This window comes from Harpia harpyja, chromosome 5, assembly GCF_026419915.1.
Source record: "Harpia harpyja isolate bHarHar1 chromosome 5, bHarHar1 primary haplotype, whole genome shotgun sequence".
Lineage (NCBI taxonomy): Eukaryota > Metazoa > Chordata > Aves > Accipitriformes > Accipitridae > Harpia > Harpia harpyja.
Window position 1 is genome coordinate 68,192,128 of NC_068944.1, and position 72,089 is coordinate 68,264,216.

Here is a 72,089-nt window from a genome sequence, read left to right on the forward strand (position 1 = left end):
GAATCAATAACTAAACCTTTGGTGCATGTTGCAATCACAGGCAATTATTTACATGTCATGTTGAGTCCTTTGGATGGTGAAGTATTGTTCAGATCCATCATCTAAACAGACAACTGTATATATGTGCTTTCAATTGGCTCCTTGGTCCCTTGGGACTTTAGCTGAATTATTCTGATGTGAATATTCATGAGGTTTGACGCTAGTGTTTACCACTTCATTACGGCAAAGATTTAAGAGCTGTGCTACAGTTCTTGGAAGGGAGTAGCCATGACATTTGGGAAAAATTGCTAAGGCTACACCACCTGCATAGCTCATATGTGGAATGCCGCAGCTGCACCAGGACGGCTCTGTGCCTCTGTGCCCAGTGGAGTGATGGGATTTATATGGAAAAAGCAATGCTTTGTAGCAGTATCCTAAAGCCAATGGTTGTAGGGAATCCCACAGACCACCAGGTCTGCCTGTTGGGCAGCCACCTAGGTCAAGTCACATAATGCACGATTTCAAAGCTTACTTGTCTGTGCCTTGCGGTGCCAGGCTGATATAATGTGGGCCCCTGAGGCTGACTCTGACTGCCCTAGCTGCTTAGTGCTATCAGCTCTGATTCAGCTGCACTTCTCACTTCTTGGCACTTTTCAACATAAAGTATCTCAAACTGAGCAAATAAAAGCCAAGGCATGGAAAATCTCCAGATACCCTTGAAATAGCTGGACGTCTAGTTCTACTGATCATAAAATGGTCAAAATAATTCTTGTCCCATTTATCTAACCCACAGCCACAGTCTCATTATTGATAAAGTGCAGAGAACTTTGAGCTTGGAATTCAGCAAGTCATAGTAATATTATTTGTGCTCTTTTTCACAAATGCAGCAGTTATTTTACAGGCCTCCCATGAGGCACAGAGACAGTAAGTTCCAAGAATGGAAGAACTAAGTGCCTAGCACCTCTGCTGTGATTTAAACTGGATTAAGGTCTGAACTCCTGAGCTGGTAAATATTTGTATTATTATATTGTGACTATATATTGTGGAAGTTGCACGACAGTGCAATAGTGGTTTACAACTGTTACTAGTCTGATTTTTGCACTGGCTGCATTAAGAGATTCAAGAGCATCTTTGAAGTTTAGGAACTCAAAAGGTGTTTTGGCTTTGCCAGTTTACTGACTGTCAATGGGACATAGACTGCTAAATCATTCAGTTACTTCTGAAAAACTGTGGCTGTATTAGCTGCTAAGTGGACAGAGATACACAGTAGGAAAATGTTGTATAGGACTGGTGATGTTGGGTGCCATAGGCACTGTACTGGTGTCGAGGGGTAAGTACGTCAGCTGGCTTGAAAATTTGAAGTGTCTCACAGAGTTTCTCAAACTTGAGGATTTCAGTTTCATCAGCCATTTTGGAAAATCTTGGCTACATGGGCTTTTTCTCACTGTGGTATCAATACCTTGGTAGTACATGAGGTTCTTCAAAACAGGAAGAGACATTACCCAAAGAGCTGATGACCCTGTTCAATGGGTGCACAAGGTCTGGAGGTGGGAGTTAGTGTTGCTGTTACAGTTGACTTCAGTGACACATAAACCAGGTCCTACCAGTGCAAACCCTTCTTAGTATCTCTCTCTTCCTTTTCTAAGTGGGATCTTCTGAACACTTAAAAAAACAAACAAACAAACAACAACAAAAAAACCCCAAACCCCAAGAAGTGGCTAGGCTCACAAAGGCAGATAAAGAGGTCTCTAAACAGCATAGTGTTTCAAGGAGCAATGGCTTTTTCGTGTCAGAAAAAGGACACCAAAAACCTCTCCTAACAGTCAATATGATACAGGATTCACTTGTCTGCAAACTAGAAGGTCAGGAAACTCAAGTGAAAAGCCTGTGGAGTCTCATCCATTGAAAGTCTATTAATAATAGAAGAGATTATTCACTGTTATCAAATATAATTACAGGCATCAAACACCCTGGAGCTGAAAGACCATTTATTTAACATGCAGAATAAGCAGATGTAGCTGTGTGATGTGCTGCTCTGCAGCATTTTAACACAAGGCTTCAGGTGGCAAAATAAACCACATTACTAGAACTATAACAGTGATCACGTGCATGGATTTTATGTGGCACAATATACTCAAGAAAAGAATTACTATCTTACTTTTGTGTAATTTTAATGCATTTCAATGAGTATCTTATCTATCCATCCATCCATTTTATGTCTGCAACTACAGGTCCAGGGACTGAAATATTCTGCAAGCCATTTTTGAGGATTCCTTGTGTACTCAGTGAATGAATCACACAAGCACCTGGACTGGGACTTGTGTTTCTTAATCTGGAAGTTAAGCTACTGCTACAGCCCAATGCCTGGGCCCAAATACATTGATTGCTGGATTTAATGGAAAGATTACAACTCACAGGTTTGAAGCAGATCTTTTGTATTGGAGGAGTATCTCCATAGCCAGACTAAAGCACCAACGCAGATGGAAAACACGTGGTTCACAGGGTGTGTCTATTTCTGTTAAATATTTTATCTGACTGGTTCAATCTTTGGTCTTGGCATCCTCACCACCTACACTAAACACAGATTAGTTCATTCTTGAGTAAACTAACTTGTTCCCTCCAGAATAAATCTCTGGTGTGTAGTGAAAAGTTCATCCCAGCACTACTCCTCAGAGGTGGGGAGGACAAGAATTGGCAAGGTTTGGCCCCTTCCAACTTACAAAGGTCTCCAACCCGCCCCTTACAGGGTGTGGTATAAAGGTATATCCATTTCTCGCCCAACTTATGCCACCTTTTGGGCCCATTCTTCCCTTGATGATGTGTTCACGACTGAAGTGTGCTCACATCATGCCCCTGGCCTCCGGCGCAGGCAGGGGAAGGACGGACTGAGATGAAAATGCATGAGATTCCCTTGGCAAGGCATATGTTATCCAGGCCTCATTAAACTGCCAGGCTTTTTTCCTGTTTCCGTTCTCATTGTTGCTGGTCCCCAAGATACAGAGAGATACACAAAAAGCTTGACAAGCAACACAGAAAGGCAGAAAACACATATGACAGATTAATGGGTTTGAGAAAAAACCCCAAACATGCCAGCGTTTATATTTGCAGAAGCAAGGCAGCATGTCTTTAAATGACATAATGGGCTTAATTTGTTAGGGTCTTTGATTAAAGGTCTCCCATGATTTATAAACCAACAAAAGCCTCATCGGGCACTAAAGAAAATTATTATTATTATTATTATTATTATTATTATTATTATTATTATTATTATTATTGTTGTTGTTGTTGTTGTTGTTGTTGTTGCTTTATTATTATTATTATTGCTTTATTATTATTATGTATCTATACTGCAGTCACTCCTAAGAGGTCCAGACAAGGAGTAAGAGCTACACAAGAAACAAAAAGAACAAAATAAAACAACTTTAATAGCAAAAGTCTGAGGCACAAATAGCTTAAAAACGAGGTAATTCACTACACTTCTGCCACGTGCCATCCTTATACACATATCTAAATATGTATATATAAAAATATATGTGAAAGTTCCGCTGTTAGCGAGAGTGAGAGCAGAACAACGCTTTTTCTAAATATCAGGATAAGATATATGTCACAATTATCTTGTTTGCCTGAAATATATGTGCATTGTTATTATAATTTACTACTTCCAAAGCTAGAACTTCTAGCTAAACTAAAGGGTACATGTGGGACATGCAGAATTATCTAGTATCTAGCTATTAATTTTGTATGAATTTTATGAAGTGCTGCAGAAAACCATTATCAGTTCCTTTAAAAGTTTTTGGTATTAATAATCATTAAATCTAGAATAAAATCTAACCATTTTTAGAAAGACTTCATGCAACAATATTAACATCATTTTTTTTCATTTTGACTTATACAGTCAACTTTTCCCAACACCTCTTTGTAGTAGCTGGCAGATGTCATTGTGCAGTATTTTTATTCCACCAGTTTTATTTATTCTGCTTCCTATGGGTTTTTAGGAACTGCAGCATGCAGGGATGATGCAATGACTATGACAACTACACCAATATAGGCAAAGAATTGTGTAGGGAGTTGAAAGAGAAAGGATATTTTTAGGGGATCTGAAGAGGCTGAAACCACTGCTAAGCATTCAGGCTAAAGGCATTCCATAAATGTAGTAACTGAGTAGCTAAAAGTTTGGCCTCATCAGCAGAGCTGATAGTAGCCCGAAGCAAGATGGATGAAATGACAAATAAATAAGGTAATCAGAATTTTTAGGTTGTGATATTCTCCGAGCATCTTAAAGCCAGTGAACAGATTAGGATACTCCATTTCCTCAGGATCTTAGACATATTTGTCCTGAGTTAAAGGTTGTTAACTGTGTGAGTAAACTGAGAGACAGCTATATCCTTCAAAAAGACAGGTCCTTTGCTGACAACAACAATAGCGCTACTAACTCCAGCAGACTCACTCTGTCTTACACAGGTTGAGGATTTGGCCCAAACTTAAGGTAACTTTTGAATTAAGAGATGTTAAGCCAACAATCAAAATGTCCAAAGAGAAAAGCAGAGAAGGAGAGGTGGTGTGAGAAAGGGAGAAAGAAGTGAACAGGAAGAAGTTCCTGCAGAAGACAAAGGAAAGGATAATACAGCACCAGAAACAGGTGATTGGGTGAGGCAATTAGCAAATGGTTAGATAACTAGAAAAAGGACCCGGCTTTGTAACCCCACCTGCTGTGATGGACTACCTCCCTGGCCATGCCTTCCTTCTTCATCTCCACTTTGAATCATTCTACATCCCCGAAAAGACAGATGAATTCAAAAGTCAGGATCATCTCAAATGCACACAGAGATACCTCAACACCAGGCAGAATTAGTCAATATGGAGTGTGCTTCCTACCTCAAAATTGTGCAATCACACCAATGCAGGAAACGACCTGGATGAGAAAGTCCAAAATGCATCTATTTCACTAAGTATTAAAGATGGAAGAAACCTAAAAACAACTAAGGTGGGTGTTTGTCTAAAGATACAAGTAGGAGGTGAACTGACTGAGCAAATTAGAGGTGAAATCCTAACTTGTGATGTAGACAACATCAAGATCTATGAAAGAGAAATTAGAACAGTGAAGGAATATCTGAGGTAAGCCAAGGCTGTAACGGAGTGGGAAGAATAGAAGGAACTGCTATAGGAAGTCACTGTACAGAGGCTATAGCACGTGTAACCGAGTCTGTAGGAGTTGATGGATTGCCACTTCACAGTTGCTGAGAAAGAGGAAATCTGGAGTCTAGCATTAGGAAAGATACTGAACTGAATCTCAAAGCCCATGATAGTTACATATTTGGAAGAATGAGACCAAGAGCGGGAGCACATACAGTATTAGCTGTATTGGGTTGTTCATAAAGAAAGGGGCTGTGGATTCCAAGGCATCAACATTAAAAGCAGTAATACAACACTACGTAATTAAAAGCCCATGAGAGTTACCTCTTTTACATAACGTGTCTGTTTTCTGATGAATTCTTTTGAGACATTTGCTTTATTACCAGCAAAAAATAAATATTCAAGGAGAGAAAAAAAAAAGTGTTCTTAATGAATTAGTCTGATTACTTTAATTACATTTACAATCTGTTTCTTTTAGTGCATGCTTTCAAAAAATTGCATATTTGATGAAGAATTGTGCTCTGCTGTTGAGTGTGGATAGGAAAGTCTGATAGAAAAAACCTAGAAGCAGTGTGTTTGTGCAAACATACCGGTTGTATGTGTACGCACATATTGCTCATTGTCAATTCATTAAAGTTGTTGGGTTTACTCTGTGAATTAGAGTCCCTGAAATCATCTTTTAGCTGCTGAGACTCCAAATACAATGGTAGTTGTCACTGGAGACAGACAAAATTTTCAGAAATATAACAATGAAGTATGTAATATGTAAGAAATAAGTCAATACAATTTATTTGGGATGTATATATAAAGCACAGTCCAGCTACTGAAAAATTGTGAAAAACTGTTGTAAACTTCATTGAATTAGATTCTTTCTTTAAAGCGATTTTTATTGGCATTGTTGGATACTGAAAGTATTCTATCAATGGGAGGAAGCATTATTTCTGAAGCGTTGCCCACTTTATGTATGCCCCAGTGCTCTCACCCAGACACAGAGAAGAGCCACCCTCTCTGCTGTCCGCTCTGGCTGGGAGCAGAGCCGTGCACAGGCATGGGGCTCAGGGCTCGTGGGCTCAGAGCACAGGTAAAAGCCCAGCTGGTCTGCTTGGCATTTACTCCTGACGATTCCTGGGAAATCTGCCAGGTTTATGCTTAGGCGTCACTGTTTTTTCCATAGACACTGTGAGGAAAACACAGTCCTCTGTGGGTGAAACAAAGGCAAACCCACGAGGGGATCCTGAAAGGGAAAACTCAGAGACTTTGCATCCATCTGCCTCACAGCAGAGGTGGTTCAAGGCTTATTCTGTACTGCAGTTGGAAAAACAATGAATTTATTTTAGCATGGTAGGTTTTTTAAATAATCCTTCTAATTTTTATGAATGTGCGTTTCCAATGAAAAGTTTGAGGTAACATCTTTTACTCTAGAGAATCCCTGGAAATTGTTCTGTACTACTAGTACTGGGAACATTTACCTGGGGAAGATAGAGCTTGGGTTAGCTAAAGGCATGTGATATATAGTAACAGGAGCCCACAATGGGCTCTGCTTCCCAGGCTAGGAGCTAACAAATATGCTGTGTGCCCCTTCCAGCCCGCCTGATTCCCTTCCCATAGGAACCAAGTTTTGGAAGAGGGATGACAAGTTTGCAAATATCTATGTCTCATCCCAACATGGAGTCTTGAAAAACACTTTTTCATCCAGGATCTGGAAAGTTTTCCCAGCTCCCGCTGTGTAGACAAAACCTCCAGCAGCTACTGGCTCGGGCATATAAGCACCATGATGTTGCATGCATTCCCTCAGTGGATTTCTTATCTGCCCTACATCTTCAAGGTGGCCATGTGAAAACTTCTAGTGTAAATATTCTAGGCGCACACACACACACATCTCCCCACACACACCTGCAAATATCTTCCATGCCTTCTTTCCATGAATATTTCTGTGAATGAAACCTCACTGCAGCAAATATTCACAAAAAGAAAACAGAAGTGGCCATAGTCATTGTCTGAGTGAACTCCTTGATGCTAAAGCAAACTAGTACTGTTCAGCTCTTCACCCCAAGGTCCTTTGAGTCTATAGGAGTTTTGTTCGCACATGGACTACTGAATTTGGCCCATAAGTCTCCTTCTAGGAATTCCAGATTAATCCAGAACTCTAAAACAAATTATTTTAGCTGTGACATAAGCTTATTTCATTAAAATTTCCAAAGAGGTCACTTTGCAGAAGAAGAAAAAGGCTTTGAAAAGATACTGCCTGAAAGGTTAAAATTTACATAAGTCTGGCATTATTATCATTATTAATACCTACACATACCCCTCACAAGCCTCAAGGTGCTTCACAGAATTAAATTATACCCATTTTCAAGGAAGTGGGAAAAGTCCTGTCACCTACATGATTTGAAAAGAGATTTTTCAAATCCCTTAGAAACATTCAGATGGAAACATTTTTGCTCTACTGCAGGCACAGAGAAGAAAAGCTCATCTTTTTTGTCGACCTTCAGCTTCCTTGCCTGTGCTCTGGAGGGGCCCAAGCTAACTGTACTCATCCCTCTTTCCTTTTTCTTATGCTCCCCTCAGAGATGAGGTTCCAGCTAAGCTGATTTGGGTGAGGACATTCATGGTGCAGGGTCTGGCGTCCTACTTTCTGGGAGCAGGTCAAGCATAGATGGACTTTTTGAAGGTGGTCTGCAATACTCAATGTCTGTTGGTATCTGATAGGTGATCTTTGACCTCTTAGATTTCCCCATCTTCTCATTTTTGGAAGTGGTTGGGGACAGATTTTCTTCTTCTTTGTTTTCATGGCTGGATTTTTAGAAACATATGATTTCCCAATGTCTAAATTCTGAATTTGGTTGGATTTTTAATCTAGTGTAATGCTGTTAAAAGAGATCAGGCTGAAAGAGATCACCAGCAGGATCATTCTCTGAATGAAGGTGGAATAAAAACTGGATGAAAACAGAAGGGCCTGGCTTCTCTGAATAAATAAATACCTTAAATGCAATGTTGAAAGCTAGCCATAGTGTCACATAGACCTATCAGTTAGTTGAACTGAACTCTCTGTAGAACCAGCAAACATGTTTAACAGAATTGTAGTCCATGCAAATCACTTTATGTAGCTTTGAACTTAACTCCCCTTTATTCCTTGCCCTGGTTTCCAAGGAATTTTCTTTCTCTCCTTAATTATTTGCTTTTGTTTGGTTTTATTTGGTATCATGGCATGATCTCTGCTGTGGGAGGGGCAAGTTCCACATCAGACAGCTGTTCCAACCCAAAAAAAAAAACCCAGATAAACAAGCCTCTAATCTGGAGGCATATGAAAGTTCTCCAGACAAGGTTTGCTCCCTGCTTGGGGTTCGTTTTGCTTTCTGGTTCTCATATACAGAGGCCTGCTTGGGAAAATCAGACAGACTGCGTCTGCTTTGAATTTATCAGGCGAACACACACAGAAAACAAGAGTGTTTAGACTCCAGGCTGCTGGTGAATGCTCAGAATTCCCCACTGTCCCAATGACTGTAGAGCTAGTTGGCACATCTTCAATAAAAAATTACATCAGTGATGCTCTGGAAACTCAATCGAGTCATAGGAATGACAAGAAAATAAGTAAATCCTCAGTGAAAGCTTTGGCAAAAATTCTCTACTTCATTTCAAATATAATAGCAACGCTGGTCTCTAATTTCTATTTTATTTTTAGTGACAAATGAATTACTAGTGCAACTCCTCATAATCTATTTCTTTCCATTTCTCAGACTCTTTTGGGGAGTGGTATAATTTTAGACTATAAAAATATAAGCCATCTGGTTTATATATAATTGAGCCACTCGTACACACATTTTTTAGACGTAAAGCCATGCCTTAGACAGAACTGGAGAAAGGCTGTGAGAAGTTATGCGTTGTTGAGAGCCATTCTGACTCCACTTCATTGCCTCCGTAGGCATGCTTCCCAACTGACCATGGTGTAGACTCACTGGATAGTGTCACCTTGGGTGAGAGGTGACACAGAGGCAGAAGGGACATCCACGCTGTGCATGGAAATTACTACAGTTTAAAGACAGGCACTTAAAGAAGCCTTTTTTGGGCTACCAGACGATGTATGAGATTAAGCATTTGAGCAGAACTACTGATTTTCTTGTGCCCTAAGTGCTCCAAGGCAGAGGAGAAGGTAGTACCATCTTGATTCTTTTCTGCCCCATCAATTCATGGTCAGTAAGCTGGTCGGTATGACCAGCTGGTCAGTAAGTCCAGTATTTGCGATTGGTAAGAATTGTGATATACAGGATGAAACGGGTCACTTGTAAGAGCCAACCACTCATTTTTCCTCCTGCCTTCCCCGACTTGCATAGCTCAGTGCAAAGGTCCTCCCTGCTTGTGGGTGACAATGCAGCTGTATCGTGTACTGCTTTGGATTTACATCTCTAGCTCAGCATCCCCACAAAATGCAGTGGGAGCTATTCAGTGAGCGAAGTGTTCATTTCCTACGTTTGTTTCCCTGCACGCCTGGAAGGGAGTGATCCTAAAGGTATTTGCTTTTCCTCAGCAGATACCCTAATGATGTTATTTGCTGTGCTACTGTCACTAGCAAAGGACAAAGCTGTGAAGTTTGGATCTAGTTCCCAGTTTGATCCCAAAGATCATAGCAAGCAAGAGATCATGGCAGAAACAGTGAGCAAATGTGCTGAGTGTTAGTAGTTAACGAAATACAGTTGGCTGCCACTGCCATTGGACAAACATGGATTGGAGGCTTTCAGCACAGCAATACTGTATTTGCTCTAAATGGCTTTACAGCAATAATTGAATCACAATATACAATTAAAGCATATTTACTGCATCCACTTGAAACTTGTAAAACCGGTGAGGAACACATTCATTCAGTAAACCTATCTCACTCTGTTTGCACTGCTAGCTGGGCAAATTGCTCTGAAGAAAACAGCTCTGCCACTGAAAAATGTATATTCCATCATTCTAAACTGCCTACTAATGCAATCACCAGGACAGGATCCAATGAAACATCAAACTGATACTGGCTTCACACAGGTTTATACATCTGCTACCAATCTGTTGTCCATTTATGCCCTGTTTATGGCCCAAGGGAGCAATTTCTGTGTGCAGGCTTTACTCACAGGACTACTGCTTTGGAGAATGGCACTCTAAGGGTGCACATTACTTGGCACGGGATTTTTTATCTTATATTCTGCTCAGAAACAATCTAATTCAAGGCTCTAGAAAGATAGCTACTGCCAATGTGCATTAGATCAAACCCTAGCCAGCCTAGATGCTGGCAAATAACTGGGAGAACCTGCAACTGTTTTCAGAATTTGTAATCCATTAATTTCACATTCTTTCCTGCCTTTGTATTTTCGCTTCCAGTCAGTGATCGTGCACTTCATCTTAATAGTTGGAACGTATGTAGAAAGCTGACTTGGAGTTGGAGTGCTCACACTTATTGAGAATATGCACAACGTGCTTTCCATGGACAATTGTGACAGATATCTGACGATTACAGGCATGCATTCCTCGCCTAATCAGGAACAGGCACACTTGCCACTTTGCCAAGTAGCAATAATCAATAAGGGAGACACTTGAGAAAATTTAGAGCTGCTCATGGCTCCAGAGATATATGAAGCCTGAAAGTACAGTGCTCTCTGTTCTGCCTCTCTCTAGCACTATTTCGCAGAAGCCTGGCAAGGGATCTTTGTGGAATAACAGAGCCTGGGAACTTGTTGCCTATATGTCCATCCCCTGCACTTCCCAGGCCCCAGTCACTCCAAAGGATAGGAGCTGAGGTGAGAAGGCATCACAAAACACACAATGTGCAATGCCACCATGTGCCTGATGGGCAGAGGGATGTTTAAAACTCCTCCCTGGTGGAAGATTCCCAAACGTTAGATTCTTGGATGATGGATTTATTTATTCCACCTTTTCCCACCATTGTCCACGGTCAGCTACAGACTGAATAATGACTTAACCACGGAACAAGCCAATATGGCAAGAAGTCCTGTCGCTTATCAAGTTACATTGCAATACAAAAGAATGGGGGAAGGTCACCTTCACACTGCTGGCCAGCTTAAAGGGATGAAGAGACATTTACATAAGTTCCACAGTCTTAGGGACAATTTTGATTATGCACCATCTCCACTAAGCACAGCCCCATCAGTTGCTAAGTAAAATCAACAACATATAAAACACTTACATAAACCTATTTCTCCTTCAACTCTTACACAAAATTCCTCCCACTGTAATACTAGACTAAGCGCTAACAATGAATATCATTAATTAAATTGTCTTTTAATGGCTCAGGAGGTGAACTCTGTAAAGAGGAGGAAAGGGACAGAAACTTGGATTTAGACAATAAAAGGAGGATTGACTTCACCTCATTTTAACTATCTAAAAAAAGAGCATCTGGTCTAAGCTCATCATTTGTGTTTCTATCAGCCCTTTTCAAACAAAGGAGAGAAGCAGATGCTTACAGAAAATAAGGTTAGATTACCGTAAGTGAGAAGTGATTTTGAAACACTTAAATATGGCAAGACAAGGACAGACTATAAGAAGAACCATACAGAGAGCAAGGAAATGTAGTTTTTCCCTTTACAGAAACCCAAATGTGAACAGAATAGCTTCTCAAGGCTCCTGCCTTCCTCAGGGTCTTCCTTGCCAGAATTCGAAGATTACTCCAGCATTTGCAGATATTACATGCAGTTCATTGAAAGCTGGAACTAATAAAATGCACTTCTTTAATCTGAAGAAACAGCTCAGCTAGACACTTATCCCTGGAAGCCAGGAGCATCTGTAAGCAGAACTAAAGACCAGGTGTAATGTGGCAGAGCAGAAGCCACAACATTGTACCATGGTCCAGGAATGGAGACGTCCTTTAGAGTCTGAGCCTCATACAATTGGGACTCATGCAATTGCCTCTGACTTGCCTGAGCTTCACATGTGTTCACCGGAAAGATCACTTGTTCAGACTCTCCTATCAAATTGGTGTGATGCTATTTAAAATCTATGAATTCCTGCCAGGACTTGATTGCATTTTTTAAATCACTTCTGAAGTCTTTTGGATCCAAGAATTTCACTGACATCATAACCTGTGGTTAATTTATGAAACGGTGGGCTGAGAAACATTACAGAATGTGAAATGAACAATTTAGTTAATAAGGAACAGTTTAGACTATATGATATGAATTAACAGATCATCAAAAATGCGTAGGTATGTGATGATTTCAGTACTAATGTGATTTTTATTTGAAAACTGTGATTCTCTGGCTGTCTGAGAAAAGAAATTATAAGAAGTCTTTATGACTGGTGCATCTTCCTGCCCACATACCAGCTGCTTCTGTGACATCTGATACAGGGAGGATGAACACACTCTTTAAACCCATCTTCTATTAGTGCCTCTCACTATGTAGTTGCTTATTCACAAATACAGCAACCTGATGGGGCCTGTGAAACCACTAAGAGGAGAGATGTCTGGCAAAACTGCCGAAAGCATAGTAAGAGCAGACAATCTAAAAGATAACTAAGAAGCAGTAGGGCGATGACCAGGAGCGTATATTGATGCTGCTGTGAGTCTGAAATAGAGCATTTTCACTGCATGTAGGAAATATTCTGGTTTTTGTTTGGATCCCTTATGCCTTTGCATAAGACCTTTTGAAGCAGTAAATAAAAAGCATTCCTGCTTACATTAAGAGGTCTGCTAGCTGGGAGGCAGAAACAAAGTCAAAACCTTTTATGTGGTCCAGTCAGTAGAGGTGGAAACATGGCTCCATCCTTGGTTAATGTTAGCGTTAAGAAAAAATGTCTCTTGTAGACTTTTTTTTTACAGTTTTAGCCTTTCTTCTGTGATGTGGAATGAGACTTTTGAAATAATTTTGTGGAAGAAAGAGTTGAAGAGAAAGACTTCATGGAAGAGAAGGAGCCCAAGCAATAGCACCCTCAGGATAGTCAAGCTCCTCCTTAAATAGGAAACCTGTGTTCAAAGTCCTGACATAAATTTACATCAGCCCAGCTAACAAGGATGGAAGTCTGTCTTTTCATTTCATCTCATCCATACCTGAAACTTCATGATGGACTTAAAAACTCCCATAAATTACATTTATGCCAAGTCTAATAGTCCTCTGTAAATCATTATGTCATTCACAAAGCAATGTTCTTCAAAGAAAAAGGTCAGTTTGGAGAAACAAATGGGGAGGGGAGTATTTTGCATGTCTTTGAAAGGGTCTTTCCAGGATTCCTCACAGTTCATTTTTCTAGCTGATTTGGATGGCTCCTCTGATCTCATCAGAGATGTGGTGAATAACAAAACTCTCCTCAAGTTACCCTATTGAAAGAGGAATGCCTAGAGGTAGAGACAGAGTTAGGACTTGCAGTTCTTTTCCCAGCTTGGGATGAACTTCTGGCTGCACCTCTATCTCCTCCACACCTGGACTCACCTTTCCATAACTTCCTTGCCTTGTCTGCATGTAGTGAGGCTCTGTTCTTCAAGGGTTGTAGTGTGGGCTCCTTTGCCCTATGGAAAAGTGAAGCATTATATATTGTGACTTTGTTTTTCAGTGGAAATAGTTTGGCAGACAACTCTTCAAGGACAGCAACGATGCCTGTGTTAAGTTACCATTCTTTATCTTTAACTTGTCCTGTCAGTTTTCTGGCAGACCACAGTAAATCTAAAACATTTGGAGTTGCACAAATTATTTTCCAGACTGTCCTGTCGCAGTTCAGGGCTGGAGCATAGTAAGTAAACAGATGTGATTTGGAACTAGAGTTGTACTGTCGGACCAGCAACCTGAGCTTTGACATTCAAAAATATGCTATAGGCGCTTGCTTTGCAATTTTGTGCTTAAGCTGTGTAAAAGCCAAGGAGATAGTGTGCTGGTCTGTGAAGATACTGCTCAAGTGAATAAAAGGACCCTTATTTACATCATCTGACGAATATGCCTTGTGCAATTACATTTCTATCCAAATAAACAAAGATGTTTAATCAAATGTTCTACAGATTTGCTTCAGAAGATTATTTGGCACCTTCAAATGGGCAAGATTACCATAAATAAAATAGGAATCTGATGCAATGAAAAACAATGATTTACTTTCACAGTGGAAGGAGATTATAAAGAGGAAGTTAGGATTATTTTTTCATTCATAAATTGACACAAAACAGATCACTGTCTCTAGGGAGGACCTGTGGATTTTAGGTATAAGCAGGCATTGAGTAGGTCACTTGTTATTTCTTCTGTTGTCTCCTTGAGGAGTAAGTTATTAAAGAGTAGTAACTCATTCCCAGTGAATATAAAATGACAACCTATTGAAGACTGATGATTTTCTGGTTTAAGGACTGGTTATCCTCCCATTTTGTAGCATGCAAAAAAAAAAAAAAAGAAAAAAAGAGAAGATACATACAGTTGTGGCGTTTTGCCTTAAAAACAAAACTTCGGGGAAAAAAAAATCATCACATTCCCAGATTGTATATCCTCTGCTAAACTCCTGGGAAATTTAAAAAAAAGGGGGTAGTTCAGTTCAGCTTAAAAAAAAAAATAAAACAGTGGTCTGCGTGAGTAGCCATCACGATTTTCTTATTTCAAATCAACTAGAAGGGAAAAATTGAAATTAAGAGCATGAAGCTGAAGAGCTGAGCTGCCTCTGAGCCAGGACACAAATTCCTTTATGAAAATCAAGAGCAAACAAACAGCCCTGTGGTGCTTTGTCTAAGATCTGCTCAGCAGCTCCTTTCAGCTATCAGCCCCTGCCCACTGCTTCAGAAGGAAATTCTGAAAGAAACTGATGGAGGTTAGGAAGGCGTGATGCTGAGGGAGATTATATAGGATACTGTGCAAGTTTCTGGAGGCTTTTGGTTTGTCTGGATAGTCATGCAGCTGGGTGACCCTCACTCAAAGTTAATTAAGTTCTGTGTGAAATAATCAGTACAGCAAACATATTGGATGATCATGTGGGTTGGACGTAAGTCTCTGCACTCCACAGCTACTCCTAGGACCATTCTTGAGCACCAAGCCTTCCTGGTATTGGGGAGTCTGTGTCCACACTGTTAAATTCCCTTTCTTGCCAATTTATGGTGGCTACATGCAAACAGTCTGTTGGGAATGACCCCTGGCCTGTGCTAACATCCAAATTGTGTGTAAGACCTGTTTGGGAGTTGGCAGGTTTTGGGCAAATCATGCCGGGGCCATTCTAACAATTTAACAGTAACAACAATAAAGTTCTAATGGCCAGAAACACCCTTGGGCACTGACTTTAAGGGCAGGGCTATACACCATGAAAATCAGATTATTCTGTGCTTTTAAAAACCATAAATCCATGCCGTAGTCCTCACCCTTTCTAACCCCATGATTTCTGTGGGAGATTTTTCTGCACTCACCTGTAGCCTTTGAAAACTACTCTGAGCATGCTTCAGTATTCTTGAACTGGTCAGTAGCTACAAACAGATAAGAAATAAAAACACTGGGAAAAAAATGGAAAGGAAGGCATGGTGCCAGTATAGCACAGCAAGAATCATAAGACTTTTCTTCACTATGGCTTCACTCTTTGTTCCACAAGTCAAAACCAGTGAACAACTCATGCCTTACCCTCATGAAGACACTGGGGAATGGGATCCTCAACCTATTGAAGAATCAGCCTCTTTCTTTCTCCTAATTTTGCATGCTGCAACAGGGTACTACACCCGAATGTGGTCTAATGCTGCCACTCCAGTCCAATTTGCAATAACAATCCACAGTATACACCAGATGTCATAGCAGAGGCATCCATCAAAATGCTAAAATACATATACGGCAACAAAATACTTTTGATATCTTCCTACCAACAACCAAAATTATTTGGATCATTTCATGCACTTAAGGAAAGTTATGAAAGTCTTCCTTGATGTTCTTTATGTTTTTCTGGTCTTTTTTTTTTTTTTCCCCTTTAGTTGATGGTGTTCATCTATGTTTTTATAAACTCAGTGCTGCTTTGGGAATGAGGTTTTACACACTTAATAACTTAGTAATGAGGTTTCTATAAAAGCCTGAAGCTTTCTCCTTACAAAGAAAAAAATGCATGTAGTTGATGGAGAAAGCAAATGGAATATAGAAAAATATTCACTCCAGGAACAGCTATTTCTAGGATTAGTCCTTTTCCTAACAGCTTGAGGTCAAGGTAGGAGAGCAAATACATTTCTAAAAGCCAACTACTCAGCTGGTACACACTGGTGCAACTTGGCTAATGTTGGCAGAGCTGCATCAGAGTTAACAGAAGTGGAAAAGCTGACCTATACCACCAACTTTGACTGATGAGCAGGCCTACTTCTTAATAAAACTTGAAAATATTGATAATCTTGGAATAGTGTTTAACTATTTATGTGCATATATTAGGCTTTGCTTGTCTTGCTTTCTGAAGTAATGCAAGAACTGTGTCTCTCATTGCATATTGGCACTTCTAAAGTAGCTAGAACAGAAATCCCTACAAATATGTGCACATGAATGTGTATATCACATATATAACATGCAAAATTACAGATATAGATAGACACTTAACAATTTGACCCCTATTTGTAGCATGAAAAAAGGTCCAGGTAAGACCCTGAGAGACAACTTCATCAATTTTGTGTTGTTTATAATGTTACAAGTAACACTGTTACTCTCCTGCAGGTCATTACTATTTGGGAATTTTCCTCCTGTGAAAACCCCCAACAGTAAAGGCAGGCTAAAATGAACCAGGTGTTTCTTTGCCCCATGCTCTGCTGATGCTCTGCAGAGGCATTTCAGCAGAGGATAGCTAAGTTGAGGTTGATGTAATCCGGAGAGTTTACTGTGAGTGAGGACAGACACTGCAGAACACACTTTGGTCAGAAAGGAACTTGAGTTAAAGTTTTGCCACATTTTGAACAGGTTGGGAGACTTGCTTGTCATATTTCCCAGAAATGATAGTTCTGGACAAAGTTCTTTTGCATGTGAGCTACAAGGACTTGATTACAACAAAGCAGTAGTGTGCTGAGGTATGTGCCTGTGCGTCTTTCTAGGTAAGCGTATATATATGTATGTGTATATTCAAATATATATAAAACTCTTAACATACTGAAATATTCTTCTGAATGCTGCTATTTATACAGAAAATATTTGCATTGACTTGCCTAATCATATTTTATTAGGAAGGGACCTAGGCAGATCACCTAGTCTGTCCCCAAGCTTTGAATTGGGATCAAGTAATCTTCAAGAGATGTTTCTCATATATGATCTTAAATATCTGTAGAGGTAGAGATTCTGCAGTCATTCTTACAATAATTTCCAGAGCCTAAGGTCATAAAAATCTCCATTCTCAGTGTTTAAGAATCTCACAGCACACAGTTCAAATTATTTCTTCCAGAGTGCATTTGCTAAAGCACAGAAATTCTTTGGCCATCATAATGACCACTCATTTGGTTTTATTACATCCCTATAAAGCTCTTTGGTGTCAGCTAATAACACAACTTATGTAAAAAGACTTGCATAACCTTCCAGATTTGCTACTCCAGTGATCACTACAGGCTGCTTCTTTCAAATTTCCAGTACACCTAACAAATATCATGAGTGTAATGTAGACCTTTAGGCTATCCAGTGTTTAATGTTATGCTGTACTGGAAAAAGAAATCATTATTCTTTGTTTCCAACTTTTTTTGACGGTTCCAAATTCATGAAAGAGCCTGACATCTCAAGCATGTCTTTTTCAACTCTTTAAAAAGTCTCCTGCAAAGATTCTTCTGAGACCTTTAGAAAGTCTGATAAATTGTAACTACTACTGTTGCTTTGTCCACTCTTTAGCTGATATGTTCAAAAGGTGTACCTGCCACTATTTCCTTTTGCAGAAACTGCTTGTATTAGTCTAGATCATATGAAGTTCATGCAGGTGCTTGAAATCCAATTTCTCATTTTTGCCTCAACCAGTTCTTTTTCCAGTTATTTTTTGATCAACTTTTAAAAACAGTGACCTTTGAAGGAGCATAAATAGCTTCAACTTGTATTCTGCTTTCTTACAAAAACCTATATATGAAAACAAGTGAAAATATTGTTCTTCTTTTTGAACACATCTGCTTCATTTTATATTACATATCTTGTCTGGATAACAAAGATTATAAACTTGTCTACACAGCATTTCATAAAAGATTCAAGAACAGAAGAACAAATAATAAAGACCGGTTCCAGTGTTTATTAATTCACATCAAAGTATTCATGTTTAATTCAGATACCTGACCAAGGACTGGGAAAAGGGAATTCTGTGAAACAGTCACATGCCCAGCTTAGCAACTAAAAGCTCAGAAATCACCACCCATTGCTTAAATAAGATATCATAGACAAATCAAAAGAAAGAAAAAAAATAACCTGCCAAACACAAGACTTTTTAAAGGGAAAAAGTGGAGAACGGTGACTTGTAGGCCTCCTGCTAATGAAGCAAAAAAGAGCAATCATCTTCATTTGCCTCTTTCCGGGTCATCTCCAACATTCCTTTTGTGTGGGCAGAGTACAGATGTTTTAACCAGATTTTGGAGCTGCAGTTTGGCACTGTGAGAGATATGCAAAATATCTTAGGGGCTGCAGGCCTTCGGAAGTTCACTCGGTGCTGCTCACGTGGTAAATCACTGGCTTTTGCATGTCAGAGGAATTGCCTGACAGCCGGCGTTTCTCCCCTCCAGGCTGCTGCCTGAATTCTTCTGCTTGCTTACGAGAACATATGCTTAAAAAAAAAAAAAAAAACACCCTTCTCTGCTATTTGGCACCTGAAGCCTTATTTTAATTTCTGGGTGCAGCTTTTTCTCTGAACATATTGCAAAATACCAGTGCATTACCCATCTGTTCCAACTTGGTGTCTTCAGGGCTGAGTGCTGTAGAGGAAAGGTTATCATTAACTTGCTTTAAAAAACTTGATTTGCTTACAAAAACAGTAAGTGGAGAAATTAATTGTATTCTATTCACAGTGCAGGTTATTACTCCTCATTTTAACAAAAAGGGCTCAGGGACAAAATCCTCACTGCAGCCTCAGGAGTTTGAGCAATCCATACCAAATCCAAGAAATCTTTCCTTCCGTTTTGGTTCAGGCTTATCTTCGATGCGGGCTCTGAGGAACCCCAAAAGCCACAGACAGACCTGGATTTTGCAGAGTGGTTGCATGCGCACAAGTTGACTGAGGAGTCTTTGGCAGGTTTGTGGACTTTAGAGAGCCTAACATAACTGAGCATGAGCTCATAAAACTGGTAACCTCCAAACCGAATCAGTATGACACAGGGTTCTTGGAACAATTCCGGATACAGCTAACACAGAGAATGGTCTAGTCATGGTAAATGGGCCCACTGAGTGTCAACTTGTTTAGCTCACTTGTCTCATTGGAAGCTCACTAGGGTATTAAGTTCCTGCTTTTTCTACAGGCATGGCATCCATGCCTGGTTTAGGGTCTGCAAACCTTACCCTACTATTTTTACAGCTTTGTATGAACTTGCACGACCTAAATGAGGCGTATGACATTGCCCTGGGCTCCTCCTGGCTGCTGGTGAATCACCTGACATTGTAGAACTCTCTGCACAGGGTTGTACAGGGCTGGGACAGGGCTCTCTGCACCACCCAGACCAGGCACTCAGATCCACCGGGGACCCTGACATGGGTGCTTAGCCCAAAAGCATTCACAGCAATGGCTCCTCCAGCTCCAAACAGCACAAGACGAGATGCCAACATCCTACAACCAGTCAAGGAACCAAGAGTTTTAGTGTGTCCCAGCAATGTCTGGGTGGGTTTTAAAATTTGTTAAATAGAAAAGTCCAGCTGATCCTAGGAAATAAACCTCATCTCGTACTTAAAAAAAGGACAGAAATTCCCCTGAAATACTGTCAATCACTACCCTTGTGACTTGGGAAGTTCTTTCTCAACCATGTATCTATAGGGAGCTGTGAGAAGATTTTATAAGTTTTTGCAAGAGTTTTAGTAAAGAAATTACATTTACAATTCTGTAAATGCATGTATGTTTAAGTATGTGCATGCATAGGTGTATATGCAGGCATATGTCACATGTGTAAGTGTGTATGGATGTGTGCATGGACCGGTGGGTAGGTGCTTATGGATGTGGGTGCACATCTTTCTACCAGTCAGTTCAATCCAATGTAATGAAACAGGGTCATTTCAAAGACATTATATTCCCACAAGTGTTATGAAAATCAGAAACTGGGTGGAGCAAAAATAGACTATGGCTACATCTACAGCAGAGAATTAAACATGCCTCATACTGTTCTCTGCTCCTGAAGCCAACTGGCACAGAACAAATGGTTTCCATACTATTAAACTCTCTTACCCTCCCAAAAAAGGTGACCATGTCCAAGTGCCTATTTTGGTAGATCATGACCTTTTCTAACTCCTAAGTAGTTCCTGGGAATTTTTTAAAAGAGTGCTAGTTTTCTCTGGTCAAACCTATGCCAGCCAATATTCTCACAATTTAACAGCATAGTTGGTCAAGTTCCAGTGCTTGGGAACGTTCCCCAGTATTGTTTAATTTATTAGTATAGATGCAGCTTACGTGTGCACCCAACTGAGAAGCAGGCTGTTCTGTTAATTCAGGCTTTATTAGACACCAGATTATGTCCAGAAGAGCGATGCTGTGAATGGCCCAGCAGCAGGGAACAGCTAAGATCCAAGATCAGACTTTGCTAGATGTCAGAGGAGACAACTAGGCGGCACAAATCAGTAGGGAACTGGGCTGTATTAGTTCCACTGCTCACAACCTTGCTTGTTCCTTCATGTAACAAGTCACTGCATTTGCTGCAGGGAAGGAATGCGATCAAGGTTGAGAGAGGTTGTCAGATGGGCTCTGAGAAGCGCTCGCACTGAAATGGCTTGTGATTTCCCAGGGATAACAGAATCCCCTTGTTTGTGCAGAGGCTGCCTGGAAGTTGGCAGCACAGACATCTCAGCTCGTTTGGGTGCCGTGACTTTTTTTTTCAATGACTGGTACAGACAGTGCTACAGAGCACCTGAAAGTGCCTGTTCCTAGAGCACTACGCACAAGAGTGGCAGCGAAGCTGTCAAACATGTATCTACAGAAAAAGCTGAATGAAGAAAAGCTGAATGAAGGCCTGAGAAAATAGCGGGTTGGCAAAGATGCCACAAAAGGGACAGAAACCTATGACTTCTCAAGGAATGAGGACGCCCCTGTTGTCCCATTGGTCCCGAGAGCACTCCCCCTCCTTGTAATTCTCCAGCAGTTGCTGCATGTGGGAACTGCTGTTTGCATAGAGGGAATAGCTGTGCAAGAAGTCTGTACCCCACAAACACCAACACAGACTTGCCAGACTGATGTACTTACAGGTCAAAATGGGGAAAAAATGAAGAAAAAGCTTAAGTTATGATCTAAATAATATAATGAGAAGCTTAAAGCAGAGTGAGTCTAGAGACAAGTGCTGCCAGGAGCAGAACACTGGGAAGAAGTCAGTCAAAATACACATAGCTATTTGTGGGACAGTGGCAGCGAGAGGCCAAAACAAAACTGTAGTCACCATCTATAGGACAGGAACCTATTGGGAAACAAAGGAAAGGCCCCGTGCTGAAGAGCTTGAGGTCTAAATAAACAGCTCTTACAACGGTTTGAAGGGAGATGTGTGACAGCCAAAATTACTTGGCAAGTCAGTGACAAAACCAAAACTTTGGTTTCCTGACTGCCTATCTAATGATTAACCCACTTTTTTAGGATACCTACCACATGGACAGAGCTAGACAAAGAGGCAGAGAGATAGAGGCAAATATGAGTGTACATATGAAGGAAATATTACTGTACATGGCCTGGACACTGAACTTACTGTTAGTGGGGTTAATGGAAAGCTTTCCGAAAGAAGAGATTTCCATGGGAAAACGATTCAGAGAATCAGAAGTTTCTGGGAAAACATCAGCTTATTTCAAATGTGATAGGAAATCATAAAAATGCAGTGTTTCAACTTTTTAGCCTCCTTTTTTGTCATAGGTTTTAGCTTTTAGGATGGTAGTGATAAATCTGAACAGTCAGAACATTGCAGTGAAATAGTTGCAGAACACTTAATTTTGTCAAAAGTTCTGGAAACACTCTCCACCTGAGTCAGGACAACAGTGAACTGAGGCTCCAGGGATGTCTTGGAATTTTTTTCATCAGTCAACTCTAGTATAACAAGGGGAAATGTAGAGCCAGAGTGTGCCAATAAACCAACTGATCAAACGAGCTGCACAGGGATATGTGGCCATACCCTTTGCAAACAAGGCCATGCATGTACATGCCAACACAATTACTTTGCTTGGATTTGCCAGGAGAAAATGGAATGTAAAGTAGTCTGTAAATAGCCAATAAACCTTGCCCCCAGTGCATTATGTGTTTCTACCTTAGTCAGGAAGGAACTTGGGTTTTTTTAAAACCTGAAGTTAATGCAACTAGCTCAAATGTGGTGTTTTAGTGGAAGAGAGAATGGAAAAGGTTTTGATTGTTCTGCCATTCCCTAGAGGGGGTCTTATCTCCAAATAAACCTTTTTAAGAGCTTCAACCTTATTTCTAAAGAAAAACAAATACATCCAGAAACTTAGCCAGACTCTTTCCTGTTTAGTACAGTAACACTCCCAAAAAGTAACATCAAGAGAAAACAAGGACCGTGACAGGTAATTGAAACAATTGGTCCTACAGCTCTTCTCCCTACCTCCATACACTGAGCAAACTAGAGGTAAACACTCTGTACACCTACAATGAACCACTTGATGTAAAGACTAGTTGTTATTTTTAACAGAAGAAGAGACTACAGTTAGACTGTACATTCTTTAAGGTTTGGGGCAAACATGGGGATAAAACTTCTTTCCCCACCTTCATCCTTATCTCCTGCAAAATAGCTCCTGGGTTTTCACTAAGGCTTGTAGCACTGAGTCCAGATATGTCATAAATCTGATGAATATGCTGTCTGCTTAGAACAGTTTGTTCAGCTCTGGGTCTAATTCTGTGTTGCAGTGTGCAACACAGTCAAAAATTGCCACAGTGGTTTATAGGGAAGCTCTGCTAATATTGAAGGGCTTTTTTTTTTCCTTTGCTTGTGAGGGGAAAATATGACTTTGCTAAAAGAATGATTCTACTATGCAGCCTTAAAGGCTGAATTGACTGTAATGTATAGATGACTTCAGAAGCCTAAACAGTTGGTACTTCATCTTTCTGCTAGGACATTTGTTTTCTCCAAAAACACTATCAGTCTCTGTTGAATGTGTGCACAGCTGTAATGTTTGAAGACACTGAGTGAACTATCATGGATTAAACATTTGTAATTGTTTTTCACTGAACTGTGACCTGAATTTAGTAACATCTGACTGACGGCTCCTACCAACAGGATATCCCAATGAGTTAGAGGAAGATCCTGTGTCAGTGCATTTGCTGGAGTTAGACCAGCTGGGTTTCTCTTTTGTTTAATATGCTCAGAAGTCTGCAAGGAAATCATCTGCAATGGGGAGAGTGCCAAAGCTTATCAGAGAGATAAGAAAGTTGCCTAAGTTTCCCGGACCTCTTTGTACTTGGGAACACTTGTTGAGTGATTATGGCATGCATTGGCAGAGTTGGGATGGTAAAAACAACCGAGTCTTCAAATCTGCCTTGTTGGACACTGTGCGGTCCACAGGTTTCCTATTTCTCTGGCACAGCTGACCCTCGAGTCAGGATCAAGGTATAATGTGAAGTGAAATTCCTGTGTTATTTTTATCTCTGCTTCTTTCCTCCAAGGTGACTTGTTTTTGTAGAGAATCCTCTTACTATCAGGCAGTCTTCTCCAAGATTCATTCTCATTTTTCTGATCAGCTGAGAACTGGAATGTAATAGCCATTAATTAGTCTTTTTCTTCAAAGTGCTAACAGTCAACTCTGTTGGCCATTTCTCTACCACAGTGACCTCAGAGAAATGTTATATGACAGGGAGTACAAAGAACTTATGCTTTATCTTGACCTGAGGACTTTGGAAAATACTTTAGGAAAGACATACGGTGTGGCTGTTCGCAACAGCAAGAGATTGGACTCATAACCCAAAGGGCATTGACCTGTTTTGTATTCCTGAACAAACAAGAGCAGATTTGCCCCAGTTGGAAACCTTCTTTGGTAGCAACACCAATGTCTTCCTACAAGGCCTCCAGCCATGTGAGGGCAAAACAATTGCAACAGGACTGTGTGAAAGTGAAGGACCTTTTAATGAACTCTTGGTTTTGGACTGTGCACAGGGCTTGATTCACATCCATGTATTAAAAAAGGTCACCACATTTGTTAGGAAAGAAATGAAATGTACATCTGTGCTCTACTTAATCATAAAGCCAAGAGCTGTTGAAAGGGACAAAGTTGCATCAATTTACTATTTTGTGAGATTGGTGAATTAACAGTGCAGACTAAAAGATTATGAGAAAAAGAAGTGGACCCTCCAAAATATAAATATTTCATTGGTATGATTACTTCAATTCTATCTAGAAAACTTTGACAGGTTAAAGAACCCCCCAAAATAAACAAAATGTTTTCTATCCTGAAATGTTTTGTCCTACTTGAATTCCTTTTCCTACGGTTTTCAGAGCAGTCACCATACCAAAAAAATGATGAAACACACCACACTTTTCTTGACATTTACTTCCTTCATGTGTTTCCTTGAAGTATTCTTATGGCATTGCTCTTCCTTCTTCCAATCGATGAGCATTTAGTGAGCAAACAAAGAAATACCTTGCCCAAAGCGCACTCAGATCAGGGAGGAACATAGTCAATCAGTCAGATGGCAGATTCAGAAATAAGCACTAGCCACAAGACAAGATGATATGGCATCTGCAGCACAAGATAAATTTTGTGCTTAAAGACCTCAGCATTTTACTTTACAGAGCAATGCACTTTCAAAATGAATCTTCTAATTGTTTCTAGTTGCTGCACTTTGGTTTAGCATTGCAGAGTGGTCTCAGAACATGTGATCTGCATTTCTTTTGGCCAAAACAAAACCAGAAGATTCAGTCTGCAAGTGTATCTCATGTTCTCCAATTGCAAATGGTTGTTCAACCAATAGGGCAAGAAAAGTATTAGTTTAATATAAGACCTGTGAAGTACGTATGAATGCAGGCTTCAGGAACTCAGCACCCAATGTTTCTCTCTACAGATCTGCTGAATCTAATGCAAATCTGCACTGGTTCCACTAAGCTCTCTTGGTAGTCAAAGGAAAGAAATAGGAAATTCTAGGACATGAGTCACCTGACCTGAATTTTTTGTCATCTCACATTTACATATTAAACAAATTATGCTCCAGAAGCATTCATTTCTCTCCACTGAATCTAGACACCAGGCTGGGAGGTAGCTATTCTTGGTCAGATGAAACCCACTCTAGCTAGTGTGGAAATCCTAGTGCGCTAAGAGAATTTTATAGGCTTAAAGCCTACTAATTTATTTATCAAATACCTGTTTAAATTCACTTGACTGATCCTCTCAACGACTAATTTTAGTTATGTGCCCTGCCTGCTGTGCCCCACACAACAGTCATTTGTTACTCAACTAACTGAGGTATTTGGCTACCTAACCCTCTTTCCACTGTCTTGCAGCCCTCTCATGTGAGGCCTTGTCCACGATAGCAGGTCAATTTAGACTTACGTCAATGCTAGCAATGACTTAAAATGCACCAATGACTTCTCTGAAGATTTCAGAAGTCTTAAGAGCAAAACTAGTTTTTGTTTTGGGAGACATGCTACTCCTTCTTGGAAGACTCAGTAGGAAAATGCTGAGGGGAATGTACTAGACTTCCCTAGCACAATTAAAATATTAAAACTGTATTGTCCTACTGGCATATTTACACTTTTTGCAGTTTTGATCCTTGCCTCCTCTGGGAGAACCTGTCCTCCTTTTCATCAAAGCCTGTTCTTCTCTTACCCTCCCATCATCCATGTATTCCATTACTGCTGCCCTTCACCAGTCAGATGGTGTCACTGTTGAGCAACGCAAAGCTGCTCTTCCTTTCTAAGAGGGGAGCACACTGATAACCGAAGTGATTTGCTCATAGCACAGGAAGTAAAAGACTAAAACCTGTGGTGTCACCTCTGTGTTGGCAGTGCCGGAGCACTTAACCCACTGATACGGCCTGCTTCTTTTTCGGCTGTGACTGATACTGATAAATTAGATCCATCTCGAACAAGTACTGCAGAACACCTCTTAATAACTCAGGAACTGACTTGACTGAAGGCAAGAGCTACAGGAGAGCAGTTCTCCAGCTGAGGTCAAATGGGTTCCTTTCTCTGTGGACAGAAACAAATGGACCATCACCAGGTCTACCACAAAAGAATCACTGAAAGACATGTTTGGAAAATGGTTTTAGATGAATTAGCACATTTTAGAGTCAGAGGTACAGTTTTATGCACAGCAGTATGGGCAGAAGGAACTCACCCAGGTTGACCACGTCAAACCTCTACTAGGGGCTCTGCCTTCCACAGATGCACTTTAGTGTTGGGTCTTAACCCCAGGTGAGACCAAGAGAGAACTCTGTTCACTGAGATAATAGTAACCAATTAATGAAACAGGTTACTAAGGACAGATGGGGGATTGCTAGATCCTCTTACCTGGCATCTCAGACTCTCACCTCCCTGGCTACAAACAGTTCCCTTCTAGGCAAAATATCTGGCCTGGATCATTGCCTTCTACCACAGCACCGAACATGAAGTGCCTTAAAGGACTCTAACCACCTTCTGCATGGTACTAAACTTCACCTCTCACTATTGATGCCTGTGGCTTCACACCTACGTTTCTATCCCCATCAATTTCTATCACGTATCAGCTAGTCTTGTTAGAGATTCACCATGTTGCACTTTTCTGATGCCTCTGCCAGTGGCTATTTTCCTCAGATATCTCCTGTTCCTCAAACTCACTTTCCTTTTTCAGATTGGTTCCATTATAGACCTCCATTTTGAGTACTTTTTTGACTGAAAGTGAAATATAGCAGGACCATCAAAATCTGCCTCTCAAAAATGTGTATTTCCAGATATTAACTTACTGTGTAATATCTAATTTGGACAGGTGTTTTAGGGTAAGAACTGCACATTTTATGTTCATATCCAAGAAAACATATCTTTGGAGTCAGGGAGATGAGGTACTGCAGATCTGATAAAAATGTACATGAACTTCATCATGACAATCCCTAATTAAAGAGTGAAATGTATCATTGTCTTTAATTAGCTTAAGAGGTTTTTACATGCCCATGCAATCTGCACTGGCCCTCCACATTGACAGTATAGTTACAGCAAGAGGGATTCACAGTTGTTACCATTTGATACAGGAACTGACCAGGACTCAATGAAGAGCGAGTCAAAACATGGACAACCCTGTGCCAAGAACGGAGGCCTTCTTCACCCTGAGGGAGTACAGCCAGATAGACTTCGTCTCAACAGTTTCTGAGGTTAAAGCCGAACCATTTCACAGGTTAAGTTCAGGTGGAGGAGGAAAAGTGAGAAAGGAAGAGAGAAACTGATGTTAAGTGACAGGCCAGTGCTTAGGGCACACACTTCAGCTGGAGGAGACCAGAGTTCACATCCCTTCTTCAAATCAAGCTAGGCTGACACCTGAATCTCAGACTGCTGTTATAGCTGAATGCCCCAATGAATGTTTATGCTTAGTCTTGGTTCTTATCCTCATGAACATTTGGGGGGGAAAAAAATGTGGGGTTTTGTTTCTTTTTCCTACCTTCAGTGCAGAATGAAAACTGCTTTTGAAGCTTTGTCTCTTTTTTTTTTTTTTTTTTTCATTTTTCCTCTCTATTTTGTGAAAGAGAATTCTTGGTGTTGGGCCAACCCCACCTCCAGTTAACTCCAGTTAACACCATAGACCATTTGACTTGCAATGGAGTGGAACAGATTGCATCCCACAGAAAGCAGCATTGCACAGACACACTAGTCTGCTCCTGCTTAAAGGATCCAGGGGGCTGATCCTCTATGTGATAAAGGCCATTTCTTTCTCAAACTTCCTTTTCCTCTCTGCTGAGTGAAACAGCACTGTCCTTGAAGGAAGTGAAGCTTCAGATTACCACTTATTAGCATCTGATCCCTGCCTAAAAAAAACACCGTTAAATATTTTCTTGTGGCATTACTATTGCCCAGGCCTCTAATTAGCTGGACTGTTTTGTTGGTTATTCTACCGTAACGGGCCTTAGCTGAGGCCACAGGTCTATTGAAACAGGCACCATACAAACAGATCACAAATTACATGTTCTCTGTCCCAAACAGTGACTTTCCAAAGGTCACACAAGAAATTACAGGCAAAGGACAGAACCCAAATCCCCTGTATCCTCAGTCCAGTCCATTAACCAAAAGACCTTCTCCCTCTCACAGTAATTCCTATGGCTCAGTGATAGTTTTTCCAAAACACTAGATGCAATAAATTACACATGAGATGGAAAATGTGCATTAACAAGGAACAGAGCTGGGCTTACAACCGCGTGTGTTGGTAGGAAGGTTGTTTTTGTTTTTTGCTGACACAGATGAAATGCAAAATAGGAGAAATTTGGTTAGCCTAAGATGTCACCTGATACACTGAGAGAAACAAATCAATAAAAAGCTTTATTTTAGACCTTGCATGCCAAGACAGTAGCTATGAAAAGACAATGGGGTATCACGAGAAAAATAAACACATAATTAAATAGGTGACTGGAAAAAAGAACTTCATCAAGATTATTGGAAATTTGAAGAGGATTTTACTGAGAGATGGAAAAGAAATACCTACGTTCCAAAGAAAAATAATTTGGAGACACTTTTACTGAAGAAAAAACCTAAGCCTTCAAATAAAAACCCTCCTTTCTGCCCAGAGAAAAATCAACTTCATGTTCTTCAGGCAGAAACAGACAAGAATAAAGTATTTAGATCAACAAAATCTTCATCAGTCAAAAGGTTAATGAAGGTGATATCCTTTTAAATTCACCTCTGGGCCTCGCACAGATGGGAGATAGTAAATTCTAGACCATCTCAATGGAGTTTGCATACACACTTCTTCAGACTGAAAGGGGTTTCCCCTTCCTCTGGGAAAAGCAATTGCGAATTGCACACATGAGATTCTGAAATGTCAATCCCATGAACAGGCAAGGGCGAGGTTAACAGAGCTATGGTAGCACAGGTACTTGTTGATAAAACTGGCTTGAAAACCATGGAGAAAATAGAGACAGTGGCACCTTTCAAGCAGCAATCCAAATTAGAGAAGAGTTTGAGCCAGTATTTTCAAAGAAAAAATTACCATCATCCCACTACAATCTCCCATAGCATGGTAACTGCAGCATTTTGTCTCAGCCTCTATTCAGAGCACATTTTGTCTCTCAATGCTGCTCAGAGATGGAGAAGTGATAGTATTCCTGTTCAGTAGATGAGGAAACTAAGTCAGAGAGAGACTACATGAGCTATGCAATGTCACACAGGAAGTCTAGGGCTGTGCCAGGAATAGCAGTCGGACTACTGGACTCCTGAGCCTCCATCCAGAGGTTAAAACCAGGCGTTTTATTTAACTGAGGTTAATTTTTAGGGTTGTAGGAGCAGATCTCCAATTGTCCACCAACCTCAAAGTACAAAGCTTCCAGTATTGAGTCACACAATGAGGCTTGCACATAGGGTCATGTGCTGTGGAGAAGAAGGGGTGAGAAGTTGCCATCCCAAAATCTTGCTAATATCACAGTCCTCAGCTGGTGCAGAGAACACCACCACAAACCTTTGAGACAAGGCTGGATGGCTGTGTCCTCAACAGTGTCTGGCAGGTGGGTCTTACACAGAAGAGGTGTCTCCATGTCCCACTGTTGAGTGCATAGCTGCTGCAGTGATGGTGCTGGGGAGGGGAGCAGCTCAATCAAGCTCATGTATAAGTTGTGAGATTTGTCAGTTCTCCACAGTAGCAGAATCATAAGACACATAAATGCTTAGGAGTACAGATCTAGCTAGAAAGAATAAAGGTTTGCCAGGAACCTGTCATGGCTTTCCATCACATCTTAATTCCTGAAAGCAGTGAACAAAACACCATTTTGATTCTTAAACAGGATTCCTCCAGAAATAGAGCATGTCTTTATGCTACAGGAATAACAGGTTCTCAGATGAGATTTGCAACTTACATCAGGCCTAATAAAGAGGTGCATGAAATGTTGAATTACTCTTGAAAATTTTCTCATTCTCTGTTGGTGATAGTAATATAAGGCAGAAACCCAGCCAACAACATAATGGAGTAGCAACGGATATCAGTATATGCTAAGAGCATATTGGCACTGCCTAATGTGCACTTACAGCTGGGAGCCAGAGCATTCACCAGCACTCACCAGACAGCCCATGCTCTTATACCATGGAGTGCGTTGCATCCTTTCGGCTGTGCAGACAACTATGGGGACAGGGCTGCATCCACCCCAGCTTGCTATGGTGTATGACACCAAACATTATCCTCCCTCTTTCAACCTCATTCACTCTGTCTGCCTAATCAGGGAAACACTGCACATCTGTACTGACATGGATACAGTTACATTTGCAGTTTTAAGGCTGAGTTGGTGTGTTTCCAGTAGCATCATTTAGTCCCTTTCTATTCCTTAGGGAAGTGAAGGCCATAAGCGAATGCATGAAGCAATGCTAAAGAGGTGTGAGCATAAACCAGCAAGGACTAATCAGAAGGGGACAGACCAAGCTGAATGATGTTCCAGAATCTCACTCTGCTAACAGAGCATGTCATTGTGCTACTGCTCTCTTCCTCTGCAAAGCCCCATCTTGCACTGTCTCTTTCAAAAGCCTGACCTGAGGAAACTGCTTTATTATTCTGCTTGAGGATAAGGGGATACAGGTCTCTCAGATATCTGCCTAACTACTTATATATTGGTTCCAAGCACCAAAGGCAGTAATTTAGTGGGTGTTGCACAATCTTTTGTCATTTGTCTATGCTCCAAATCAAGGGAGGGAGGAGAGGAAGGAGTGACAGTCAGACCCTTGGCTCCAGTGGCTTCCTGTGCCTTGTCAAGGTCAGAAGGGCACTGGTCCCTCCCAAGTGGAGGGGAAAATAGACATGGCTTCACAGAACTGCTCTTGGAAATGGCATTTCATGCTCAAGGGTATGAATGAACCTGCAGAACAACACCTTTCCCTTCTGCAATGTGCCCAGGAGTTTCTGGCAGTTCCTACCAGCAGCCCCCTTATCTTTCTTCCATTTCCTTGAGCACGAGTGACAGAACACAGTGTTTCCCCCCCAACACCAGGGCTGCCACTGGTGATGCTCAAAACTATTGATTTCAACAACTCTTCAGAGCTCTTCAGCCAGAAAGGGGTTTTACTCATTTCACAGGGTGGCAGGACCACAAAAGAACAAAAAGGAAAAGGGGTTTCCACGTAATTGTGGAAGGAATGGGGAATGCAGAGTTTGAAAAGCAAAATTACAGCCCAAGGCTGTTGTAAGCATTGTTATGCAAATCAGCATGAAGGCAGCTAGGCTTTCTCCTCCAAGTTCCTAGCAATGCCCACAGGCACCAATTTTTAATTAGAAATTATCTGAAATGTTCAACATGCCCATACGTGCACTGAAACACCTGTGAGAGTCCCCATTCCTCCACTGGGTGTGACAATACACAGACCAGTGCCCAGTTCCAACATGGAGATACTCAGTGAAAAGTCCCATTGTGGTGAGCGAGAGAAGGGTTCAGAGGAGTAGAAGTCACTTGCCGAGGGAGTGGTGGATGACACATGAAGATCAGATTTGTTCCCTGAAGAACACACTCCTTGCACATGCCAGGCTTGAAAGAAATTTTTTGTTCAAGAAAACAACAGTGACATCAATGCCTTTAAAAAGCTCCAAGAAGCGTGTTCAGCAAAATGGTTAAAGTAAGCTCATCTTCAACTATTTTGTGTATGTATTGGCCAGGCTGAAGGCAGGATGTTCAGTTGTGCTGCTCCTTGCAGCTTCTGCTCCACTGAAGATCAGCTCTTGTGATTCCTCTCACAGACAAATAAATGTTCCAAGATCTTATATCTACCAGCATTTTCATCCCTATCACGTGCTGGAGCATTTAAGGCATGCTGAAACCTGATCGTGCAGACAAATATAGCAAAGTTGTAAGCACCTATATGCTTTCAACATATCTTTTAATACTAGAAGAGTATTTCACCTAAAAAACTCTACCAGGTGAACTCACTCTCCACCTGACATTAAATTTGGCACTTCAAATGTAGTTCATTCTTGTTCATTCTCACAGGAACCCTGGGCCCATCCTGGAGCCATAACGGAAGGGTTGCACCCACAGGCAAAGAAATTATGCTTCAGCTCTTTTTTCCCTACAAGAGGCTTCCATCTGGAGTTTTTTCTGGAACTGAGCATGCACTCAAACCCACTGGTCCTGCTGTACCTTGTAGAAGGATTCCCACATGAATATCCCATGTGCTTCTGTAGCAGAAGAAAATTATGGCTGTCATGCACAGATACCTTAGCCAGCTTCGGGTGTGGATAGTGCATCCAACCCCAAATACAGGAAAACAATCAAGTGGCAGGTACAGGATTCAAAGTCAGCCTGTTAGTAGAAAAAGTAAATTGCATAAGGCTGAAATCATGCTGTATTCACAGTGAGTTGTACCTGACTTGCACTGGCAGGAATGCATTGTACATGGAGTAAAATAGGTGATTAGGGAAAATAGAAAGGGCGGAAGCTGACTGCAAATTTGGATCAAGGTAAAGGTTTCTGTATGACATTCCCAATTCCAAAGCTGTTTCTAACTACCTAAGCAATTACTCGGACCTCATTATTATGAATTTTATCTCCATTATATCCCTCTAGGGCAAGCAATATTCAGTTTCCTCTCCCAGATGGCAAATAACTGTATTAGATACGTAGTAAGTGACCCGAGTACAGGAACATAAAATATCTGCGGGTCTAGGCTTCCTGCAGGTCCTTGTGCTGTCCTTCCCTCTACTCCTTGCTTCTTCCACAAGCGGAGTCAGAGCTGAAGCCTGAGCTGTCCCTCTCAAAACATCACAGATGTGTTTGCAGACTCAGCTGCACCGTGATACTGCTAGGGTGGTAAGGAAGGTGACATGCAGCTTGTCTGCCATGCTGAGAAGCAGCAGCAGCTTATAGTGCAACATGGTGGTGCTCTGCAGGATGAAGAGTTGGCTGCATGCAGAGGCAGCCCTGTCTGTCAGGTCCTTCTCTGACTGCCCTGATAAACTCGGCCAATTACACTAATGGAAAAATTGCATCAAAGTTCTGCCAGTGCTTTTGCTTTCCTGTGCTTTGCACCCCTTCATTTAAAAAATAAATGCTTAGAGGTCACCCTAGCCTGATTAAATCACAGGAATATACAGTGTCTGTTTTCAAAATTCTGTGACTACTAATTAATTTATGTCATCAAACAATTATTTTCTACCTCATTAGCCCATGAAATGTGAAGATTGTGTCAGCACTTTTGCTGGCAGTCTTGCACTCATTAGTTTGTAACCTTGGCCAAAAAAAGAGAAAGAGGGAGAGAGTGCTATTCGACAACTTGCAATGTGTGTTTGAAGCAGTAGGTGCTGCAAACTGGAGTTATTTTCACATTCCCCTTGGTGCTAGTTGACTGAAATACCATGACATGGAAATTTCTCTCACTCATGATTTGATGACTAATATATCATGAAAGGGAAGAGTGGGGAAGTGGAGCAAAGAACAGTGAGGAGGACTGTTCTAGTACACACATACCACAACAGAGTGTCATCATGTGCTCTTCCTGGCCTTATTTCTCGACCTGAATAGTAGAACTCACACAAGGTATTTGGGTCAGGTGATGGGGGTTTCACTTCTCAGATTATACGACAAGGATCTGAAACAGCTCTTTGTGTGGGAAATTGTGGGACACCACAGTCAGGGTAGCAAGTAGAAGTGGAAAGGAAGGTAAACTTGAGCTACCTGGCCCAACAAGGCCCTGCCAACAACCACGTACTTCCAAGGAAGTTTCCCACGTTAAGTATATATAAAAATAGCAAATGGTCTTGGTGATCAGTTAAATGTTTGTGAGCAGGAGTCAAAACTCTTTTGTATTTGACTGTTTGCTGACTTTCAATATGTTAGTTGCTCACCTAATTTATTTTTTCAAGTTTCCTTTGCCAGGTTTTTTTTAGTTAATCTGTGTTAAGATTAATGTTTCTTAACATATTAATTTTGAAGAAGCATTGTTCAGCAGTAGCGCTGGCCTTTTAGTCAGTGCAGTGCAGAATTTTGCATGGAAAATAGTTCCATTAGGAAACATCATTCTTAAAAAAAAATCTGTGAGGGACATCTGTTTGTCAAGCAAATTGAAACATTTGGGCCAGGACACAATTTTTCTTCTTGCTGCTGCACTTGAGATCAATTGTTTTGAGTCCAAGTTCCCATTGTCCCATTTAGGATGATCATTCTTGCTGGATTGAATCTTTCCACTGTGCAGGAGCCCTCAGTCATGGAAGATAAAGCCTACCCAAGAAAGGAAAACTAAAGTACAATGTACGCAAACTACATTTCTTATTGATCATCTCAGACCAAATGATACTTTTGTTGACAGAGTTTTTCCAGTCTTAGCCACAAAGCCACAGCTGACCTGCTCTTGTGTTGATGACTGTCCTGCTTCAACCAGAAGGTTGGGCAGATGACTTCCAGAGTCCCCTCCAACAAAGCTTTTGTGGTTATACACATGTCTAAGTGTTACTGAAGTGATGTTTCACCATGCTTCATTCCATTTGCTGTTTTGTTTTACCCCAATTTGGAACAAAAATAAATATTGACGTAATAGAATTCCCAGACAGCAGAATTTCTGAGCTTCTATCAGAATTACTCCGGTTGTAAACAGGAATTTGACTTGTTCTTAACTACCTCTTAATGGTCAAGCCTAGTGGCTAAGAATTCCAGTAAAAATAGCGATTTGAGGGGAAAGAAGGCCATGAGTTCAAGGTAGCAGATGAGGCCCCCGGAGAACTGCCTTTGCCAGGATCTGGGCAATCCTGAGAGATTTACTCATACTTTACTTATTCCCTGTGCCCCTCAAAAATAAAACAGGAGAATAGCCAAATAACATAATTAAATGCCTAAGGTCAGTGATATGAACACTCTTCACCGTGACATTAAAAGACACTGGAACATTTTCAGTTAAATGAAATTTCTTCCAAATACTCATTGAAGACAAAACAATACAGAAGGGTTTCCAGTGCATAAGGCCATTATTAAAGCTCAAGACGTTCTGGACATGTCTGATCCAAAGGGGAAAAAGACCATCTTTTTCCAATGTTTTTTGGGACTTCTCCATTCTATAAAAGTTCTCCCAGCTTTTTGTTCTAAAATCAGTGCCAAATAAATACGAGTTTTGGAGCTTGGTAACTGGCACAGAATAGAATGGACAGTATCAAAAAAAATTTCTGAAGTTGAAATATCAAGTTTTCTTAATTACCTACACAGGAAAATTCCCCAGTTTAGTAGCTTAAAATCTAGAGAGATGTGAAACTCAGCAGTTTCAGTTCACAGAACGTAATGAAAACATTCTTAGATTTTGATTTGCATGGGGTCACATTTACAAAGCTTCTCTAGAGTTTCATGTTCAAAGAAATTAGACATTCAGGTATCAAAAGCAGGGTAAAGTATTGGCTCCACTTAACCCAGTGGTAGCTTTGAAACTCATTGTTTGGTTGGTTGAAATTTGCTGAAACTGGTGAATTCACGTTGGTGAATTTCCTGCAAGTCTTTTGATGTTACTGCTGAAATGTCAAATGATCCACCTCAGAGAGAAGTCCAATAGACTTTAACTATAGTTAAATTAATAGTTAAAACAAGAAATAAAACAGTCCCTGGTAAAAATGACATAAAATCTAAGGGAGTGTAATAGAGAATTATAACAAGTCTCCACATTTTATGAGTTTGCTCATTAAGCTCCACAGCAGAGACAAACTTCTCTATTAAATTCTATTGTAGGACTTTAAAGAAAATCTATATTGTTTTATCACACCAGTGCTTGGATGTTCAGGGCAAGATCAGGACACATTGTGCTAAGTACTATATAAGCATATATTATACAGACCAATGTCTGAAAGTTAAACTTAACAAAAAAAAAAATCCCATCCTATTTAAAACATTTGAACAACTGAAATTTTTACTCAGCTATACAATGCTCATATTTGTCTTTAGCACAGAAATGATTAAAAACCATATTTTTATAAAACCCACATAATTTTTAAAAAGTATCTGTTCATGGATTTTTTTAAAGCATTTCTACCTTCTTGTAACCTCTTGGCCTCTCAGGTTGATGTAAATATCCAACAGCATGTCACAAAACATTTTACAGGAATAAAATTTACCTTGGGTTGACAGTATGCCTAAGCAATATCCGTCCAAAGAATGTTTTTGGTGGCATGATAAAAGCATCTGAAAACATGGAGTTAATAAATTAGTATCTGTTTGACCACAATACAGTGTCGCTTCTCTTCTACAGTAGGTGTTTTCTTCTTGTGGAAAAACAGTCCATTTTCTTAAGGAGTGGTATGCTTTTAGGAGTCTGTGGGTGTTATATTAAAAGCCCACAGGTTGGCTTTTCTGTTTCTTCCATAAATATTTATTTCCAGTAAACAGGCAGAATTTCCCAGACACCCCAAATAGTAATGGCAAACTGATGAGTCTTGGCAGGGACTGACGTCTTCGATGCTGGAAAATCAGCCACCATGACAAGGAGATGCTCTTGTCTTAAATTATGGAAAAAGAGCTAACAAGGTTGGTGTCCCCTCCCCCACTGTGTCCCATGCTCCCCCCCCAACTCATTTAGTAAAAACAGTGGTAAAGAATAAAAGAAGTTCTGTTTTCTACCAACAGACTTTGAACCCACTTCAATCCTCCTTCCTGTGTATATTTTCTGATGCTTCTTCTGATCTTTGTACTTCCTGAACCACAGAAGTACCTACACATTCAGTTTCCTGTCATTAAGATGTGAATATAATCTTTCACATAATTTGAGTGATCAGACCTCTAATGGCCTAATTCTCCTCTCTCTCACACCAAATCTATCACACAGTTACTGTTCGGATACTGTCCAGTTTAACCAGAGTATCTAGCATGAGAGTCAGGCCTAAGGACCTCAGGTGAACCAGCCTACATAAATTATGCTGTTTATAGCTATTCTTACTTCCGACACTCATCTGAATGCATGTGATGTGGTTTGGGGTGAGGAGATAAGTATGCAGCATGACGTCCCTGTTGGAGGTGTATTATTTTAAGTTTATTGCTATGACCAATTTTTCCCCTTCAGCTGTGAATTTACCAAAAAGTGCTCCAACCCATGAGAATTGTTTCAAGGCTGGTTCCACACAAAAAGAAAGCTAAATTACGCAACTGTCCTAAATGAACTGGAGCTGGAGGTGGAAAATGTTTCTCTCTGTGTCTTCCTTCTGCACGTGTAATGGGATTTACTGTGTCAGATTGGTCTGTGGAAGATTATGTGCCAACAGCAATGATCAGTGCTTGCTCTGTTTCTGAGGCCACCACCCACCTGATGCATAGAGATAAACAAGATCTCACCAACTGCAGATGTTTACTTTGGAGGTATGACCTTCATGGGTGTAAAGCAGCATGGCTCTGCTTGTTTCAGTAGAGCTATGGCACTTCAGTGTGAGAGCCAGTATGTCACCAGAGATGCATGGTTCAAGCAGGAGCAGGCCAGACCACGACCTCCTCTTCCCACTCTCCTCCCTCCATCACTTGCTCATGGGATGGGTTTGCTCAGGGTGACATGGGATGGTACAGCTCTCAACCCCAACCCTTGAGTCCCACTGTGACCCAGTTAGACGCCATGCTGTGCACACTGCTGGGAAGGTGGCATTTTCGCCTGGTTTTCAACAAATCTAGCAGTATGCAGTAGGTGTCAGCACTGAGACACAGCCCTTTTTGGGGAAGTAATAACCCTTGTCCTAAGCCTAAACTCTATTTCTTTTCCCAGCTCTAACCTGGGGCTTAGTTAGGGGATGTGGGAATTATGGTGGCCTTCTCCACAGGCTAAATCCCAGCTTTGGTGAGGACAGAGGCACGGCTCTTTGGTGACCACTGTCTACCCATAGAGAGAAATTTGTAATTATGATAGCACGTGCTCAGAGAGGTTCTTAGCAAGATGAAACTGAAGATCAGGAAATAACCAAACAAAACTAAAGCAAGATGGTTCAATCAAACACTGAAATCTGGACAAAACCCACAAAAGTCCAGGACAAACAGAGGATCAGGCCCAGTCAGCATAGGTTTACGAAAGACAGGTCCTGCTTGACCAACCTGATCTCCTTCTATGACCAGGCAACCCGCCTAGTGGATGAAGGAAAGGCTGTGCATGTTATCTACCTTGACTTCAGCAAGGCCTTTGACACTGTCTCTCATGGCATACTCCTTGAGAAGCTGGCATCTCAGGGCTTGGACAAGTGTACTCTTCGCTGGGTGAAAAACTGGCTGACTGGACGAGCCCAGAGGATTGTGGTGAATGGAGTTAAATCCAGTTGGCAGCAGGTCACAAGTGGTGTTCCCCAGGGCTCGGTGTTGGGGCCGGTTGTGTTTAATATCTTTATCAATGATCTGGCTGAGGGGTTTGAGTGCATCCTCAGCAAGTTTGTAGATGACACCAAGTTGGAAGGCAGGGTTGATCTGCTTGAGGGTAGGAAGGCTCTACAGAGGGATCTGGACAGGCTGGATCGATGGGCTGAGGCCAATCGTATGAAGTTCAACAAGGCCAAGTGCCGGGTCCTGCACTTGGGTCAAAACAACCCCATGCAGCGCTACAGGCTTGGGGAAGAGTGGCTGGAAAGCTGCCCGGCAGAGAAAGACCTGGGGGTGCTGGTCAACAGCCGGCTGAATATGAGCCAGCAGTGTGCCCAGGTGGCCAAGAAGGCCAACGGCATCCTGGCCTGTATCAGAAATAGTGTGGCCAGCAGGAGCAGGGAGGTGATTGTCCCTCTGTACTCGGCACTGGTGAGGCCGCACCTCGAGTGCTGTGTTCAGTTTTGGGCCCCTCACTACAGGAAAGACATGGAGGTGCTGGAGCGTGTCCAGAGAAGGGCAACCGAGTTGGTGAGGGGCCTGGAGCATAAGTCTTAGGAGGAGCGGCTGAGGGATCTGGGGTTGTTCAGTCTAGAAAAGAGGAGGCTGAGGGGAGACCTTATCGCTCTCTACAACTACCTGAAAGGGGGTTGTAGTGAGGTGGGTGTTGGTCTCTTCTGTCAGGTGGCTGGAGATAGGACGAGAGGAAATGGCCTTAAGTTGTGGCAAGGGAGGTTTAGGCTGGTTATTAGGAAAAATTTCTTTACTGAGAGGGTTGTCAGACATTGGAACAGGCTGCCCAGGGAAGTGGTTGAGTCACCATCCCTGGAGGTATTCAAAAAACGCGTAGACAAGGCACTTCAGAACATGGTTGGACTCGATGATCTTGAAGGTCTTTTCCAACCTAAATGATTCTGTGATTCAATTCTATGATTCTAAGTTCCAACAGCCTTCCTCTTGTAGTCCCCTGTAATAAACAAAACACAAAGACATTGGAAGCTAAAAGTTCAGTGAGGTTGAAACTGGACCAAACCCCAGTACCAACAGAGACAGAGAAGGCCAGAGCCAGTTCATGTACTGGGTTGTGGGCAGAGGGGTTATATACTGGAAAATCATCTGGGAAATGCTAGGTAGTATTCCAGTATATCTATACCTATCATGGTTCTTTCAAAAGAATTATAATCTCATTAAAGTGTGAAATACTAAAATTAAATCTTCCAGCACACTTTCCTGAGCAACAGGAAAAATTAAGCACTGATTACCATCTACATCTTATCTGCCCACTCATCTGCAGTGAGTGATCTTTGCAAAAGAGCAGGTAGAATATCATTAGGGATTTTTAACTTCTTATTTAATAGTGGTGAAGGACAGGTGAGCAGACATTGCTCATGAAAGAGTTTAATGCCTGTTATTCAAGACATTTGGAGAGGTTACATAAATAGGTCCTACCACGCACAGAAACACTCTCTACTGCACATGCAAAGAGCAGTGATGTGGTACCAGATGTGAGCTATGGGAAGGCTGAGTAGGGATGTCAATCTGCTGTAGTATTTGTGTTTCAATGCTTGCTTGAGTGCTTGGATGCAGCATGTTGTTAGAACTGCTTAGTTGGATATGTTATATAGATACACCTACAGATGCAGTTGATGCTAACAGGATTCAACAGATTCTTTCATCTTTCAGAAGTTATGTCATTATTGTCAGTCACTGCAGCCAGACTTCCACCAGAAAGTTTTGGGACCTTTGTTCTGCTGACAATGAAGGGGAAATTCATTCTTAAATGGTATCTACTGGTTTGTCCCCAGTGTCTTTGTAGAAGGAACTTCATTAGCAGAATGGGTACAGTATTGCACCAGACAAGGACCAGAACTACAGAGAAAAGAGCTTATCTAACCCATGCAAATTGGTATGTTTTTATAAGTTTTCCTGCTCCACAGTGAGACACAGGAGACTTAAAAATCTTTCAAGCATAGGTAAAATAGTAAATCATTCCACAGCGTTTCAGTGGTGAGAACATCTGCCTGTGATGTGGAAATTCCAGGTTCAAGGTCTTACTCTGCCTAGTTCAGAGCAGAAACTTAAATTTCACTCTCATCCACTACAGGTAAGCGCTCTAACCACTGAATAATTTCTCTAGTGCAACAAATATTTATTTAAATATAGTTGGAAAAGTCCTGAAGAGAGGCCTGAGAAAGATGCATCCCAGAAAAGCCTCATGGTTTGAGTACACATCTAAAACAGAAAAAAATCAAGTTTACATTCTGTTCTGAAGTGGGTAAGGCAGGAAGTTGGACTGGACTGCAGGTTAGGGGGTACATGCTGTTTCCCAATGGAAGTCATAGAAAAGTTTCAGCCACAATGAATCATCACATTCTACAGGGAAAGAAAAAAAAAAGGAAAAAAACCCCACCACTTCCTTCAAAGGTTTCCAGTCATTTCTAGGATGTGCCTGATACACACAGCCTGCTGAATATTGTGCGCATATTTCAATTGAGCTCAAAAAGATTTTTCATTGGGCTCAGGTTATCAGATATGGTTATTGCAAGAGGATTGCACAGGGAGAAAGAGATAGAGTGGGAGAAAACTGTTGATTCTTAAAAGAAGGGGGAACAAGAAATGTGGTCAGTCACTCAGACCACATTTGGGTCAGGAAATATGCATTGGGTGTGGAGAAAATAGAGATCACTGGACTCCAGATCACACTACTCTAAAATTTCCAAATATACAGGATGTAACATTCTGAAAATGGTTTAACTTTGAGTCATGTTCCAGCTCTTGGAAAGGAGTGAAGAGTAGATGATGAGGAATAAAACGAATGGTTTCTTTGCCTCGAAACTATCCCGTCCTTCTCTCACAGTGAAGGCATGCATGACTAACAACATAAAAGAGATGAGGGTTTAATATGTAACAAGGAAGAAAGCAGGAACATTTAAAAAGCTAACCTTCCACATAGATTGGGCATGACAGTGGAAAGCTCAATGCACTTCATTCATCAAAGTTGATAGCACGATAAATACTCAGGACTGACTCTTCCAACAAAAGTATTTCCTTTTTATTCACAGTGGGCAAGGGCATTACAGAGGAATCTCTCCAGCCTTATCCTTCATATTTGTGGTCAAAGCAGCTTTTACCATCTGTGTTAGTGGATGGAAGATGAAGTTTACTGAGTCATCTTTGTGGCTATTGAGTCCATGAGAGTGGAGAGAGCCTAACCACTGAGGTCCTCAAATTGGGTAGTAAAAAGCTGGTTTGTTCATGGAGAAAAATCAAACAAGAAGTCAGATATGAGTAACAGGTCAATCATGAAATGTCTGAGACATTGGTCCTAAAGAAAGCCTGAGAATGAAGGCGTACCGAAAGCTTGGGAACACTTCAAAGTTAGCTTGCAAGGCTCAGCCTTGCTGTTGCCAAAAGCACTGATTCACTGAAGGTAAAATGCTTTGAGAAAGCATTTCCAGAAATATTTGCATTGTTTTCCTATCAGTTCATGCCAGTTTCATACCAGTTCTCAGGCTTCAAGCTTTCCAGCTTTGCTAAGCAGGGGATCCCTAAGCTCCATTCATTACAAAAATGTTGTTGTCACCCAGAGAAGGAGCTGGAAGGCTCAAGAACCACTCAGGCTTTCACAGATAACTAAGAAAGAGTGACATTTTCCAAAGTACTCACAAGTCAGGTACTTACAAATACTTCACAAATGAAGACAAAACTTGTGTTATTAAAAATGAACTGGGTGCAGCCAGCTGAAGAACTGTAGAACTGACTTTTATTTAAATCATTGCATGATATAATGAAACTTACTTGTCTTCAGTTGTGCTTAGACCACAAACATTGATCATTAAAAGTGAAAAATACACTTTTGTTTAATAACGAATAGAAAGCCCTATGAAAAGTCCATCAAGGATTCTAATTTTTACTTCAGCCTGCTACTGCTGCCCCAGGAGTCTAAAGTCTTAGAAGACCAAAGCGATCAAAGAGTTTCAAGAGCCAACTAATGGGAAAGCGATACTAGGCGTGCACCAATCCCATGTTACTAATGTAGAGATACAGAAGCAGCAGAGTTTAAGGGACCAGCACCAGTTCTCAGCAGAATCTGTGCCAGAACAGAAAACTCTACACATTTCCTGAGTCAGAAACTCGTGTCTCACCCACAAGACCAGCATTCTTCCCTATAGATACTTGTCCCTTGTCTCCTGAGGCTTGGTTATGTTTAAATGGACAGAATTACGTTTTTGCTGTTCTGCTTTTTCTGATGCTGTCTATGAAGCAAGATAACCATGTGTCAGAGGAAGGGTCATATTGCCTGATGAAGTCAATAGCAGAACTTCTGGTGATTTTGGTCATGCTCTATCACACACTTAATACTACCAAGCAAATCCTTTTGTACAATGTATGGAGAAATTGTTTCTCCCCTTCACCTCAATTTCCCACTCTATACCTTGAGAGAAAGCAGTGTTTCCTTATAGAGCACATTCAGATTCTAGGAGGAAAATATTAGAAATAGATTATGCCTTTGAATTTGGGTTTACTATTCCTATGGGTTTGTTACCATTAGACCTGGGGAGCGAAAGTTTTGAATGGACTTGGTGCTATTACGTTGAAATGTGGGGGAGTTCTACTGAAAACGGCTGAAATCAACTGCAGCTAAATGGGGTACTAATTTCTATTGAGGGAGAGCCATGTCTTGGCTCTGGGTCTCTCCCAGGAAGAGCAAAGAGGGTTGAAAAGGACATAGCCCCTATAGAAGGAAGGATGATAAACTCGTGCCTTCTCCCCCCCTCCTCCCAAAATGTGTGTAGTATATTTTACGCAACCATAACAGTAATTCCTATGTAGCTACACATAGCGCATAGCTATCCTAGCCTCAACAGGATTGCAGACAGATTAATTAGAAGAAACAAACTACTGCCCAGATGTGAACGCGGCGGGGGGGAGGGGGCAGGTGTTGGCACTGTATGTGCTCAGAGGACTGTATTTTCCCTAGGTGTCCTCTAGCCAACAGAACAGGAGAGCTTCGCTCTGATAGAGGGACAGAGCTGCAGGGTGCTCCGAGCTCCCCTTCAGGGCTGCCCATCCCCTCCACTGATGATAAAATGTATGTACATTGACTTGTAAAAGGAAATGTCTCCATTAGATAAAGTTTGGTTTTATAAACAACCCCACCATAGCATAAAACTGATTTGCAAAAGGGAGAGGTGGTTCAGAGTTTTTGTGGTGGAATAACACCCACAACATTATGGCCCATATAAATAATGCCTTAATGCCTTCCATCTTCAGGCAGGAGGAAAGTGATTTTAAACTCTGAAAAATACCTGAACACAAAACCCATCATATAGAGTCACAAATAGGAGGGCTTGCATACAAACAGGGCCAGTTCCCTTTGCATAAATTCTGGAAAGCCAGGTTAATTTAGACTGAATTTGCCACTTTGCAATCACCTAGCATAAGGAATGCAAGCAACACAGGGAAGCAGGCTGAAACAACTGGGCTTGCCCAGTTGTGAGCTGTTGGATAGCCTAAACCAGTGGATCAACAGAAACCAACAACTCGTTGTGTGTATAGGGAAATCACTCCACAAAATCCTCCATGTTTTGCATTTGTTTTTGTGAAATACAAGTCTTGTTCTGTAACCACCCTTACTGAGAGTGCCGGTTCCCTATGTTCCACATGCTCACACAAATACCCACACCTGTAAGCTAGGCATTGAATGCCAAGAACTCCTTTACTGGACGTGTTCCAGCAAAAGAATTAAAACCTTTTAAAGAAAAAAAAAGGTTTTACTCTTTCCCACACTCCACTCCTGATTTCTGGTGAAGGCAGGAGATAGATAACTTTGACCTATACTTGTATTACTGCCAGTTTCTTTGACACGTTAGTTCGTATTTGCTCTGTCTTTGTTTTAGTGATGTGTTGTGTAACATGAGCAAGCAGAAAGCCAACTATGCACCAGCAGGAAGGCTTGGAGTACTCTGATTTTTTGGCATGATGTGGTGTATTGTGAGCTGGGTTTTAAGCATCCGACAGTTAGTCCCTGGAACTGGCAGCTGTACGTTAGAGACTAGTACCCTGAATAACATAACTCATAGAGTATAGGTGGGACCAAACCATGAATTCATTCATCCCCTGTGCACAAGTGCTTGGTGCAGTGAGCATGAGCATTCAGGACTTGCTTGAGGGCATGTCCTGTGCTCAAGGGCAGCACTGCACTCTGCCCTTAGCATGTGCTGCAGAGCTAGGGCAGGTAGCTCCACACAGAAAGATGTTGTGCCACATGGACATTAGAAATCATTGATGGTTGACAAGGGCTTAATTATATCTTCACCCTGCTCCACAAACACACACTCCCTCTCTCTGTAACCTGGGCACTGAAAGCTAAGCACTCCAGTGCTGGCAATACCTAAGGTAAAAAACTCAATAAAACAAAACTGAGGAAAAAAAATCTGAGACCTCTTGAATCTGTTGGCCAATCACATGTATCAGTAATAGTACCCCGAAGTCGTAATATTGCTGTTTTCTGACCAGGCATCTGCAGCTTTGCTCCCGTATGTTCACTTCACCTCCACCGTAACCCCACTGCCTTGGGCTCAGCCCTATCCTCAGTTACAGACTGAAAGGCTGTGAGGAAGGAAAAGCTTATGACCCCATTTCCTACATGGGAAAGAATATATTTAAGGGGATTTACCAGCCTAAACAAACCAGGCTAGCAGACAGCTGTGAAAATCTCGCTGTGTGTTTCTCTGCATCATTAGAAGTTGAAACGTCAGTTCCTCATCAATAACAGGGACTAGTAGGATTTCCTTGCTTTCCAGGAACCTTGTGAGGAGCTCAGTGGTTGTGATAACAGGGCATCTTAGATGACAGATTGACCTATTATCTCTAGTGGGAAGAGCACAAGGCAGCTCTGAACCATACGGCTTGTTTCTCAACTGATTTACTCCCTCTCTATTAATGCAGTTCTGCTGAGGTCCATGTCATGGCTCAATCAACCAGCTGTGAAACAGAGCTCAGTTCCATAGGATTTTACCATCTACTTTCCACTGAGTCAGGGATAATAGGCACTGCACTCTGGGAGATGTTTCAGGGCATGCCTTTTCCTTCTCATGTCAAGAAAGCAGTCCTGCACAGAAAAGACTCAGGTATGTTGTTTTACATAGTATGTGAAGAGAAGGGCTCCTGAAGTCAAAAGCTGGCAGTGCTTTCCAAACGAGGGCTCAAGTACCTGCTGCAAAATTCCCAAAGAGACCTCATCTTGTCAGATACCTGGTCTTGGACTATGGCATCCTCCGTGCAACTGAAAGACCTTGTGCAGCTGTAGTTCTCACCGAGTCGAGTGCCCAAAAGCACACGTGCTGTCCAGGACATTGTGTGCTCAGATGCAGCAGCTCACCCAGCTCTGGATGACTGCATACACCGTTCCCTTCCTAACTGAAGAGCCAGACTGCATTCATACAAATGCAGCTTCACTGCACGAAAAGAGTCAGCTTAGTGCAACTTAGTGCAACCAACTACAAAATTTGGCCTTTTAAGTCCATTTCATCCTTCCAAATGCATGTTGCAACATAGTCATCATTAGTAGAGCTTTAGTCATCAGATCATAACTGAGAATGGAGCTGAATTACAGTCAGAGGTTCACTACTTCCTATTTTAAATGCTGTACAGCCAGTACATTGCCTGATGTGCTCAGGGCTGGCTCTATTTTGGGGGGAAGTTTTGCAACCTTATTTAACATGGAGAACCTCTGTCAGTTCCTGCAGGGGCTCCTGATGATCTCTGCTTGTCACTGGCAGAGCCCTGTGTAACTGCATTAGTCTGGTTTGCTTTTCAATTAGCTGTCAGTCCGCAACCAGCAAAAGCCTTGAAAGAATTGATTGAAAGCCTCACAGTCAAATGGTATCAATCTGGAACCAAGGAAGAGATATTTTTATTCAAAACCCACAGAAATAGAGATCAGAATGGAAAAAAAAAAATAAAATTCAACACCACAAGTTAAAGGTAATTGAAAAGGATGTTAAACTTTGATAGATGGATTCAAGCAACAGGATCTGTGCTTGCAGTTTTCAATGTGTTTCTTTCCTGCTAGAAGGCATAAGGGTGAACTCATCTATTAGAAACACATATGGGATGGTGCATACAGTAACTAATTTTGCATTTAAGAGAAAAGAAACTTCCCAAGATAAATGTTATTTAAAGAAAACTATTGAAAAACACTAAAGGATACAATAAATTCTTTATTAATAGTTAACAAGGGACAGACTTAAGGCAAAAACTTGCATCCATTTCCCCCTCATTGCTGTAGTCTGGCAGTCTTTAATGTTGTTACACAACCACCCAATGAGGAAGAAAAGAAAGACTATTACTCATTTTATTCACGCACAGAAGAAATGACTCCCTTTCAAACAGAGAAGGTGAAGCTGCATGCTATAGATCTTGCTCTTCTCTCTCCCAAGACCATGTCCCTTTCCTTTGACAGATCTGATGATCATGAGACCCTTTCCTGAGCCAATCCAGCTCACAAAACTGACAGAGAACTAACCTGGGAAAAGTGTGAATACTTTTCTGCTGGTTTCATGAGTTGAACTGGCTCAACCAAATGTCAGCTGAGCACCAAAGCATATAAAGAAAGGAAGAAAGCCCATGTGCAGAAAGTGGAGTTAAAGTAAGAGGGAATGGGTCTTCCATTTTTGGCAGCAGTGAGCTGCTGGACTAGCTCAGCTGTAACAAGTCAGTAACTTCACTCAGAGACCATAACAGAGGAGGGAACTGAATCTAGTTCGTGCCCTCAGCATGCAGCCATCCTACATTTCGTATTAGCTATGGCCAGGGCTTTACCCCTCGTGGTCTGAGAAGGATGTTTTATGGTCTGAGCTTGCAGGCTTTGACTGGTAGCTGGAAGATTCATAGGCACTATTTCTTCTCATGTGGGGAAAGATGTGTGCTTGAGAGAAGATCCTGCATAGTTGTGAGCAAAAGAGAAGTATGCATTTCTGAGAAGAACAGGGAAATTCAGTTGAATGCTAAATGTTACTCAGCAGCTACTTACTGTCAATGGCCATTTTTAGCCTAGAGAGAAAGGAGGCCTTTTTAAAAAGCTGAGCTCCTTCATTAACGTGTTAGAGTGGCAATAGTCTGAGGATATGATTACCTGAAACATGGGAGATGCTTAATTTTATTTTTTTATGGAGCATTATTCCAGTGAGACACATTATTGTATGACCCTCAAAACAAGTTTTGTTAGCACAAGTGACATAGTGGCAAACAAGCAGGCAGCAGCCAGCCTCTTAATCTGACTTTTCCAAAATAGCCAACATATTATGTAATGCCCCACAAAGAATATCACACAGAAACCAAATACATCCCAAACAAAGTCAAGCAAAGCTAAGAGGAAACTAAACTTCACAGTCCCACTGTTTAACATAATAAAATTTGGGGAAACCTTGTCAAAGTGTTCAAGTACTCTTAAAATGTTACAAAGCAGAAAAAAAAAAAGACGACACAACCCAGTGTTATCCATCCAAATCACCTTTAAAAAAACCAATCCATGGAATGTTATTTTCCTGCCCAAAGCTGCACAGTGAAGCGGTTGTTTCAGTTTTCCTCGCTTTACCAGGCTTATGTCTTGGAGCCTGCTTTTCTAGCCTTTTGTGTCATGCCTGTAGCATAACAGGACTTGGTAACAACATCACATGCACCATGTTATTACAGTCATTAGCCCTTTCAGTTAAGCCACAATGGCTTTAAAAGAGAAACTTGCTTGCTTTCTTCACTGCTTTCTATTATATATCCTCCTAGTTTCCGCATCAAAAGAGCTGTACATTGCAGCTTCAATATTGCTGGTGTTCTGCCCTTTTAGACTTCCCTTTCCTGTTCTGCAATGCTGTGCATAGTTCCCCCAAAGCGCCTGCCTCACTGTGGGATTTGAGCGCATGGACTTTGGTTGTACTTTAGCAGCACTCAGAGAAGCTGGGGAGGAAGAAGGAGTGGCAGGAAGATACAAGGTTCAAAAGCCTCCTGCATTACCAGGGTCAAAGCACTTCCCAGCTTATACCTGCGCTAAACAGAGCTGGACATGGCAGCCAGAGTCCTTCTCCATCAAACCACGCATTGCTAGAAAGCACACCATGATGCTACAGATGAGTATTTGCTGGTTGCATGCAAACTAGGGTATCTCACACCCTTGCAGGGACTCATCTAATTTATTGAAACAAAACTTTACCTCCTTGCTGTCTGCAAACGATCTCAAAGGAGGTGTAGCCAATGTCTGGCTCTGAAATCTTTTGGATCCAGTCCCACATCCATAGTCTTACTAGAGTCCACTTTAATACTGTGTAACAGCTACCTGTTCGGATGAAAAGCAGAAGCTGCATTTTCTCTTTTGCCCACTGGGAGAAGCAGAGGCAATATGTTCTATCAAGTTCTATTCATTTTCATCTTGACCTTAATCATGGGGATTGAGTCTCATCTCACATGGAGTCCTATAAACCAGAAGCAACTTCAGTAAGGCCAGTGGGGTATCATTACACCATCAAGTGCTTTTCCTTCTAACACAGTAGGGCAATGAAAGTCCTTTAAGGCAGCAGGTGATCATCTTACAAGGAGACAATTCTCAGCCATATGTAAATGGCTTTTTAAACCTTTTCTTTTGCACCTATGGAGTCATGCAAAACAGTCATAATGAAGCATAGTATTGCCCAGCACTTCTCTGGCTATTTATTTGTTAAATAAAAAATGACCAAGGAAAATTTTGTCATTGTGTGGCCAAGCAGCACAGAGTTGCCACAGCTGTACTTTACAGCATTTTGCTCTGTGTAGCCCTAAAAAGTAAATGTCGTTTTGGATTTTTTTTTTCCAGCTCACAGGGCATGAACTAATGTAACATTTTCATAATGTGAAACTAAGAACGTGTGTTACCTTCCTTCAGTGCAACATGAGGGTTTGCAGGTGCAAAATTGTCATGGTTTAACCCCAGCCAGCAACTAAGCACCACGCAGCTGCTCACTCACTTCCCACCCACCCAGTGGGATGGGGGAGAAAATCGGGAAAAGAACAAAACTCATGGGTTGAGATAAGAACGGTTTAATAGAACAAAAAAGAAGAATCATAGAATCATAGAATCATTTTGTTTGGAAAAGACCTTCAAGATCATCGAGTCCAACCATTAACCATGCCCCCTAAACCATGCCCTGGAGTACCCGAAACTAATAATGATAATGATAACACTAATAAAATGACAACAGTGATGATAAAAGGATTAGAATATACAAGTGATGCACAATGCAACTGCTCACCACCCACCAATCAACGCCCCATTAGTCCCCGAGCGGTGATCCCCCCTGCCCCCTCTCCCCCAGTTTCTATACTAGATGTGACGTCACATGGTATGGAATACACCGTTGGCCACTTTGGGTCAGCTGCCCTGGCTGTGTTCCCTCCCAATTTCTTGTGCCCCTCCAGCCTTCTTGCTGGCTGGGCATGAGAAGCTGAAAAATCCTCGACTTTAGACTAAACATTACTTAGCAACAACTGAAAACATCAGTGTGTTATCAACATTCTTCTCATACCTAACTCAAAAACGTAGCACTGTACCAGCTACTAGGAAGACAATTAACTCTATCCTAGCAGAAACCAGGACAAAAGTCAAAGTGTATAGAGGTATATAGGAGGCCAAATTCAGGGCAATCTTGTCTGTGCTGCCTATTGGAAAATGTGGAGTGTATGCTATCCCCCAGGCAGCACCTGAGATAGTGCTACTTGGCACATTTCCAGATCACGCCACACACCATGCTGACATTTAAACATTACTCATCAACTGTCCCATGCTGTCTCTTCTCTAACTATTTTTTATTCACTAGTAGCCCAGGTCCACTTGATTTTACAGAGGCATTGAACTAGTAACAGAGCGCAACTTGACCACCTGTACTTCACCTGCTGACTGAAGGACAATTGGTAGAGAGCTTTGAGAGTCATAGAGGAAAGATGCTCTGTATGGAGCAAATGACTTGAGTGTACCTTGTTCATCAGGTTTTGACAAGCTATGACTCAAATACACACGTCAAACACTAAACTCAGTGAAAAGATGCTTTCTTTTTCTCAGGATTTCTTTTTGCTTGTGATAAATGATAGCTACACTTCACTGTCTAAAGTGCTTATAGCACTGTTCAAAATTAAAACCACAGTAGCAGCTGAAGGACTTAGTGTGCTAATATAAATGTCCCTACTTTTTGTATTCTACGTTCCCCTCCTGTGCAGAATATAAACTAGAAGATGGTGAATATTTTAGGCCTTATTTTGATGGTAGGCAGGTGCAGCATCACTGTGCCTTGCTCACAAGTGACGGCAGCGGAATAGGGAAGAGAAACAGAACAAAAAGCAAAATTAGATCACAAACGTAACTTAAAAAATTCTAAGACAGGAAATAAAAAAAAGTGTTAAGGTATTTTATTTGCTTGAAAGATGTTGATATGTTCCACACCATCTGTTAAAATATGCCTCCTCCTCCCCTTTCTTCCCACCATTCTGAAGGTACTGCAGCCACCCAGTCCTATAGCAATAAAATTTAGACAGAAGTAAACTTTATGAGACCCACAACTGCAACCTCCCAACGCGGGCGCTTTACAGGCACTGAATGAATCATTTCCCATAGATGAGAGAAAAAAGTCAGTTCAGATGGATGGACTGAGCAGAACCAAAGTGATATCAGCCTGACAAGCAAAACTAGCAGTATATCACATATCAAATTACTTTTGAAAGTTTTGTAGGTGTTACAGGGGAGATTTTATGCTGTCTTTTCATACTGGCTGTTTTGTGACATTTTAAAGAGAGGGACTCAAAGCTCTAATCACTTTCTCAGAGCAACAGGACATGTTTTAGCAGAAAGAGCTGTCTGCTACCTGCCAGCTCCACGCATCAGCCTCCTGAGCTAAATTCCGCCATCAGTTCACTTAGGGGTCTTATCCCTGTTTCCCACAATATCTTCAGTAGTTGGTTCTCTCATCCTACCAAATATCTCTCTGTCCCAAGAACCCAGCTCACTACAGAATTTTATCAACCTTGCAGGACAACAATGAGGGAGGTCACAGATTTTCTGAGTCTTTTCCATATTTATATGGAAAATGTATGGAGGTTTATTGTTATTTGTTTTTATTTAGATAAAATATATTTTATTTTTATGTATGGAAAAAAAGATCTTTTCCATATTTGGAGAAAGAGTACTGATCCCATCACCTGATTTGGAAAGCAAACATTCTCTTGGCCTTTCTGTCACATATTGATTCATCCTTTTAGCAGTAAACTGCTTGGAACATGACCCCAGGGTGCTTGCTGGGTCCTAATATCTCCTGAGAGGGTATTGGGAAGGTGTCATCTCTTCAGCCATTGCTCAGGACTCTTAGCACCGTCCATTATCATGGCTGAATGAGAAATATCCTTATCTCCTTTTTATTCCCCTTTGGACATAGGTATGAGGGAAGGTAAAAGACAGTGCTCTTCACACACTGTGACTTTTATGCTGATTGCACAAGGAAGGTCTCAAAGACTTTTCATAACCCAAGGCAGACCCTTGCTAAGACACCGTACCTTTGATTCCTTACTGTCCAGTCTAATTACAGACTACTCAATAGTGACCCCACGAGGGACTCCACCTTTGAACATCCCCTTTCTGTTCCTACTTAGCTCTTTTTATGCCACATGTATTTCAAAAAATCCTGTGTTTGTCTTGAGCAGCAAGAGTTTCTTCCCCAGCAGGTACTCTAGTGCGATACACTTTTATGTCACCGCTGAATTTAGCCCAGTATATCTGACCACTGTATTAACGACTCGGTCCTCTTTCCCACCTTCAGATGAATTCATTCCACTAATTGTGAAAGGGTCATTTCCCTAATTATACCATTTTACCCTTGTTGCCCACACGACACCTCCAGAGTTTAGCAATTAGTACAAACGGGAGAGTACAGATGAATCACCAACAGGTTCAATAGCTGCCTGACTTTCTTCATTTGACTTGCAAGAGAGGCTTTTTTTGCTCATACCACACTACCAGACCTGCAAACTGCTCTTCAGCACAAACACTGCTCCATGCAATGCTCAGTTTCCCTGTCAGACCGCGGGCAGCAGAGTCTCGTTCGCGTAGGCTGTCCCTGTTTTCACCTTGGGTTGCCTGCTGCACTAGAATAGAAAACATGAGTCAGAAAGGTTAAGGGTTAAACTGTTAAAAACAAAAGAGGAGAAAATTCATTCAGAAAACTGTGGTTTGTAATGGGTGAGAGGAAGTACTGTACAATTTCTTGTAAAGTCACAATGGCCAGCTCATCAAAGGAAACCCCTCCTATCAGAGGCTTGCACAATGATTCCTCCTGAAGTCTGAACGGCTGCCAAGCCATGACCATGCATTTAAGGGAGTGCAACAAAGAACCTCAAATCAAGAGCATATTTTCATCTTTCTGTCCAGCTAACTCCCAATCTTCTTTTATTTTTCCCTTCTCCTTGCATTAATTATTTTATAACAACATAAGCTTTCTTAGTGGTCTTGCTCTTTTTTGCATTATTCCTCTGGCTTTCTTACAAGCTGGAACGAGAGCTTCTCCGCATGGAAGCAAAGCCATGGTTTTCATGAGACATGCTGAGCTTAATGCTGAGACATGCTGACACCTAATCACTCACTGATTTGGAAAGAGGGGTCCCGCAGCAGCTGCCCTAATCTCCCAGCTTGGCTGCATACTCTCACTGCTTACTTTGAGGTTGGCACTCACCAGACCCCCGCTCTGTGACCTCATTAACTCAGTAGTCTGCTCAAAAATATCACAGCATAAAACCCAACAGCTTTCTGCTGGGTCAGCCTACGGAGATGGCACTGAATATCAGAACCAACACAGGGCTAGGGTGGCACCGTGAGGCTGGAGGCCAGAGATGGATGGCCACAAAATCTCTCCCTTTTGGTTATGAGAAACCAGTAATTTGGCTCAGCTCTTTAGGAAACCGCAGCTTCAGCATGTCTGTGATAGATGCTCATCCTAGATTACAGTGTGTTAAGGTCAACACACTGTTTACATACATGCATTTAGTGAAAGGCTGACTTTGTAGGGTCAGAGATGGGGACTTTCCTGAGATTTCTATCTTGGTAGAATTTGTGGAACAATCATTTTAAATTGGTTCTTCAGACCTCTCATTTATTCCCTTTCAACTTCCCCTTAAAAACATTTTCTACTACAGAGCTCCCCAAAAAAGCCAGTGTTCATTTCTCTTGACTGAAATTTGCCCTTAATGACAAAAGAGTTGCACAGCCTTGCCTGGTTGAACCCATGCTGGCTCCTCATTGTCTTTTTTTACTAATGTAAACCCTTTGGAGTAAGAATGGTCGATTCCAACTGATATGCTTGGTATCCCATGATTTACTACTTTAACATGAAAAATCAAGTGCCAGAAAGGAAGTTACATCGCAAAGTGTCCTCTCCACACCCTTTCTCCAAAGCTTGTATTAGTCTAGGCATAGGTTTTCCTCACCTGGTTGTTTAAATATGTTCAGAGGTGAAGTCGCCATAGCCTCTCCTATTCATCCATTCTAAGCTTTCGCTCTTCTGACCATGAGACTGTCCCAAAATCCAGTGTGCTTAATGTTCAGCTTAATTTTCTGTTGCTGAATTTATGCCCATCACTTCTTGTCCTGTTTCCCACAGACATGGAAAATCGATTTTTTCCTCCTTGCAGCAGTCTCTACGTAACTGAAGAGTGATACATTTAACCTCAGTTTTCTCTTCTTTAGGGTTAAAGCCCTAATTGTTTCAAACTTCTCTTGCAAGTTCATGTTTTTTAGGTCTTTGGCTGTGAACAATGAATTTTTTTCACAGCTTTTCTCTGGAAGCTTGTCAATTAGTCTACTGCTTTCTGAGTGTGCTGTCAAGATGGACACAGCACTTCTGCAGTTGTCTGAAGGTTTAGTAGATAGAATAGTTATCATAGATCCTAATGAAAAATATGAACCTTATCTTTCCTTCTTTTCCCCAACAACAGGACATTGTCATCTCATGTGCAGTTGAGCATGCAGTCTAGCTCTGAGGTATTTTTTTTCAGAATTGCTGCCTGATTAGTTATTCCCCTCAATGTATGTACGTATTTCTATATGTATGCAGTAGACTGTTCCTGAGGGATGACTCCAAAGTGCAAAACTCAACACTTCTCCATTTTAAATAGCACCCTATTTACTTTGGCAAGATCCTTTTGAACTTTATTCTTGTTCTCCATCACACTTGTAGCCTCTTCTAGTTACCGTGATTGGAGATTTAGTAAGTATATTTTATTGCAGAAGATATACATGTCAACAGTACAAGACTGAGAATAGCCCCTTGAAGAACCACACTCAGTACAGCCTTCCATTTAGAAATGAATCACAAATAACTGTTTTCTGAAAACAGTTTTCCAGATAGTTTTGCTTACACCTTACTATATTTCTATCCTGAACTACCTATATAGTATCTGTCTTCCATTTTCTTGTCCTCTTTCATCTACAGAAAAGACATATGAGTCAAAATAAAAAGCCTTAGTAGAAAATTAGAATATCTACTGCTTTGCCCTTATTCCCAAAGTGCCTTCCTCTTAGATGGAAGAAATTCAAAAGGGTTTGAGAAGTTTTGTCCAGTTTTATTTCTTTTTCATTTCCTGCAAGATACAGCACAGTTAATTCCCAAAAGGAAGTGTGAGTGTCCCCAAATTTCTTGAAAGATGTACAGCAATATCGATGCACTGAGTGCTTTTCATGAGACTGTTTCACACACTTCACAAGCATATCCAGATGAAGTAGAAAGCCATATAACTTGTATGCTGACAATACTCACTGGCTTTTCCATGATTCATCCTAAAGCTAACTGATTGGACAGCCCTCTGCTGAGTTATTTTTAGCTTTTATCAACTCATGCAATTTCTTCCTGCAAGCTGAGCAAATTTCCATAAAGTCTCTTCAGAGCACAGGTTGCAAATATAAAGACAAACAAAAAAAAAAAAAAGGAAGTGTCAAAGATTGCATAGCAGATACTCTTTAGCAACAGAGAATAGTGTGGGGATGTCAACAGATGCTGTGTGTTATATGTTATTGCTAATGGGTTTAGGGATAACAGCTCAGTAGTTGAGCTGTTTTGTTTGTTGTTTTTTTTTTAATTTCCAATGGAAATCAGTGGGATTTGGGTGATAGTTCAATGGCAGGCAACAGTTCAAATGAATGCATCAGAATCTGGTCTTCATTTAAAAAATAAAAATGCAATCCTGATTAGATTCTGAGCATCTTTTGCAATAAAATAATTTTCACTGTCTTCACTGATTTGAACTACTATGCTTGACATGCAATTATTCTTGCATGCTATCAAGGAGCAATTGCTCAGGAAGTAACGCAGAGCAATGATTGAAATAGTGTAAGTTCTTTTCTAGGCCTTGATATAGATTTTCTTTACGGCATTGGATAAATACCTTTGTCTCTTAGACTTCCCAACTGTGATGCAGATACTCCTTATCTTGCAGTGTAGTCTATTTCACTTCTAAGATTTTTTTGAAGTGGGGATTATATCTCTTTGTCAGAATAGAATATTTCACTTGGAAGGGACCTACAGTCTTCATCTAGTCCAACTGCCTGACCACTTCAGGGCTGACCAAAAGCTAAAGCATGTTATTAAGGGCACTGTCCAAATGCCTCTTAAACACTGACAGGCTTGGGGGATCGACCACCTCTCTAGGAAGCCTGTTCCAGTGTTTGACCACCCTCTCGGTAAAGAAATGCTTCCTGATGTCCAGTCTAAACCTCCTCTGGTGCAGCTTTGACCCATTCCCACGCGTCCTAGCACTGGATGCCAGGGAGAACAGGTCAGCACCTCCCGCTCCACGTCCCCTCCTCAGGAAGCTGTAGAGAGCAATGAGGTCATCCCTCAGCCTCCTTTTCTCCAAACTAGACAAACCCAGGGTCCTTAGCCACTCCTCACAGGACATGCCTTCCAGCCCTACCACCAGCTTTGTTGCCCTCCTCTGGATGCATTCAAGGCCTTTAACATCCTTCTCAAATTGTGGGCCCAGAACTGCACACAGTATTCAAGGTGAAGCCGCACCAACACTGAATACAGCGGGATAATCCTCTCTTTTGACGGCTGGTTGTGCTGTGTTTGATGCACCTCAGGATGGGGTTTGCCCTCTCAGCTTCCAGGGCACACTGCTGACTTGTATTGAGCCTGCTGTCGACCAGCACCCCCAGATCTCTTTCTGCAGGGCTGCTCTCCAGCCATTCCTCTCCCAGTCTATACTTGTGCCTGGCGTTACTCCATCCCAGGTGCAGAATCCGGCATTGGTCTTGTTAAACTTCAAGCCATTATGTATGCCATTTGTTCATACCCCTATCGCAGAAGGGTCATACTGTTCAGCATTTCTGTACCATAACTGTTCAACAGAGGTCTAGGCACACATCCGATTTGGGAGGGCCAAGGACTGAAAGAAGGTGAGCTCTGCAGCTACACAGACAGCTGCTGGTGGTACAGGGGAGCAGGATGCACCCACAGGATGTCGAAAGAGGAACAGTATCTGCTTTATTTACTAGCCTCACAGTAGCTGCAGGTGATGTTGCAAGGTCAGCTCTAAGTGTCTCACGTGAAACAAACCCCTTCTGCTTAAGCTGTAAGTTTGGGGAGGTGTGTGCTGAGGCGGGATCTTTGCAGTGTGCCTATGAGTGATGTGGATAGTAAATACAAGCCCAAGTAAAAAGCACACTACAACAAAAACTAGGTCCCACGCTCATCTTCTCAGAGTTTAGTTGTGGTAGGGAAGGAGGAAGTGGTGCTGGTGTTATTGGTGCAAAGATGTGAACCAATACTTGCTTACTTGCCAGAGTTCCTCAGTGAAGATTTCACAGCAGTCCCCCAGTTTCAGCCTTTTAGCTTGAGGACTCTGCTGCATTACCCCCAAACCCAAACTGCTTTAAGTAAGCCCCGTGATCTTCATCACCCAACACCTTCTCTCTGAGCATCTCATCCTGTCAAGAGGGATTATCCCTAGATTCACATCAGGATTGCTTTACCCCCTTGTCCCCAGTTCATATGTCAGGTTGCTCTCATAAGCTTATAGAGAATTAATGAACCACTTCCCTATGTACGGAAACCCTAGGATCTAAGCTGAGGTGGTCCCTCCAGTGTTTGCTCCATACCGGTAGAATAAAGTCAAGCCAGCTCACATCACGTTGCCTTGGAGCCATTCCCTGGTGCAGCACACAAAGGTGATTTGAAGGCATCTTCTCTGTTTGCTTCTGGTTCCCCTACCCACAGTCTTTCCTTGCAACCCCAGCAGACAGTGTCTGGGGAAGGAGGCTGAGCTGGACATATGCTAAAGGCAAGTCCCAATCCTCTCAAAACACCAAATCTCCAATCATGAAGGGGTTAGTACCCAACATTAATGCCACACTTAATATTTGGAAATCTGACCGTTTTGTAACTGGCTGCTGAGCACTGAAAAATGAGGGTCTTTACACAGATGATAGAGTCTTTTGAAAAGTGTAATTCATTAATTTACTTTGACTAAACTTAGTCTGATACTGGAACACAGGAATTGAAAGAAAAATAAGCATATGGATCAATATTTGCTTACACAGTCTAACCAACTACTGTGTATTTGAGAGGTTCATTTTTCTGTCTTATAAGTTAATTAGCATGGAGGAGAAAAAAAAAGCTGGATTCATTGCACCAGTCGTGCTTCTGCTGACAATAATGCATGTTTTGTATTGGACAGAAACAATATTTGGGTCTAAAAACTTTCCCTGTAAAGTCAGAAACCATCTTTTGCCTGTTCTTGGGCAATGTAGTTCAGAGTGACTGATGTCTTCACTTTTAATTCAAGAGAGCCATAAAGACTATCATGTAAACCTCTCTCTATCATTACTAGTGTGTGTTTTAGGCATGATTTTGAGAAGTACTGGACTTTGGCTTTTTTTCATTACTAGAAGCTAATGGAGCTTCTCCTGGGTAATGTAATTGTATGCTACTGTTTAACATAATTTGGGGAGGGTGTTTTGCTTGTGTTGTTGGTTGGGTTTTTTTTAATGAAGATACTCACTGGTGCTTCTACTCTTAACAACTGACCCATAAACCTGAGCTCCACAGATGGTTATGGTACATGGTACACAGTTATGAACAGATGAAGGAGACCGTTGCTCAGGTAAGCAGTCACACATGTGGAAGCAACAGAACTACTTGAGTGCTTAATGCTTTGCATTTGCTTAGGTGAAACAAGTACCAAAGCACCTGCATGACTTTAGCTCATGGTTTGTTCCACTTACTGAGACAATACTATTTAATACATTCATAAAAGGTATTCTAGAAACTCTTCCTTTGCATTGATCTGGTTCTTCACTGCTTTAATGTTAATGTGGCTGTGTGGAAAGATGTGAAGATGGGGATTAACTACTGTTTGTGTTTTCTCTAGATTTTACAACAGACAGTAATTGCTAGGCTAAGTTGACAGGTTCGGGTGTTCAGAGACTTCTGACCAGCCCAGTCTGGGAATGGGATTTAAGGTGGGTGGCAGCATGCTCCTGACCACACTTGGAGTTTAAATTGACCCCAACCCAATCAGGGTGTTCCCACAGCAGTCTAAGCTTGAGTAAAGTGGAATTGATCCAGTATGGGCTGTTAGATGTGGGGTAAATCCAAGTCTAACTGCCAAATGGTAGGATTTCCAAGAGTAATGCAGTTGGTTATGACTTGGGGAGCCCACTCTTGGTGTCACTAAGAAGTCACAGTCACAAGTAATGGGATCTGAGGCAACCAGGAGAAGAAATTAAAAGAAACCCAAGGACAAGTGGAGGTCAAGGGAACGTTTCTCTGAGAAATAAAGAATCAGCCTCCATACTTAATCTCTTACTTTCATGTATATGACTAAAACATCTCAGTAATATGAAAAACGGTGCTCAGTGTGATGTAGAGCTGAATAGTATCTTTAATCAGTAGAAGCTAGACTTAAATAAATTTTAGTTCATGGATTATTGCTGGACCATGTAAGTTGAAAAGATAGGTTTTCTGCTGCCAAGATTTATGACTCTTTCAAAGCCAGCAGAATAGATAAATTGATGTATGCCTTATCTACAACAAAGAAAGCGATTGGGATGAATTCCCAAACAGGTGGTTATGTGAATGATGCAAAAGCCAATATGTATGTACACACTGAAGGAAGAGCAGGTTGGTTTTGGCCCAGATTCAGTGAAGCCCCTCCCACAAGTAAAAAGTAGTTACTATGAAACAGATGCAGTGTCTGGAAAATAGAGTGATTACCTGGAATTCAGCCCAATTAGTTTCTGTACATTCTGATACTCTACATGTACCAGGAATGTAATGGAAGTGACACACACGTGATAACACTTTATCTGAGCCTCAGTCAGCTGGGGCCCGTGTGCACAAATAAGGAGCGGAAAAGGGTGAAGCAAGAACATTTTTATTCTCTTCTTTAGATCAACCACAGAAGTCTGTAGGTTTCAATCCCCATGGTTTTTTCTAACAACCTGATATTCTCATTAATTTTTTTTTCCATTTGAGAATAGAAACACTCTGTCAGTTTCAAAAGGCAAATGTACTCATTTGCATTGTTTAAACAGCATGTACTCTAAGTATTTTCAGTACATTTTCATAGAAAACAGAAACTTACAATGAAGAGAAAAAGAATCCTTTCCTATCATAGGCTAATTTATTAATACTTTGTTTAAATAGTATCAATACAAGAGAATCCATTATGGCCAGATTCTGCAACGGCATATATCACATTCAGTTTAAGCAATGTCCTGGTTTCAGCTGGGATAGAGTTAACTGTCTTCCTAGTAGCTGGTACAGTGCTACGTTTTGAGTTCAGTATGCGAAGAATGCTGATAACACTGATGTTTTCAGTTGTTGCTCAGTAGTGTTTAGACTAAAGTCAAGGATTTTTCAGCTTCTCATGCCCAGCCAGCGAGAAAGCTGGAGGGGCACAAGAAGTTGGCACAGGACACAGCCAGGGCACCTGACCCAAACTGGCCAACGGGGTATTCCATACCATGTGACGTCCCATCCAGTATAGGAGCTGGGAAGTGGGGGCAGGGATTCGCCGCTCGGGGACTGGCTGGGTGTCGGTCAGCGGGTGGTGAGCAATTGCATTGCGCATCATTTGTACATTCCAATCCTTTCATTATTACTGTTGTCATTTTATTAGTGTTATCATTATCATTATTAGTTTCTTCTTTTCTGTTCTATTAAACTGTTCTTATCTCAACCCACGGGTTTTGCTTCTTTTCCCGATTTTCTCCCCCATCCCACTGGGTGGGGGGGAGTGAGTGAGCAGCTGCGTGGTGTTTAGTTGCTGGCTGGGGTTAAACCACGACAACAATTTATACTAAAGGTTTTTTCATGTAATTACATGCAGATATTACTTAACTTCAGTGCTGATAGAAGAGAGTTAGGGTGAGGCTGCAAACCCTAACGATTCTCACAACCAGGGAGAAATCACAAACGTGAATTTATAAAAATAACTGAACAAATTCAGTCCTAGATGGAGCCAGGTATTGTTGGACTGATGGGAACTAATGGACAATGCATCAAAAGGGAGGGCCTTGATTTGTGTCATTGCTTGTAATGGCCAATCCTTATTAAAAGTCCCTTGTTTACTTATGTCACCCTGTCATTTGTACCACACAACCTGAGTTTTCACAGGATGCCAAGGAGCAGACTTCTTCTCAGATCTTGGCAACACTTCAAGGTCACTGTGCCAAAATGTAGTTTTCTTCTCCAGTTAAAAGGTTGTTGGTAACAACTCCTTGTCCGTCAAAGAGATATTACCCAATTAGTCCCATCAACATGACATGTTGCCTCTACATGAAGCAGCAGGTCCCAGCCTTGACCAGGGATGCAGGACTACACAGCAGGCAGAACCTGAAATTTGCTGCCTGTTTTTACAATGTCCCTGCTACAAACCCCTAGCCTGTTGTGCAAGAGCTTCCTGCACACCCTCCATTGTAGGCATCTGGCTCTGCTTCCAGCTTTCCAGAGGAGCACAGCCCTGGAGCATGCTCTTGGGTGGGTCAGGAAGCTGCACAGAGGGACACAGAGGCAAACCAGTGCAATCCAGCACTTCTGGCCTCTCCAAGAAAGACAGCATATTCTTACTACATTTGCATTTGCTGCATACGTGTCATGACTCTCAATGTCACCCTCTTGCGCTCCTAAGGGGAAAGTTTCTACGGGTCATATCACAGCACATCTTTCTGGAATCTCCTAGTCTTCCACTGCAGCTTCACCAGCCTGGCCCAGTTAAGTCAGGGAGTGCACCCCACAACACCGGTTGCTGAAGCGGATGCAATTTGAGGCCTCTTGCTGGTCTGTAATATCTTCCTTGTAATTCACCTTGATGGAGGATTCTGGCTATTAGATTAACAGGTGTGAATAGCACAGCAAGACCAGGACGAGGAAAGGCAGAGCTGTTGCTAGATTTAAATGCAAATTATTATAATTTAAATGCATTTTCTTTGCAGGACATTGCATTGCTTCTTGCTGTGTTTTATAGGAAACAATTTAAAGTAATACTGAAAACCAAGATTCTAGCAATTGCAGAAAAAAAGATATACAGGGAAGCTGGTTATATCTGAACAGTATAGATGTACTTGATCTTCAATAACTCATTAACAACTGGGTTGTACTGTTTATTTTTTATTGCAGTTGTGATTTTTAGCATTAGGCCTATCAATATTTATTCATGTTTAACAGAAGCAAACATCCGGTCAGTCCTGGCAAATGCTATCCACTGAACGACAATTTCATTACTCTTTAGTCACAGAACAAACAAAGGTTTGGTTTCTAATAGGAAGGTGAAAGTACAACACGGGGAGAGTCAGTAACAAGTGTGGCTAATGCCATAGTAATTCATATATTGCAAAAGACATATGAAGTTCTTAAAGATCCCAGTTATCTCCTGTCAATGTCACGGGCAAAATTTCTGTTCCCTGCATGAAGTCAGACTGAGCTTTTACTAGGAATGAGGACTGGATGTGGGACTGTTGTTTCACAGACCAGGCAAAAGCATCTATAGAAACCAAGGGAGATTATTCTGCAAAGTGTAATTTCTAGGTGAGGTTCCTCTTTCAGATAACTAGTCTTGATGTTACTCAGTGGGGTTGAATTGCTGAGAAGTAATTTTAATCTTTTCAGCAGCATTTCTCTGGAAGTCTGTGGAAGTGCAGGGGAGACCCTGAAAGTCTCTTGCACTTTTCCGTCTATTGCCAGAGCTACTCAGGGCTGCCCGTTTCTTTGTAGGGTCCAATATCCAGTGCTAAGGGACTCAAATCAAAAGGGCCTAATCAAAAGCTCTAAATATGACTACATATTTAAAAATAGCAAAGCTAAACAGCATACATATCACATGGAGCCTGCTGAATATGAGACAGATTTGCCAGAGTATACTGAAGGAAGATTTGAGGGGCACTTTGCAGACTTAACAGTAGGTACAATTCTTTGTTGTTACACGTCTTCATAGCATTTGAGAGACTGCCAGTGAATTTGTCCTCACAGCACCCCGGGATGTGGCAAAGAGCTACCAGCTCCCATGGGGGCTGGGGAAAGGGAGGAGGTTAAACAACCTGGCCAGAGGAGCCGCAGGGTTACGCAGCCCGGCAGCACACGCTGCCTGTGCCTTTCTGCGGTCCCGGTAGCGCTCCAGCCACTATGCCATGCAGACTCACAGTCCTTTTGTAACTCACCCCCATCACAGATGAACACAATGTAAGTTCTCTTTGTCTGAAATATTTAGGGACAGGTGATTTCATGTAAATGATGGCAAAAATAAAAAGGGTATTTCTAGGAAAACCTTTCCGGCCAGGAGACATAAGCATATGTTGGAAGGAGGCCAGTCTGACTTCAGGGGTTTAGAGATGCTTAATGTGGTAGAATTGCATACATAGCAGTATACAAAGTACAAACCACTAATAAAAGAAAAAAAAAATCATTAATTCATTTTTGGGGTTTCCCAAAACTGTTTCTCTTATATAAACTGTACACTACTCAGGGCAGACACTACTTAGAGTCTGTTGCATGGTTTGTACTTAGAAAAACTAATGAAAAAGAAAATTCATGTCTTCACTTACTATTCTGACTATCAAAAATAGTCAGGGAGGACACAATAAAGTGAGAACTGATATTAGAGTGAGGAAAAAATACAGCATGTTTTATACGTTTGTTTTCATCGCGGGATGATTTTGACCACAGGAAAGTATTTGCCTATGACAGATGAACTGCATTGCAACACATGTTAATATACTACTGTTTAATGATTTTTTTTTTAGTATTCATTTTAACACTGTTAATGTTTACTTAGCAGGACATTAATAACACCAGGATATTTATCATATAGGAAATGGCTAATGAAATCTGCTTCATCTGTCAATGGATGTTTATGATTCAAGGCTGCACTGGATTGTTTATGCAGGATTTAGGGGAAAATGGTAGTGGTTTTTTAGTGACTAATGATAAGAGGGGTGTTAAATGGCCATTAGTATGGATGATGATGATTATTATTATTATTAATATTGTTAATATGATTATTATTAATGATAATAGTATTACATTAGGACTCCCTCGGGCTTCAGATCAATGCTTGAAGCAGCTCAGCTTCTGCTGAAAGACTTAAGAATGAGACAAAATATGTTTGATAGTGATGGGTACGCAGGACTGGGAGCCAGAATTGTCCAGCTCTGCAAATAAGCTCACTCATTGCCTACTGCTCCTGCGGTGAACCCTCCTGCACGTAGCCCTTTGGCTCTGACACATCTCTTTTAAATGAATGGAGTTTATACAATTTCTGTATTTTCTTACATTCAACAGTTAATCCAGGGCCAAACTGCGTCTCCTAGTTTGATGATTTCAGAAATATTCTACTGATTCTTAAATGAGCTTTCTCCCAATGGCTTCTTCAAATTGGATGCAAATGTCACAATTTTTAAGCATAACATATATAGCTTCTGGGGAGTTTTGCAGATCTCTGCCACCTAAGAACTAGACCCCATGGTTTGAACACCAGTGGATTTGAGGGATTTCCTTTTGAAAAGCACAAATGCTTCTGCAATTTATAAAACAAGTCAGGCATTTGAAAAGGTTATTTTCCTTCTTCCTTTGCAAGCCTGAGTTCATTATTTGTAGTTTTCCTTCCTTTCTTGCGAAAAGCTCAAAGTGGTACATCCTTGTTGCAAGGACATGCGAGAACTGCCAGATTGCATCACAACAGGGACAGGCATGAGTGCGGAAGCAAGATCCCAGAAGAGCTGGGGAGCTGCTCTGGTCTTTGGCCGTCCTTCGCCAACCCTAGGCTTGTTCTTCATGAACAAGGACGAGTATTAATGCCTCCCACTGATAACGTGCATAGTTTTTGGCCATGATGCACATATGTACGTGTGGAATTTGACCCAGCATGCCACTGACCAATGTCCAGTGATCTACCCTTTTTTCTTTTTATATGGTAAAAATATTTTGCACATAGAAATCACCGGAAAATTGAGTCACTCTGGCTATGTTAATTTCATGGAAAGGAAAGTGTATCACCATAACAGAATATTTCCCTTTTTTAGTTACTTCTAAAGAATGAAATGCAAATTCCAAAGGCAGTTCCCTTCCTCCTTTTTCCTTTCCCCAGTGTTGTGGTTTAACCCCAGCTGGCAGCTTAGCACCACACAGAAGCTCAGTCACTTCCCCCAAGTCAGGATGGGGGAGAGAATTGGAAGAGTAAAAGTGAGAAAAGTCATGGGTTGAGGTAAAGACAATTTAATAAGTAAAGCAAAAGCCGCACATACAAGCAAAGCAAACCAAGGAATTCATTCACTACTTCCCATCGGCAGGCAGGTGTTCAGCCATTTCCAGGAAAGCAGGGCTCCATCACGTGTAACGGTTACTTGGGAAGACAAACACCATCACTCCGAACGTCATCCCCCCCTTTCTTCTTCTTCCCCCAGCTTTCTATGCTGAGCATGATGTCATATGGTCTGGAATATCCCTCTGGTCAGTTGGGGTCGGCTGTCCCAGCTGTGTCCCCTCCCAACTTCTTGTCCATCCCCAGCCTACTCGCTGATGGGGTGGGGTGAGAAGCAGAAAAGGCCTTGACTCTGTGTAAGCACTGCTCAACAGTAACTAAAACATGCCTGTATTATCAACACTGTTTTCAGCACAAATCCAAAACATAGCCCCATACCAGCTACTGTGAAGAAAATTAACTCTATCCCAGCCAAAACCAGCACACCCAGAAATCCCTGGGAGTACAGAATATCATTCAGAAATGCCAAATCCAACCTCTGCTGCACCCCTGCAACTACCTCCAAAGTCAATAGGAGTCATGGGTGCACAAGGAACTGAGTGCCCTGTCAACATACTGCAATTTTTAACCATTATTAAATGTAAATCTCTCTAGCATCAATATTTATTCCTGCTAAATATGAAGAATGTTTAGGCTTATGAGTCACCAGTTATTTTCCAGTTAGCGCTTGCTCTGCCCCTTCCACCCTTGAATGGAACTAGAGATTTATACATGATATCAGCACACAAAGTCAACTGTTAGGAAGAGGCAACCACACAATAACAACTGGGGAGATAACAATGTGCATCTGTCAGAGCCAGCGCGCTCCACTGTTGTCATTTTTCTGCTGTTGGTTTTGCAGCAGGCTTGAGTGGTAAATCACAAAGAGCATGAATAAGTACAGCAGGATTTGCTCACAATTTTTTCCATGCAAGCTCGAGGTTGCCATGGGAGACAGGAAGCATTTTTCAGGCACTCCCACAGCAATAAACTGTTGCCACTTTATTAACGAGTAGCAGCACGCTGTCTTTTGTTCAACAGCAGGCCTATGAGTGACCAGCAAAAATGCTGAGGGTGGAGAGAAAGTTTTTTCCCCCCACTTTCACTTCTTACTTTGGATGCAGCGCAGGGTCCTGCTACAGAGGGCAATCTGCTGTTTGCTGTAATGCAGGAGGTTTAGTCTAGTTTCCAGTGGATGCAAGTTCTGCATAATAAAAACACACATTGCAATGTGCCACAGTAGTCCTAAGGCTGTAAAGGTGTTATGGAGACAGTTGAGAAGAAGCTGGAATCCAACAGCTGGTTTGTATTCTTCACATGTTATTTAGTGAGAGTCTGCACACAGAAAAAAGAATGTTTTCAGTCTGATTGTAGCACAGATCAGTGGCTGCCAGCCCAAAGAGAAGGTCTGCTGTGCTAAAAGGTCTTCTTCAGTTCAGAAAGGGTGGTCCCTGGAGAACACGTGATAGTTTTCCTGTTTCCCAGGATGAATAGTCCATCACAGTGCTTTTGTAACTCTGGGTGGTGATTGCACCAAGGTGCTGAGAGCCTCTGATCAGTGAAGATACCTCATTTCAGAAGGCACCACTATAATCCTGTTCTGGGATAGCAGAGTGAGAAGTGACTAATCACTGGCTGAAAAGGTAGCAGGTAAAACAGAAGCAGGTGGCAGGAGATGTTGACTGTCATTTACTGAAGCACTGAGAAACAGTTGAAGAACTGCACAGAGGAAACAAAACAGGCGCACTTTTAGATAGCTTAAGAAACCTGTCTTCTTATCTCAAAGATCAAGCCTTGTAAGGGCACTGTAAAAGCCAAGTGCAAAGGTACAGTTCCCCAAGCCAAGAGGGACAGAAATAGAAGTCCTACGGCTACCATGAATCTCTTACTTCCTAAAGTGGTCCCCAAAGGTAAGAATAAATGCTCACAAGCAGGAAATCTCATATTGCTATTGTCTTTATACAGACAAAGGCATCACTTTCCCAGGTCAAGACAATATGCCTTGAAGAAATAAAGTACCTTCTCTTATGTTATCTTTTTATAGTCCTCTTCCTTTTCTATATTCCTCCCTGACTTGCCAGCTATTTTTCTTGCCTGATGGTTTGGCTTGAGGGGCAATGTATTCTCACATGTCCGCTACTGATAAAACAGGGTATACTTGTCCCAGAGGAATGGTCTTACCTGGGTATACCAATACATGGAAAATGCTACTGCAGACAATGAATTAACATCCTTTATTGCTCAGCCCTGACTATGTAATTTGTAATGAGTAAATGTAGAACCCTGCTTTTAAGAATATGTCAGTTTTGAATGGTCTTTCCTCATAACTGCAAGGAGATCATATGCTAGCCATATCCTTCACCTGGAGAATAGAATCCGAGAGCAATATAGAAAAGAAAAAGAATACCACGTATTTATTTCTTAGTATCTATCAATCCTAGAAATTAAGCAGAACAGACTTTGATTTTCACCTGGATGCTTTAAATCAATGAAGCTTCTCTTGGTAAAAAGACTTAATGAATGAAAACATCCTTAGAGCTAATTAACATGTCAAAGGCAACATCAGAACAACAGCAGAACAGTCCCCTGGAGATAACACATCTACCTAGAGCACACAAGTTCAAAATTAAATGAAAAGTTTTGTCCTTTCCATCCTATTCCTTAGTCATACCTACTTGCCATCAGGCACTGCATTGCCTTCTCCCGGCTGATATCTTCCCAGAAGATAATAGCACCAGGATCCCAAGTTCTGATTCTACTTATAATCACAGTCACAGCAGCTCTGGGTTTCAGGGAGATCCCTGCTGATCAGCCACTGTGGACCACAGCTGAGTACTTTCTAGCAAATCCTTCATTACAAGGCAAACAAAGATTTCAGGAAAGAATCTCAGTGAGGAGAAGGAAACTTCACAAAGCTCTTTAAGATTTTCAATTCTTTTGGTTCAGAAACCTCCCAAACCTTTCCCAGGGAGAAGTCGACTTCTAGGTAGATTTTTTTCTCTGAGAAAAGACTTGTTTTTCAGAGTTATCCTTGATTTAGCCCATGGACACAACGTAAAAAAACCACTGTCCCACTTAAAGATGGAAGAATCACTCTGAAGTTGCACAAGAGTGTCACAAAGCTGGAAAAACGCCTGATGCTGAATCCCTTGTGCTAAACATCCCATCATATTCAGCAGCCAGTGCAGTTCCCTTGCTCTGTATGTGCACTTACTTCCCACTGAGACATGTGAGTTCAAGATGCATCTGGAAATAAAAAATAACCCATTTCTTTGTGCACCAGATCAGAGGCTTTTTTCTGATCAGCAAAGAGAGGTTGTTTCTTCCATTTTACTAACAATAGACCTGGTGGGCTATAGACTGCAGTTGATCTGCTCTGACTGCTGCAACTGCATGGGAGCACACAGGGGCACGATGCCCTCTTGTATGGTGATTTCAACTCAGTGAGGCCAAGAATAAATGTTTAGACAACGCTAACTTAGAAAGTTCTTTGGCGTTTCATTTTTGTTTTGAGGAAGAAACTGAACTGGCACTGAAGGCAGTAACATGTTTAGTCAGTTAAAGGCACTGGGAGGAGAGCTTACTTTTCCAGAATCTGTTAGAAATGTCATGCAGATGAGACCACAAGAAATGAAGAGTCTTCAGAAAATATTAATCTAAATAATCAATGTGGTACAACTGAATTGAAGGGAAGGACAGAGTGAAGCCAGCTGAGTTCAGGTGCATGACTACCCATGAGACTGCAAGAGGTCTACTGCCCAGTCTCCTGGGTCAGTCCAGAGAAACTCTTCCCATGTTCAAACAGGCAATGAAAAGAAGAGGGACAAACTATCCTCTCAAGATCCCTCTCTCTCTGTCCACTGGAGAGGGATTCTGCAGGAGCAGCTTAGATTAGTCGCTTTGGTTTAGCTTAAGTTCACATTTTACAGTTTATTATAATTAAGGTCTATCTGATATATTACTTTTTTCTTCCTTCTCTGTATCATGGATAAAATCTGTTTTTCTCTGCCAACAGGATATGCAGAAATTTCAATGAATCCATTACTGAGCTATTTTTTTTTCAATCAAGAAATCTGCTGCCCAACAGTGACTAGTCCTGCTTCACAGTTTTCCACCAATTCCATAAATTGCATCAAAGTTTCATCATTTCCTAATTCAGTTTTTCTCAGAAACATTACTCATCATTGAAGAATGTTCTGGTCATTAAAAAGGTTAAGAGATAATATTTTCTTACATTTTTGTGGCTGTTTTCTCTTTTGAAGAGAAAATATTATGGGAGAGGAAGCTTCCCTGCTGATTGCAGTTGCTCAGTTTTCCTGTCTTCCTCCACTCTTTGCTTCCACAATTTTTCCAATTCAAAATTTAAAACAAGTTGCTTTACAAAAAAAGCTTGAAGCTGCAAAAATATTTTATTAAGAAATACCATTGGAAAGCCTAAAGGGATAAACCTTCCTTCCTATACTCAAACAAAGAGGCAGGAGGGTGATAGCGGGTTGTGAGTAATGTTCTGAGGTCCTTCCGCGAGTTTTGAAAGAAGAACATGCTATCATCTGAGCCACTGCTGACCCCAGAAAGAAGGAGAAGTTACAGGAGGAAATGATCCATGCTTGCCTGCAGCAGCTGGACAGCAGGAAGGAGTGCTGTTATGCAGTTTATTTTTCTGAGCGAGCTGTGGAGCTCACCCACTGTTAGATTTTTCTTTCTTCTCCAACTTACACTGCCAGTCTTTTCCTCACTAAGTCTTTCCCCTTTTTTAAAAGGAATCTGATTTATTATCAGAGGTTCCATAACAGCAGAAGAATCTCCCCTCAAGCTTTCCCTCCCTCCTTTCATGCTGAGTTCTTAGCCTTGCTCCTTTTTCTCCTGCTTCTTTCACTGGCTGTTCTCCCATGCCTTGCAGCCAGCACCTTTGAAGAAATATTCAGCCTCCTCCACCTCACTGGTTCCCCTGGCTGTTCCTCCTGCTGCAGAATGGTGCCCTCGCTTGGAGATCTGTTCTCCTTCAGTGAACTCTGGTTGTCCTCATGTAGCCTCATTACCCTGGGCCTCCATTCAGTCATCTCCTTCCAGTTGCAACGTTTTCTCCACGTGAGGAACGGGGCTCAGTTGGTGTGAGCTGATGCCACCAAGCCTAGATACAAGGCAGGGTGAGACAGAGCATGGACACTGGCTGTGCAGTTCTCTCCCTATGAACCTTAAGAAACTTGTCCAGCTCTAGGCCTGCTGTAACCCTCCCATCAGAGTCACTGTTGTTTGAGGTGTGACACCAAGACTCGGAAACGCTGTTGGCCGAGCTCACCATACTGCCTCCCGGCACTCCTGAAAGCCCTTTCCTGCTCTATCAGAAATGCCTTTTGCAACCTCCCACCCCATGTCTCCACCCCACTTGAGCCCTGCTCTCCCCTTCGTTGCCATCCAGGTTTCCTATATGTGTCCTTACCTATTCTACTATCTCCTGCTCTCCCTAATGCCCACTTTCATCCTATGTGACAAGGTTTTTTTATGTGTTCCCCATGCTACACCTGCCCTAGCCAGGCATGGTAGGGCTCCTGTCCCCTCTCCCACTTGTCTCCTACTCCCACTTCCATATCTCTGCTCAGTTTCTACCCTGTATTCCCCTTACAGCCTCTGGATCCGACTTCAAACCTCCTCCAGCCAGACTTTGCCTCATGCAGCACAGTTATGCCAGCCCTCTGCTCCTCGTTCCCTTCTCTGTCACTCCCTGTGTGACCCTGGATATCCTTCTTTGTCTCTAGGACCCTTTATCTCTAATCCCAACCTGCCATCCCTCTCTTTTACACACTGCTACAACTTCCCCACTCCCTTCTTGTAAAACTTTTTTCTTTTCTTAGGAGTCCAGGATGTAGGCACTGTTCCTGGGCAGTTTGTAATGTGGTCAGCACTAATGTGGGCAAGCAGCTTCAAAAAAGGGAAGAAAAATGTTTATTCAACTCACAGTATCAGGAAAGCTGGGACCTTGATTTTTCTCTGAATCAGACTTTCCCAGGGTTCTAATTTGTACCTAGTTTGACAAGGTTGTTCCTACTGATGCTAAAGAATCTCTTGACATTTTGGAATGGAAAATTACTGTGCTAAAGTCAGACAAAACCCTATGAATTATCTTTTTTTTATGCACCGTCCTAGGCATCTGAGTGGGAAGCAAAAGAGCAGTTGGCACCTCAGTGGCTGTTTCTGTGGAAAATATATGAGTGTCCTCTTCAATCCCAAAAGCCCAAACCCATAAAAAGACCCACCTTAGTCCTCAAGTGCATTTGACAACACCGGCACCAGCTTTGTGACTGTACATGATCAGAAGGCACCCTCCCCACCTTAGTCCCTGTGGATAATACCATTGCTAAAAAATCATGGCACCAGAAACCTCAGCAGCAGAGCTCAGCAGTTGCCTTCACCTTCATTCAGAAACAAAGAAGAGGAGGCATTGCTGCCCTGTTGCACAATGGCTTCTTTTTTGCTTTCCAAAGAGAAGGCCATTTGCATGCATCCCTTGGTTCCTTAGCCTGGGTCTCCATGGAGCCCCCATATGCATTTTTTTCTGGTTTCTCAGGTGCCACAGCTGTATGCCAAGTTTTAAATCCTTAAGATTAGGGATGTCAACACTACTAGTGCCAAATGGTAAAAAGTCAAGATTAAGAGCTCATTCAACAGTATAACTGTCTGAAAAACTCAAACACTTCTGAGATCTCCAGGTGTGTTGGCTTCACATTTTCAAG